This window comes from Topomyia yanbarensis, chromosome 2 (assembly GCF_030247195.1).
Source record: "Topomyia yanbarensis strain Yona2022 chromosome 2, ASM3024719v1, whole genome shotgun sequence".
Lineage (NCBI taxonomy): Eukaryota > Metazoa > Arthropoda > Insecta > Diptera > Culicidae > Topomyia > Topomyia yanbarensis.
In genome coordinates, this window is record NC_080671.1 from 255,899,509 (window position 1) to 255,971,597 (window position 72,089).

A 72,089-nucleotide genomic window follows, 5' to 3' on the forward strand; every position below is an offset into this window, starting at 1 on the left:
AATGCGGAATATTCTAGGGGAAGTGGTTGGAAAATAATACATATCTAAATATATGAAAATAGGGAATCAAATATCTTGATTTTACAGTTATAATTAATCAATGGTTAGGTAAAGTATCTCACTGTTATTACTGTTGGGATAAGTGCAGAAATTCCTGCATTTGTAACAAAAATCTAACATTAATTTTCAAAACAAGTGTCAGTTTTTACACACTAAGATAATTCCTTAAAATTACGTGAATTCTTACCACTATTTTTCACAGTGTATATCTATACACTGTGAAAAATAGTGGTAAGAATTCACGTAATTTTAAGGAATTATCTTAGTGTGAACGAATAAAAATGACACAATTGTAACATTTGTGTGTGTGTTAACCTTTCTATCTCCCACTAGCTGGTAGTGATTTACAGAAAAAAGATGTTTGCATGTATTTAGACATTCATGCAAATAACTTGGTTCACGGATTTAGGAAGGTGTTAGCTCAATTGACTTTCCGATGACCCATTTCGTGTACAGAGCCAGACATGTTCCGAGGTCATCATTCCATCAACTAGCCCCGCCTTACTGTAATGTTTGTATCAATTGGATTGTAACATTACAGTAAAACTTTCGATTCCATTTAAGCAGGAAATCGACGCGTATTTAGTATATTGGTTCAATTTGTATATATATATATATATATATATATATATATATATATATATATATATATATATATATATATATATATATATATATATATATATATATATATATATATATATATATATATATATATATATATATATATATATATATATATATATATATATATATATATATATATATATATATATATATATATATATATATATATATATATATATATATATATATATATATATATATATATATATATATATATATAAATTGAACCAATATACTAAATACGCGTCGATTTCCTGCTTAAATGGAATCGAAAGTTTTACTGTAATGTTACAATCCAATTGATACAAACATTACAGTAAGGCGGGGCTAGTTGATGGAATGATGACCTCGGAACATGTCTGGCTCTGTACACGAAATGGGTCATCGGAAAGTCAATTGAGCTAACACCTTCCTAAATCCGTGAACCAAGTTATTTGCATGAATGTCTAAATACAAGCAAACATCTTTTTTCTGTAAATCACTACCAGCTAGCGGGAGATAGAAAGGTTAACACACACACACACAAATGTTACAATTGTGTCATTTTTATTCGTTCACACTAAGATAATTCCTTAAAATTACGTGAATTCTTACCACTATTTTTCACAGTGTATATCTATGTAAAAACTGACACTTGTTTTGAAAATTAATGTTAGATTTTTGTTACAAATGCTGGAATTTCTGCACTTATCCCAACAGTAATAACAGTGAGATACTTTACCTAACCATTGATTAATTATAACTGTAAAATCAAGATATTTGATTCCCTATTTTCATATATTTAGATATGTATTAATTTCCAACCACTTCCCCTAGAATATTCCGCATTTATTAAAATGGTTGATATGACTATTTATGACTACAAGTGATATGGGTTTATGAAAACGAGTAATTTGGTGTCCATATCGGTAGTATTTAGTTCATTTTAGATTATGGTCACTTCGCTCCAAGCTTCAGAAGCTGATAGGAGTAGGGGAAAGATGGTAACAGTGGAACTATAAAAACGTATTGTTTTCATAGTTCCACTGTTACCCTCTTTCCCCTAAACAATTAGAACAAATGCATATTCCCTGGCTATAAATGACCTAGAACTATTAAACTGACAATTGTGATCACTGTTGTCAATTCAGGTAAAAATCTTGATTATTATTATTTGTTCAGGAATGTTAATTTGATAAATTGTCATAAGACTAGAAGTTCATCATCGAGGAGAGTTGAAACAAGTTGTTTCAACTCTCCTAGGTCGAGAAGGAAGGCTTGATCCACAATTTACAATTTATACATCGCAAAGATAAAAAGAAACGCATACAATTCATAAATGTTAACGCTTAGACTACATAATAGTAATATTTTCATGATCGAACATCACTTAATATCCTATTTATACCAATTTGAAGAAAATAACGAAAACTTACTTTTGCCCTCATTTTTTGTACAGTGTTTACCGTAAATACACAACCACTTATATAACGTAGTTGGCGTGTATTGGAGGATTTGTGGGCACGATATAAATAAAACAAATGCATTATTGTTTTATCCCTAATGGTACTGTTTCACCAATAATGGGAACTGTTTCAACTCTCCTCTGTTTCAAATCACCTCGGTTTCCTCTAGTAAAGCTCCGGAATTGGCGGTTACAAAATGATGTAATCTTGACCTTAAATTACTTGTTTGCGAACATTTATTTTGCCTATTCATATAATTAGTAACACAACAAAAATTAAAGCTCATCAAAATTGATCAGAACCTGCTAGAGTCGAACAAAAAACGCCATTTTTCATAAGTTTTACTCTACTTTCGGAAAGTGTTATCCTCGTTATGATATGATTCATATGATACGTTTTCGTCTCAACTCTACCAAATTACTCGTTTTCATAAACCCATATCACTTGTAGTCATAAATAGTCATATCAACCATTTTAATAAATGCGGAATATTCTAGGGGAAGTGGTTGGAGAATAATACATATCTAAATATATGAAAATAGGGAATCAAATATCTTGATTTTACAGTTATAATTAATCAATGGTTAGGTAAAGTATCTCACTGTTATTACTGTTGGGATAAGTGCAGAAATTCCTGCATTTGTAACAAAAATCTAACATTAATTTTCAAAACAAGTGTCAGTTTTTACATAGATATACACTGTGAAAAATAGTGGTAAGAATTCACGTAATTTTAAGGAATTATCTTAGTGTGAACGAATAAAAATGACACAATTGTAACATTTGTGTGTGTGTGTTAACCTTTCTATCTCCCACTAGCTGGTAGTGATTTACAGAAAAAAGATGTTTGCATGTTGTTGTGGGTGGGATTTCAGACGGGACTATAGGTTTCGATTCCCTTACCTTCAGTTGTTCTGGTCCTTCTGCTCTACAAGGCTAGTCACAGCACAGCATCTCCAGCCGTCATGAGATTCCTGATAATGGACTTGCTTAACGCACTTTATCTATTTTGGCGCACAAGCGCCAGTTGGAATTAAAAACCGTTTTCTTCACTCGAGCAACGTAAACGATCGAGATTGCCGAGATACAACACCAAAATGCAATAACGGAATGGAGAGATAAAATAAAGCACTACTTTCCTTGATCACTATGTCCGGAAGAAGCTTTGGTCTTTTTTAACTGTCACTCGTACGTAACGAACTTGGCAAGAAGTATAAAATCGGTACCAACAAAGAGGCATAACGTATAGGGTTGCCACGTTAAATAGTACAGGACGTATTCAATTTCGTTCACTTATAACATAATACCGGCCACCTTGAGATTATAAATTTCAACATAATTCGAATTCATATTTCTTATTCACTAAAATCATTCACTATAACTTCATATCACTCATCACTACACTCATTTACTTCCTTTCATTATCGACCACTAGTTAGAGGTAGTCTCGAATTCCACTTCTCCTGCCAATGGGAGCGGGCAGATTTTCGATACCGCTCGTTTAAATATCCCGGACGAAGTGCGAAGTGTGACCACACGTGTTACATTATCCTTGCCAGGTTGAATCTCCAAAACCCTAGCAATAGGCCATAGTAATGGTGGTGACGATTCGTCCTGCATAAGCACAGCACTGGGAGTAGGTTCCGGGTTGGCTAAAGTTTGCTGCAGCAACTGTCGCAAATATTCGGTACGCCACCTATGCCAAAAGTGCTGTACTTTCTCTTGAATGCGTTGGTATCGATCGAGTCTGTTCGTAGGGATAGCACGGACGTCAACATCTGGGAGAGCTTGCAAAGAAGTACCAACCAGAAAATGCGCTGGTGTGAGAGCCGAGAGATCGGTAGGATCTTCAGTGAGTGGAGCAAGCGGTCGGGAATTCATACATGCCTCAATTTGAGTGAGGACGGTAATCATGTCCTCATAAGTAAGAGAAGCGGTACCAACTTGACGTAATAAATGTTTCTTTGCAACCTTAACAGCAGCCTCCCAAAGTCCACCGAAGTTGGGGGCCTTTGGGGGAATCAAATGCCATTGGATTTCATTTTTGGCGAGGGTGGAAGCAATTTGATCAGCATCTGGACCGGGTTGGAGCATTTTATAGAGTCGATGGAGCTCATTAGCAGCACCAACAAAATTTTTAGCATTATCCGAGTATATATGTTCAGGTTTTCCTCGCCTTGATATAAACCGGCGTACAGCAGAAATAAAAGCCGCAGTTGATAAATCTCCGACGAGTTCTATATGCACCGCCTTAGTGCTGAAGCACACGAATATAGCTATGTAGGCTTTAATTAGCGTGCACTTTCGTTGCAGGGATTTGATGTAAACTGGTCCACAGTAATCTATTCCCACATGGGAAAACGGTCGGCTTGGAGTGACACGAGCGCTAGGGAGCTGTCCAACAGGTTGTTGTATGGGGCGAGGATTTAAACGAGCACAGCGGAAGCATTTTCGTAGTACACTTCGTACAGCACGTTGACCCTGCAAAGGCCAGAATTTATCTCGAATGACGGCGAGAGTGAGACTTATTCCTCCATGAAGAACAGTTTGATGATAAAAAGCGATAAGACATTTTGTGAACGGGTGAAATCCAGGTAACACCATCGGATGTTTGACCGAGTATCGCTCTTTGGATAACCTTAGCCGACCACCAACACGAATCACACCATCGGCATCCAAAAACGGGTTTAGGAGCTTTAAACTGGATTGTTTGGATACTGAGACTCCATTCTTCAGCAGTTGTAAATCGTAAGCGAACATGTTCGCTTGAACCATTTTTACCAAAGCTTTTCTTGCCGCGTTTAGTTCATTCACAGATAATACGCTGTCATAAATTCTACCGTTTTTACGTTGGGCATTGTAGATAAAACGGAGGCAGTAGGCCACCACCGACACAAGCTTGTTGTACGAAGAAAATCTGGTGAACAGTGGATTGATTATTGGAGCGGTTTGAATGGAAAGAACAATAGGTCTACGTTCTAGCTCTTCATCAACTGCCACATCATTTGCAATTTGAAACGGCCATTCTAGCATATCTCCTGCTAACCACTTGGCACCGTGAAACCATAGCATATTTTCTACAAGTGCCTCTGCTGACAATCCTCTAGATGCTAAATCTGCAGGATTCTCTGCCCCTGCAACGTGCAACCATTTTGAACCGTGTGTGATGGATTGGATTTCAGAGGTCCGATTTGCCACAAATGTTTTCCAAGCATGAGGAGGTGATTTTAACCACTGCAACACCACGGTTGAATCTGACCAGAAATATGAAGATTTTATGGGTATATTCAACGCTGATTGGACCTTTTCGTATAGGCGGGCGCCCAATAATGCTGCACATAACTCAAGCCTCGGAAGAGTAATGCGTTTTAATGGTGCTACTCGGGATTTAGCTGCCAGGAGATTAACATCTACGGATCCATCTTCAGATATTGACCGGACGTAAACACAGGCTCCATAAGCAGCTTCCGATGCGTCAGCAAAGGTATGCAGTTCCGAAGTCATGAGAGAGGTTCCAAAAGCACACCGCCTAATACATAACATGGAAAGTTTTGGTAGCTGACGACAAAATCTCTCCCATTTATGTTCGATTTCAATTGGAACTGGTGCGTCCCAATCCAAAGAAAGTGTCCAGAGCTGTTGCATTAAAATTTTGGCCTCAATAACAACCGGCGCCATTAGTCCAAGTGGATCGTACAGTTGGGCTATTTTGGAAAGGATATTCCGTTTGGTTGCCGTTTGGTTGGAAATGTTCGAGTTAATATCGAAGCGGAAACTATCTTGAGCGGGTTCCCAACAGATTCCTAGGGTTCTGACAGTCTCCTCCGTATCGAAAAACAAGGTAGATTCTGTACCGAGCATCTCGGATGGCATTCCCGCCAATACCGCTGGATAATTGGAACACCATTTGCGTAGCCGAAACCCTCCCTTTTTTAATAATTCCTCTAGTTCAATCCGGAGTTGAATTGCCTGTTCAATCGATTTCTCGCCACTGATTAAATCATCCACGTAAAAATCCTTTCGTATTACTTTACTAGCCAATGGATATTCCTTTCCTTCATCTTCGCACAGCTGATGAAGGGATCGGGTTGCCAGAAAGGATGAGGGTGATAGACCATACGTGACCGTGGTTAGTTCGTACGTTGTGATCGGCTGGCAAGGTGTGAAACGCCAGAGTATACGTTGAAGACATTGGTCTTCGGTGGAAATCAACACCTGGCGGTACATCTTCTCTATGTCTGCCACCAATGCAACGGGATGTTTCCGAAAGCGAAGAATGATGCTCAGAAGGTCATCCTGAATAACTGGACCAACAAGAAGGGCGTCATTAATGGATAGCCCGCTGCTGGTCTTTGCTGATCCATCAAAAACAACCCTTGTTTTTGTAGTGGTACTGTTTTCTTTGAATACTGGGTGGTGAGGGAGATAGCACACAGTTTTCTGGTCATGGACTGCTTCATGGACTGGCTGCATGTGGCCTAAAGTCAGGTACTCTTCCATGAATGAATTGTATTGTAATCTAAGGTTATGATTATTGATTAATTTTCTCTCCAACGATTCAAACCGACGTAGTGCTCGTGATTTGGATTCACCTATCTTCCGTTTAAATTCACCATTCTTTGGAAGTCTTACGACATATCTTCCTTCATCATTTCTGACTGTGCTCTCTTTATAGTACTCTTCGCAGTGACGTTCTTCCACAGAATAGCTATCGTTCCGCAAATCCTCAATTTTCCAAAATTTCTCCATCGCTATATCAAGGGAAGCTAGGGTGGTAGCATGACACATCAAATTCGATCCTGTCGAACCCAGTTCTGCTCTTCCGGATACCAACCAACCAAATTCGCTTTCAACCAGCGTAGGAAGAGATAAACTAAGATGAATACGTCCGTTTTTAATAAATTCGTAATAATGCGCTGCTCCGATTATCAGATCTACGTCTCGACTTATATAAAAGTCTGGGTCTGCCAATTGCACTTGTCGAGGAATATTCCAGTTCGATATTGACACGGTTGTACTAGGAAGCTGTCCGGTGACCTTATTTACTACCAAAAATTCAATCGGTATTGAGAAATGGTTCAGTCGAGAACGAACATGAGTTGTTACGGCGCGCTTTACCCGGGTGGATGATTTATCCACACCACATATTTCGATGTCAACTTTTCGGGTGTTCAGGCAGAGGGTTTGGCGCAACTTATCACTCATCAAATTAGCTTGAGAAGCACAATCCAGCAGCGCTCTTGCTAGATGCTCACGTCCACTAGCATCGACTACAATTAATACTACAGTAGATAGGAATATGTTTGCGCTTCTGGTAGTAGCATTCGTGGAGAAGGGAACAGTTTGGCTTCCTGAATTTCTTTGTACTGTACAATTTGTTGAAAGGACATTTGACGCAAAGGTTGTTTGGGGCGTCGAAAAAAAGGAAGTCTGGTTTGTTTGATTGTCGTCTGGGTTGAAGGACTCAAATCCAGGATGAAGAAGAGTATGATGTCGTCTATTACATACTCGACATGAGTATTTTGATTGACAAGCACGCACGAAATGATCATTCCGGAAACAATTACTACAAATTTTATTTATATTGACGAGATCCAATCTCTCCTCTACAGACATACCTTCAAAAACAGTGCATTTTACCAAAGGGTGATTCTGTTTGCATGCAACACAATTTGGAAATGTTCTCTCAGTAGTGGCATGGGATACCAGTTTGAATGGAGTTGTTTTCTTGTAAGTTAGCATGTTTCTATCCGATTGGGGTTGAGAAGGTTGATGACAGTTAACTGAAAGGGACTCCAAAATGCGGGTTCTTCGTTGCAAGAATTCGCATAGCTTGTCATAATTTGGGTCCTCCAATGTAGCTGCGAAATCCTCCCAAGCTATGAGCGAGTTGTCATCTAAACGAGATATAATCATCTCAACTAATAGAGAACTCCATTCCTTTGTAGGTTCGCCCAGTTGCTCGAGAACTTTTGTGTGACGCTGAAAATCGTCCACGATGGAATGAATGGACGCTGCCGATTCCTTTTTGATGCGAGGGTATTCCAGAAGCGCTTGAATATGCTTCTTTCGCAATAAATATTTGTTAGAGTAACGGTTGAGAAGAATTTCCCACGCAACTGCGTAGTTATTTGTGGTAATGGTCAGAGTTTCAATAAGACGCGCAGCCTCGCCACTCAGTGATGCTCGCAGATAGTGAAATTTCTGCACCGATGTCAGTTCAATCGATGTGTGGATCAATGCGAGGAATGTGTCATGAAAGCTCAGCCAGTCGTTATAGTTTCCATCGAATTCCGGTAGTTTAATTGTTGGTAATTTTATCCCAGCCAAAGGCGATGATAAGCCCTGTTGGTGAGTTGATGCTTGTTGATCTCGGACGATAGCGGTCGTCGGAGGAGGGAGTTTGCTCATGAGACCCGCTTTGACCCGAAAATATTGCTCTTCAAATTTTGCTCGCACAGTGAAGTTGACCTTCGCGAACTCATCGGAATCCTCAAAGGCTTCATACTCTCCCTGAATCGTCTCGAACCGTTCCATATAATGCTCCAACCGTTCCAATCTGAGTGGTACTTCTCCAGCATCCCGCGCAGGTTGGTAGTTTTGCAAAAATTCTTCAATCCGATCTACTGAGGCAGTTATATTCCTCCGTTTAAGCTCCTTCTGCTTCATTTTCTTCTCCGCTTTCTCGGACATGGTGATAGCGTTGATGAATGGGTGGTTGTTGATCCACTGATCGTTCGATACTGGAAATCAAAAGGGATCCGGAAGCACCGAAAAACTGGGATAATATTATTGGAATGGTACTCACCTGGTACCAATTCGCAACAGGCCTTGTAATTATAAAATTCCTTGGATCGAAGTTATGGCGACACGTGCAGTGATAGCAAATCGATTATAACACTCGGTAAGCAACGTCCTTGGGTTGAGGTTATGGTCGTCACGTGTACGAAAGGGAATCGATTCGGAACCGATGTGCCTGAATCCTGGTCACGGCACCAATGTTGTGGGTGGGATTTCAGACGGGACTATAGGTTTCGATTCCCTTACCTTCAGTTGTTCTGGTCCTTCTGCTCTACAAGGCTAGTCACAGCACAGCATCTCCAGCCGTCATGAGATTCCTGATAATGGACTTGCTTAACGCACTTTATCTATTTTGGCGCACAAGCGCCAGTTGGAATTAAAAACCGTTTTCTTCACTCGAGCAACGTAAACGATCGAGATTGCCGAGATACAACAAAATGCAATAACGGAATGGAGAGATAAAATAAAGCACTACTTTCCTTGATCACTATGTCCGGAAGAAGCTTTGGTCTTTTTTAACTGTCACTCGTACGTAACGAACTTGGCAAGAAGTATAAAAGCGGTACCAACAAAGAGGCATAACGTATAGGGTTGCCACGTTAAATAGTACAGGACGTATTCAATTTCGTTCACTTATAACACATGTATTTAGACATTCATGCAAATAACTTGGTTCACGGATTTAGGAAGGTGTTAGCTCAATTGACTTTCCGATGACCCATTTCGTGTACAGAGCCAGACATGTTCCGAGGTCATCATTCCATCAACTAGCCCCGCCTTACTGTAATGTTTGTATCAATTGGATTGTAACATTACAGTAAAACTTTCGATTCCATTTAAGCAGGAAATCGACGCGTATTTAGTATATTGGTTCAATTTGTATATATATATATATATATATATATATATATATATATATATATATATATATATATATATATATATATATATATATATATATATATATATATATATATATATATATATATATATATATATATATATATATATATATATATATATATATATATATATATATATATATATATATAAATATATATATATATATATATATATATATATATATATAAATATATATATATATATATATATATATATATATATATATATATATATATATATATATATATATATATATATATATATATATATATATACAAATTGAACCAATATACTAAATACGCGTCGATTTCCTGCTTAAATGGAATCGAAAGTTTTACTGTAATGTTACAATCCAATTGATACAAACATTACAGTAAGGCGGGGCTAGTTGATGGAATGATGACCTCGGAACATGTCTGGCTCTGTACACGAAATGGGTCATCGGAAAGTGAATTGAGCTAACACCTTCCTAAATCCGTGAACCAAGTTATTTGCATGAATGTCTAAATACAAGCAAACATCTTTTTTCTGTAAATCACTACCAGCTAGTGGGAGATAGAAAGGTTAACACACACACACACAAATGTTACAATTGTGTCATTTTTATTCGTTCACACTAAGATAATTCCTTAAAATTACGTGAATTCTTACCACTATTTTTCACAGTGTATATCTATGTAAAAACTGACACTTGTTTTGAAAATTAATGTTAGATTTTTGTTACAAATGCTGGAATTTCTGCACTTATCCCAACAGTAATAACAGTGAGATACTTTACCTAACCATTGATTAATTATAACTGTAAAATCAAGATATTTGATTCCCTATTTTCATATATTTAGATATGTATTAATTTCCAACCACTTCCCCTAGAATATTCCGCATTTATTAAAATGGTTGATATGACTATTTATGACTACAAGTGATATGGGTTTATGAAAACGAGTAATTTGGTGTCCATATCGGTAGTATTTAGTTCATTTTAGATTATGGTCACTTCGCTCCAAGCTTCAGAAGCTGATAGGAGTAGGGGAAAGATGGTAACAGTGGAACTATAAAAACGTATTGTTTTCATAGTTCCACTGTTACCCTCTTTCCCCTAAACAATTAGAACAAATGCATATTCCCTGGCTATAAATGACCTAGAACTATTAAACTGACAATTGTGATCACTGTTGTCAATTCAGGTAAAAATCTTGATTATTATTATTTGTTCAGGAACGTTAATTTGATAAATTGTCATAAGACTAGAAGTTCATCATCGAGGAGAGTTGAAACAAGTTGTTTCAACTCTCCTAGGTCGAGAAGGAAGGCTTGATCCACAATTTACAATTTATACATCGCAAAGATAAAAAGAAACGCATACAATTCATAAATGTTAACGCTTAGACTACATAATAGTAATATTTTCATGATCGAACATCACTTAATATCCTATTTATACCAATTTGAAGAAAATAACGAAAACTTACTTTTGCCCTCATTTTTTGTACAGTGTTTACCGTAAATACACAACCACTTATATAACGTAGTTGGCGTGTATTGGAGGATTTGTGGGCACGATATAAATAAAACAAATGCATTATTGTTTTATCCCTAATGGTACTGTTTCACCAATAATGGGAACTGTTTCAACTCTCCTCTGTTTCAAATCACCTCGGTTTCCTCTAGTAAAGCTCCGGAATTGGCGGTTACAAAATGATGTAATCTTGACCTTAAATTACATGTTTGCGAACATTTATTTTGCCTATTCATATAATTAGTAACACAACAAAAATTAAAGCTCATCAAAATTGATCAGAACCTGCTAGAGTCGAACAAAAAACGCCATTTTTCATAAGTTTTACTCTACTTTCGGAAAGTGTTATCCTCGTTATGATATGATTCATATGATACAATGTCAATATGGTAGGAAATCTGAGGATTATGATTGATTTCAGAACTCTGGAATTGGAATGTTTTCAAGCAGGTATTTGATATTTATGTGATCAGACAACTGTTATATCAAGACCAATAGATCAGTTACAGGTCAGGATTCCATTCCCAGAACTTTTCAAAAGTCCTCATGATGTTTAAAACGACAGGTTATCAATGTACTGATTTGATAATTATTATTGTAATATTGCATGAAGTCAATCAGCATCAATGAATTATTCTCATCAATCCAATACAGTCGTGATTCGCTGGTTGGGCACTTTTTAACTGGACCGCTTTTTAGTTGGACCTCCGCTAGTTGGACCATTGTCCAACTAAAAAGCATCTAAGTGTCAAAATTTTATGTCGAATTTACTTTGACAATCAATCTGACAATTATTAGAGATGTGAATAGATGCAATTACACTACTAACGTCTTCTTTGGAGAGTTTTTGACATCGGACAGTCGGTCCAACTAACGAATTAAATTCGTTAGTTGGACAGAGGTGTGGCCCAACCAGCGAATCACGACTGTAGACCTTTCTCTTCTTCTTCTTCCAATTCTGTTTATTTTCCGTCGGCCTATTTCCGCTACGAGGCCAAACACCGACGCCAGAGAGGTGACACTCCCACTATCTGGATTGGATATCGACCCATCAACTCATGGACCGGGGACCAACGGCTTTACTTCCCTTCCGAAGGAAGGCGTGACCTCAGATTTTTCTCACCTCTGAAAAATCTCAACGACCTCGACTGGGATTGAACCCAGACCAACTGGGGTGGGTGGCGGTCACGCTTACCACCCAACCATCGGCGCCGTCGTAGACCTTTCTCGTCAGACCTGACCCCCAATTTTCTTATTTTTTATCGATAGTTTTCATATTTTTATAAACATTTCCGTTCAAGTGAGGCTTTTAGGAAATTCCTGGATTTTTCAAGAAATTTTAAATATTGCAAATTGCAAGAATGTTGAATATTTTTTTCACCAATGTAAGAATGGTGAGTCGCAAAATATGCGTTTCGACAGCATTGTTCAGTATATTTTGTATTATTTTTTCGGGAACACTGCAAATGAAGTGGTGAATCGCGATACTACATTCATTCATAACTGAGTAAACTTCGCTCTGTCAAATTTGACTTTTTGTAAACAAAGTCTGCATGAAAATGTTTAACCTTACTTTTCTGACAGTTTCGGAGAGCTTGTTTCCTTGGACTGATTCCACTCAGCACAAGGAACTTGGTCCGAATTGCTTTTAAATTCTAATACCATATAAACAAGCTCGCTGAATCATTTTGTGAGCATTTTACTCTGATGATACCATTTTGCAATTTTCCATTGCCATCCTTTTACGATCAACCTACAAAACAGAATGTTCTATGCTAAGCAGTAGGTTGGCTGCGAGTTCGACGATTTCAAGATTCAGGCTGACGTCAAACACTGGCACCGTTGTTAATTATTGCAGCAATTCAACGAACAAGGCCGAGTTTAATTTTATTACCTGCCTAGTTCAGGCAAATCAGCTTTTTTAATTTTTTCTGAATATAATCTAACCGGCTTTCCCCCACTTAACGGTCACTGGTTGTCAGGATTCAACTAAAAACGTTATTTTTATCATAGAGGTTTTAAAAACCTTAGGGTCATTCGATCCTTTTTCGAGTTAGTAATATCTAAAAAAATCTGTTTGTGTTGTTTGCTGGCTGCTACATAATAAAATTCAGCCGGAAAAGAACCGGAATTCTGGCTGGTTCTAGTTAGTATACCGGCTCCAGTGACACAACCGATTCCACCTAGAACCGGTTGTGTCACTGGTGCCAGAATATTAACTCGAACAACCGAGAACTCCTGCTGAACTTTACTGGGTAGAGTTCTTCAGAGTAAATTGACTAAGCATTCATGTCATCGAAACTTCAGAAATACTTTAACCTGTTGAAGGCATGTTTAGATTACCAGTACGGTGCTAAACTGCCCATAACAGCATAAGAGTCCCATGTTGAAAAACAGCAAGCCGAGAAAAACGCTGTTCAAGATAGTCCCATCCATTGAGCCAAATGGATGGGACAACCATGTTTTAGTATTTTTTTGATATTTTCTGAACAAACCCGGTAATCTTATTTGTGCAGTGTGATTCAGTGGTGATACAGAATACAATCCAACGGATAACTCATTTTCGACAAAAATCCACATGGGACTCTTATGCGTTTATGGGCAGTAAAGCTGGTAAGAAAAACCAACCGACAGCAAGAGGGATCATGAAGTATTATATGAATAACTAAAAGTTTTAACATAGCTGGGTTATAGTGGGTTAAGAACTCTTCAAAACAAAGCAATTTTACTGTGTATTTGTTTTGGTTCCTCTGGGAACGAGAAACAAAAAAATCAAAGGTCTTTAGTGATTTGAAGTAAACGGAATAACTTTACTACTTTTACTGAGTGTTTAAAAGGATATTTATATACAAAAATGAAGGCTTTCTTCCAAAATTGATGAATAAGACCTTATTAACTTTAGCAGAGCGGCTTTATTGCCCAAGTGTCACGAATAATAAATCAAATTTACAAAAATTTTACGTACAGGAAAGCAACCTTTGCTTTCCTTTACTTCTAGTACAGCCGCTGGTAACTTCCCATTGCGGATTTTATGTGCAACGAGCTAACGTTCTGTAGGCGCTTTTTCAGCAGCGAAAATGTTTGACAGTATACATTCAGAGCCAGCTCGACCGGAGTCATCTTTGTTGAGTGTACAAGTGGGAGCGATATTTTTTACACGGCGCCCATGCGTACTACGAACTGTATTAACCACCATAGAGAAATATGTTTCATTCCACTGTAACAAGAGCAACAATAAACACGTTTCATTACACTCGTATTTCATTCACGTTGCGCGTTGTCCCGGTCTTGGACTTGTCCGCTGCGTTGCCGGTTTGATGTTCCGCCGGTGTTGCTTCCCAAAGGTTATGGGCCCAGATACTGTGAAGGAGGTGCAAATGAAAGTGCGGTCTGGAAGTTCGGACAAAGAAGTTTTTTGTTGTACTAAAAGTGAGATTGTGTTTGCTTCGGCTTGCTAACAGTTGGCTGTTTATAAATCGTTTCCGTGCGCGAGTGGTTGAATCGTCGCAAGCAGAAAATTTGTCGCTAGTGATTTTTTGCCTTTCTCATAAAGAAAGGATATGCAATCACTCTGAAAACCGACCTTTTAATCGAGGCCCGAAGGGCCGAGTCTCATATACCATTCGACTCAGTTCGTCGAAATTAACAAATGTCTGTATATGTGTGTGTGCCTTTTTACAATGGAGAAGACGTTTACGTACTAACCCAGTACACGTTCTATTAGTAGGTGTCCAAGCTACCACACGGGGTGTACTGAAGGCGAGTCGGGCTCGAATGGTGACGCTGCCATTAATACCGACTAAACTCCATTGGGCTCCGCCATCATTCCCCCCAGGGACTACCTCTCGGTATTACTTCTGGGGGGATGGCTGTACTTGATGTACTCATTCACTCTCACTCACGCGTTCATACGTCCTGTATGAGGCTTACTTGGGTGCTCTCTATCGCACCTTGATTCACTTTCTAACACTCCACATGAGGCTGACTTTTGTGTTCACCTTTTTCGTTCCTTGCAAGGCTGACTTGTGTGCTCACCTTTTTCATTCCTTGCTAGGCTTACTTTTGTGCTCGCCTCTACCATACCATGTGAAGCTGACTTGGATGCTCACCCTATCACCTGGTTCACTCTCGATCGTACCACTCTATTATACACCTGTCGCTCCCCCTGGCATCCCATGTGGGAAATTTTTCTTAGGCCCCACTTCTGACATACCATGCGAGGCTGACTTGTGTGCTCACCTTTCTCATTCCTTGCTTTTGTGCTAGCCTTTACCATACCATGTGAGGCTGACTTTTGTGCTCACCCTTAACATACCGTGTGAGACTGACTTGGATGCTCACCCTTTCACTCATCTGCCACGCCACAAGACATCGATAGCTAAGTCCCAGCATACTACGCTACGACCCTCCCATCTTGGCATGAGGCACTCCACATATATGCCTATACACTCGCTCTTCTGCCTTGCTTCGGGATGACTGGGTTTACCCCTTACGCGGTTGCCAGTTGCTGCGCCAAACCTGCATCAGCATGGACAGATCATTCACTCACTTTTTTGCGCTCGGCCTTTTTCGCTCCAACTAACCAATCACTAGTTAGTCGTGCTCGTCGTCTGTTGCTCGGTTCGCCAAATTATTTGAAGCCTACAGGCAATCTGGATGGTAGCAGCCGAGACTGCGTTCCACTTCTCCTCCGATTGACACATCCGCTGAAAAAGGGTATCAGGGGTTGTGTCCCAACCACAGACGTCAAGCATTGCTCTTCTTTCGACGTCGAAACGAGGACATACGAACAGTATGTGTTCGGCAGTTTCGTAGACACCTGGGCAGTCCGGGCAGGCTGGGACCTCCGCGTGCCCGAACCTGTGGAGGTACTGTCGGAAACAGCCATGGCCTAACAGGAATTGTGTCAGATGGAAGTGAACTTCCCCATGGGGTCCTCCCACCCAGCTCGATATGTTAGGTATCAGCCGGTGGGTCCACCTACCTTTCGAGGCGTTATCCCACTCACGCTGCCATCTGGCGACCGAGGTCACCCTGGTGCGCTCGCGGGCTCCTCTATTTCCACGTAGCTCGAAGCACTCTTCATCTTCCCGAATGACCAGCCCAACTGGCATCATACTCGCTATCACGCAGGATGCATCGTGTGATACCGTGCGGTAGGCAGATATCACTCTGAGGCACATCACGCGGTAGGTGCTCTCCAGTTTCTGTAGGTAACTGGTTACCCTCAGTGCTCTTGACCATGACGGGCCGGCGTACCTGAGGATAGATACTGCAACGCCTGCCAGTAACCTACGTCTACGGGCGCACACCTTTGAGCTGTTGGACATCATCCTCGATAGAGCCGCAACAGCAGTCGATGCTCTCTTGCATGTATAGTCGATGTGGCTGCCGAAGGTCAACTTGTCGTCTATAATGACTCCAAGAGACTTCAGACTCCGCTGTGAGGTGATCGCGACTTTTCCCACATGGATAACTGCATGTTGTGCCGACTTGCGGTTGTTGACGATAACTACCTCCGTCTTATGATGAGCGAGCTCCAGGCCTCTCGCGCTCATCCATTCCTCCACCGTGTTGATCGCGTGTTCTGCGGTTAGTTCTACCTCAGGGATTGACTCCCCGTAGACCTCCAAGGTTACGATCTTGACCCCAGGAGGGAACTTCAGTCTCAGAACCCCGTCATACATGAGGTTCCATAGCACCGGGCCTAGGATCAAGCCCTGCGGGACTCCGGCGGTAATCGGAACCCTTTTCTGACCGGCATCGGTCTCGTATAGCAGTACGCGGTTCTGAAAGTAGCTTTCCAGGATCCGGCACAGACCCACCGGTAGGCTAAGCCGGTGTAACGAGAGCGCGATGGCATCCCAGCTTGCGCTGTTGAATGCGTTCTTCACGTCAAGTGTCACTAACGCACAGTATCGAATGCCTCGCCTTTTTCGTTGGATCGCTATCTCGGCAGTCTTTATCAATGAGTTGATAGCGTCCACTGTGGACTTACCCTTCCGAAACTGATTGTTTGACAGGCCGTCCGTACCTTCCGCGTACGGGGTTAGCCTGTTGAGGATAATCCTCTCAAGCAATTGGCCAGTCGTGTCCATCAGACAGATTGGTCTGTACGCCGATGGATCGCCTGGCGGCTTCCCGGGCTTCGGCAACAGCACCAATTTCTGCCATTTCCATCTATCGGGGAAATGGCACTCGTCAAGGCATCTCTGCATAGCTAGCCTGAACATGTTCGGGTTCGCTATGATCGCTGCCTTGAGAGCGCTGTTTGGAACTCCATCCTGCCCTGGAGCTTTGTTCATTGCTAGGGATTTAGCCACTGCGAGCAGTTCTTCATTCGTCACCTAAGCCACCATTTCGGCCGTGCCCGCACTGTCTCGTAGTGCAGGTGGCCAGGGGCTTGTGGCTCGAGACGGGAACAGTACTTCGATCATCGTCGCCAACCGGTCCGGAGACCGTTCTGGGGGTGATGAGCCCCCTTTGGTCTTGGCCATCTCGATCCTGTAGGCGTCACCCCACGGATTCGCGTTGGCACTCTCACACAGGTTGTCGAAACACGCTCTCTTGCTGCTTTTAATGGCCTTGTTAAGGGCCAATTTCGCAGCTCGAAACACTTTATGGCGGTTCTCTCTTGCATCCTCAGTGCGGGCTCTTTGCATCCTACGTCTAGCTCTGAGGCAGGCTGATCGTGGAGCTGCAATCTCGGCACTCCACCAGTATACCGGGCATCTGCCGTTTCTTGACAGGGTTTTTCTCGGCATAGTGGCGTCGCACGCGCGTGATAGAACAGCTACCAGCGCATCCCGCTTAGACTGTCGGTGTTGGCCACCAATCCCAGGGCCGCGGTGAAAGTTTCGCTGTCGAAGTGATTGGACTTCCACCCGCGTACCTGACAGGGATCTCCCGCCCTCGGATGCTGCACACTATAGTTGATCCTAAAGCGGATTGCTAAATGATCGCTATGGGTGTAGCCTTCGTCTACCCTCCATTCCATGCCTGGAATCAGACTCGGGCTGGCAAATGTTACGTCAATCCATGCCTCCACCCCGTTTCTACGGAATGTGCTAGCGGAGCCATTGTTAGCTAGCACAGTATCGAGTTTCGCAAGCGCCTCCATTAGCGCTTGGTCCCTGCTATTTGTACAGCGGCTGCCCCACTCTACTGCCCAAGTGTTAAAGTCTCCCGCTATAACTACCGGTTTCCGGCCCACTGGGTCTGATGAGAGCCTGTCGATCATCTGGTTGAAGTGTTCTATGGGCCACCTTGGTTGAGCGTAGCAGCTACAATAGAACACACCATTGATCTTGGCAATCGCAGCACCCTCGGCGGAGGAGTGTATTACCTCTTGAACAGGGAACCGTCCCGTTGTACAGATTGCTACCATCTCAGGCCCGTCCGACACCCAATTGCCGTTGCGGCAGGGATGTTGTACGGGTCTGATAGGTGTGTGTGTATGTGTATATGTGTGTATGTGCGTGTGTGTTTTCAAATCTCACTCACTTTTCTCAGAGATGGATGAACCGAATCGTTCAAACTTGATTTTAAATGAAAGGTATAACGCTCCTATAAGCTGCTATTGAATTTTTTGTCGATCGGAATTACGCTTCCGGAGTTACGGGTTGAAGAGTGCGGTCACCCAGCAAATTCCCATATAAAATGGTAACACCATGATGTCCAAATGGTGTAATACATATCAAAAAGGGTGCAAAATAACTCGGATTTGCGGGTCTAGATCACTAATGATCATTCTAAGCAGCTTTGACCACATTGGCCATCTATGACGGTTCTTGGTGCCACGAGGTACTTTCCAAGTTCGTAAGTTAATCTCACACCTTTTTCTCAGGGAATTCTTGACCGATTTTTATAAACTTGATTTCAAATGAAAGATACAATACTTCCATGAACTGCTATTGAATTTCATTCGTATCTGACATTTGGTTCCGAAGTTATAGGTTGTTTATTGCGACCACATAGAAATTTCCCATATAAACCGGTACAATCGTAATACTTCAAAGGTAAAAAATCCAAGTGCAAGTCTAGATAACATCATGGCCAATCAAAGATTCTTTGAATATAATGTCCACTATCGTCAGTTCCGGAATTTTCGGGTTCTGGAAGTATTCCAGAATTAGTCACATCGATTACTCGGTGATGACTGAACCGATTTTCATAAACCAAATCTCAAATGGTGGGTATAATATTCGGTTAGGTGTTGCATACTCCATCAGCCCCCTCTCAGCTTCTCCTCACACCATCTCTTTCTACATCAACCCCCTCCCTCCCCTTTGACCTACATTCTCTTCATCCACCATATACATTTTTAGAGAATTTCGTCCCATAGCCATATATCATAAGTGAATTTGGAGTCGCTCAGCTCAAATTTGATATCGAAAAGATCAGATCAATTCATTGTAATGGTAATGAATACGAATGAGAACATAAATAAACTATCCGATTTAATTATCGTAAATTCGGTTCTTGCGGATTAGATTTCACTGTACTTTAGTGAACTGTCACTTTTTTTACTACAAATTTTATATTAGATGAGAGAATCTATCGACATTCTTACAATTATTACTATGACTTTGAGCTATCAACTCGTTTGTTTATTTTAATCGACGATTTTATTAATTGTGTGTTTAGGCTCGCCTCAATTCGGTTGATTTCTTAGCTGTATTTTCGATTTAGGTATAACACTTTTTTTTACATTTTAACGACATTAATTTAGCTAGAGATTACTGGGTAGGGAAAGTTATGAAAATTTAGAGCCCTAGTGCTCCAGACGCCTTTCTACTACTTATGCGCAAATTAATAAGTATTGATGCCTTGTTAACTTAGTGTCGACTATCAGAGATAGTACTTCATCATCCTTTAACTTCGCAAATTATGTAGCATAAGCACTCAAGTTAACTAGCAGAATTTTCATAATAACTTGCATCAATTCTAATACAGTGAAGATCCGTTTTTAACAGCCCTTTGGCGAGTTTTAGGCTGTTAAAACGGGAATATTGACAAAATCGGGACATATATTTTTCTTTCTTTTTAACAAACCGAAGCTCTTAAAATATTCTTCTTTAGTCCCTAGATATAGCTTCATAACCCTTTCCTATTATTTAGTATAAATTTCGCTTAATAGGGTCGAACAGCGCAAAATTTAAAATAAAATTAAAATTTGGATTTTTTTTCATTTTAAGGATCTCTAATATAAGAAAAATATGCTCAAGAAAAAATTTACTCGAATTCGACTTGGTTCGTCTGCTAGAGCTCATCAAACTACCAACTATCAATTTTCATATGAGGCTGACAAAATCGTGGGCTAATAAAAGCGGGTCTTCACTATAATCTATCAATCGTACAATGTAATGGTGCACGAACAACAACATGACAACAATGTTCCATAAATACCTTCTCGTCTCATTGCGACTGTACTCTCCGCAAAATAGATCTTTGTCACACACTTCCATAGCGAACTAGTCCATTGTGCACATTGTTTTTTCAAATTGATGTTCTTTGGGTGAATAATTAAAAATCGTATTCATTTTTGTTCTGTTGGCTTTCCTCCATTTCTAGACAGCCAGTTTATGAAAGGAGCAAATGAGTTATTTTAACTCTTCAATCCTTTCCTAATACACTAGTTGTAACATTATTTATTACTTGTATGGACTTGTCAGCTTTCAGATTCGTCCAAATCTGAAAAAATCAGATTCGTTCAGATTTCGAAATATATATGTTAATACAATCAATGTTTGAAGTATTATTCTAACAGCATCATCTTGAATATAACCAAACATGCGTACCATGTTCTTGAAAAAATATTTACACAGCTAAACTAAAAGGATGAGCAGTCAACCGTTTGGCGAAGCTATAACCTGAACAAAGATTTTACAAACAGTACTACTTTCATTAGTTGATACCTCAAATCAATCGACCTATCATTACGTCATTACGAAACAAATACAGATATTAAATTAGTTTGGCTTGGAAATATAAATGCTTTTTGGCTTTCTTATATACATATTAGGAAATCACTTCAAAAATCGACCTGCCATTTGAGTCCCAGAGGGCCAAGTGTCACATACTATTCGATTCAAATCGTCGAGACCGCAAAATGTCTGTGGGTACATGTGTGTATCAAATAAAGCCGCTCAATTTTCTTAGAGATAGCTGAACCGATTTGCACAAACTTAGTTTCAAATGGACGGTTCTAACGCTCCCACAAGGTTCTATTGTATTTTTTGTTGATCCTACTTCCGATTCCGGAATTATGGGCTGAAGACTGCAGCCACATAGCAAATTCCTATATAAACTTGCAACATGAAGATGTCCAAATGATGCAATACCTATTGAAACGGATTTATCATTACTTGGATTAGTGGGCCTAGATCCCTAAAGACCAATCAAAGTAGTTTTGGCCACCACTTAGGGGGTGGAGATAGCGTAGTTGGTAAATCGATTGCCTTGTACCCAGCTCACCTGGGTTCAATTTCCAACCCCGCACATAGGATTAGAGATTTCTCTAAAGAGATTTCTCCAACCCGACAAAGAGGCGAATGTCCCTAAGGTTAAAACCTTTATATTCAAAAAAAAAAAATATTGGCCACCTATGACGGTTCTTGATACTCTCGGGTAACTATCAAAGTTCGTATGATTTTAATTAATTTTAACAAACTTGATTTCAAATGATAAATACAATACACCCTTTGACTGCTATTGCATTTCATTCAGATCTGACTTTTGATGCCGGAGTTACTACGGTTACATAGGAATTTAAACCGAACTAAGGTACCGGGCATATTCCAGAATTAAAGTCACATCGGATTCGGTGATGAGTGAGTTCATTTTCACCAACTAGGACTCTCTCACATCCTCTTTTACAGGTATAATTCCTTTCCCATCTCACTGCATTCAAAAATATGGTAAACCGAAGACAACATTTAATTCATGCTGATTTATCCACTTAAATATTTTATTTTTTTTGTTCCAAGGACGTCATCGTCAACATGTTGCTCATCAGGTTCGTGGCACTCGTGCCCTTGTAAATATGTGCAAAGTGTAATAAGAATGTAAAAGACATTTTCACAAATATATGGAATATAACTTGCTATTGGATAAATGAGAAAGACACAATTACACCATTAGGTGGATTAAAACAGTTTTTTTTGGCTCGTATTAATCGATCGCGCAGACGAAATGGGCGAAAAATATTTGTTCGGCCGATTAAATAATCAAAACTATCTCGTGTGGAAGACGCGCATGGAGAGAGAAGATCTGTGGTCTGTTGTGTCCGATGCAAAACCGGAACCGGTCACACCGGCCTGGAACAAAGCTGACCAGAAGTCGTCAGCGACTGTGGTATTGTACGTGGAAGACAGCCAGCTAAACCTAGTTCGGAATATTGATTCGGCACGTGGTGTATGGAATCAGCTGAAAGATTTCCATGAAAAGGCGACGATGACGTCCCGGGTGTCCCTGCTGCGGCGCATATGCAGCTTGAATCTGGCAGAGGGAGCCGATATCGAAAAACACCTTTTTGATCTGGAAGAGTTGTTCGATCGTCTTGCTTGTGCTGGTCAGCAGTTGGAAAACTCTCTTAAAATCGCGATGATCTATCGCAGTCTACCGGAGTCATATGGTAGTCTGGTGACGGCATTGGAGAGCCGGCCGAATGCGGACCAAACGATTGAGCTCGTAAAACAAAACTTGATGGACAAGCATAACCGTCGAGTGGAGCGCTCGGGCAGTCACGAAGAAAAAGCAATGAAATTGCAAAGCAAGGGACGCTTGGAGAAAATCTGTTGTCACTGCCGGAAGACAGGCCATTTTCGGCGCGATTGCCGTTTGTTGCAGTAGCAACAACAGCAACAGAAATCCCAGCATAATAAGAACTATGAAGATCGGATTCCGATGTGGCGGTTTGTTTCACAGTTGGAAATAGTTCCCGTAAAGGCCGTTGGTTTGTCGATAGCGGTTGTTTCAGTCATATGACTAACGACCGTAGTTTCTTTTGTAAGTTGGACGAGGCAGTTCGAATCAAAGTAATTTTGGCTGATGGTTCGGAGACGAAGTCTGCTGGTATTGGTGCAGGTACTGTAAATTGCATCGATGGTGAGGGAAATTTGGTAGTGATACCTTTTAAAGAAGTCCTGTATATCCCCAATTTGGACAGTGGTCTAGTTTCTGTGCGTAAGCTGACGCAAAAGGGGCTGAAAGTTGAATTTGACGGAAATCGATGCAGTGTTGTTAGTGAGCAAGGAAAAGTGGTCGCTGTGGCGGAGCTTAGCGGTAATTTATATGCCTTGAAGATAGTAGGAGAGGTTATGTTAAGTACCGAGGCTCGGTATTTGCATAACTTCCAGCATGCCTGGCATCGACGTTTTGGGCATCGGGATCCGGTCGTGCTGGATCGCATCCGAGCAGACGATCTTGCTGATGGCCTGAAGTAGGGTTCGCAGTACCGATCCTTTTTGGCGAGAACCGGTACTACGGTACTGAGGCCCTCAGTACCGGTAGTACCGGTAAAGTACCGGTACTCGAATATTTTTTTAAAAAATTCGAAAAAATCTTCAAACTGAAATTGAATGCTCAAACTGATGATCTTATTTTCAGATGATTGGTTTTTGCTGATCAAAAAACATGTTTATCGTTTTTAATTGCTTCGAAATGGCAAGACTCATTTCACAGAAGATATTTTTCGTATAGGGCACCTTCTTTTATTTCGAAATCTAGGCCACCTTAAAATCAATAACTGCTAAGTGGTGCGACTTTCGTCGACTTGAACAGATGGTAAATGTATGAAACCCTATTAACAACAGTAAATCAAAGCGAGAATGGCAGTAAATCCGAGCAGGTTAATCGCATTTCCTCTCTTGCTTTTCTGAAAATTGGTTTCGACCTTTATGTCGTTTGCCTACTATTCTCTAACGCATATCCAGGCTCTTCGCTTTCCTGTAAACTATGGAGTTTTGCTGAATTTTCCGATCACCAATAATTACAAATCGCCCAATTTGAAGCAGTTCACCAAGTCTAAAACTGTTAGCTACTAAATCGCTGTTCGTTCTATTATAGATAAAGGTTTAAGAGCAAACCAAATACAGACATGACTTAGACCATAGTCTTATTACGCGCCACCCAGTGAATAATGGAAACCAATCAGAATGTCGCTAATAAAACTTTAACTTCTAGAATTATTATGATAACACCTCATTCCCACACAAAGGTGTTATCTTAACGATTTATCTAGAAGGCAAATTAATATAATTAAACGTTATCTTGCGGCCCGATATTTTGACACAGATCCCCCTGCAGAGTTAACATATTTGTCATAAAAAATTGTATAGTACCGCAAATACCGGTACTGGCTTTTGTTCAGTACCGGTATTACGGTACCAAAAATGGGTCGGTATTACCGGGATTTTCGGTACCGGTATTACCGGTACCACAACCCTAGCCTGAAGGTGCAGGATTGCGGAATACGGCAAGTTTGCGAACACTGCCTGCAAGGTAAGATGCCCAGAAAACCATTTCCTAAAGTAGCACAAAATCGAGCTGAGCGAATTCTCGATATAGTTCACACGGACGTGTGCGGGCCAATGAAGAATGTCACGCTCGGAGGGTTCCGCTACCTAATGACTCTCATCGACGACTATAGCCGGTACACTGTAGTGTGCTTGTTGAAACAAAAGTATGATACAGCCATGTGCATAAAACAATATGTTGCGCATGTGAAGAATCGGTTTGGTAGAGCACCGTGCGTTATTCATTCGGATGGTGGTGGCGAATATGTAAACTCGGAATTGAAACAGTTTTACCAGGTTGAAGGCATTCAATCGCAGTTAACCGCTGCGTATTCCCCGTCACAAAACGGTGTTGCAGAACGCAAAAATCGTACCCTGCAGGAGATGGCCGCATGTATGCTTCTTGATGCTGGGTTACCTAACAAGTACTGGGGAGAAGCTATTGTGACTGCTAAGTATTTGCAGAACCGTTTGCCATCGCGCTCCGTTGATAGAACCCCACTCGAAAAATGGTTTGGCCGAAAGCCATCCCTGGAACATTTGCGAGTTTTTGGCAGTCCCACCTACGTTCATATCCCTGATGTAAAACGAAATAAGTTTGAAAGTGAGGCTCAACGTTTACTCTTTGTGGGCTATTGTAATGACAGGAACGCATACAGGTTCCTCAATCCTGAAAATGATACCATTACAATAAGTCGTGACGCGAAATTCATCGAGTTGAGAAATGGGTCACTGATGCACGATGATTTGTCTTCCGAAGACGATGGTAATTACGTCGGTGTTGATGTCACGAGCGATGATAGCCAAATTCAGGAGGAGCTAGTCGTCACAGAACAGCCGTTGGCTGATGAGGAGTCCGAGGAGGAGTTTTATGGTTGGGATGACGAACGGGATCAAGCAATTGAGACGACAACCGGCGAACAGCAGCAGTGTACAAAGCGAAGCACGAGAGGTTTGTTACTAAAACGGTTCGATGATTACGTGGTGGACGTTGTGATTGCGACGTCGGTTACAGAAGAGCCAAGGAGCTACGAAGAGGCGGTGAACGGACCGAAGCAGGATTTGTGGAAAGCGGCGATGACTGTGGAATATGATGCACTAATAAAGAATGTAACATGGCCGCTGGTGGAGTTGCCAGCTGGGCGCACACACGTGGGATGCAAATGGGTATATAAGAGAAAGGAGGACAGTTCCGGCAACATAACTCGATTCAAAGCTCGCCTTGCAGCCCAAGGTTTTTCTCAGCCATTGGGCGTCGATTATGATGCTGTGTTCGCTCCGGTTGCCACGCAGGTAATTCTGTTGACGATTGCTGGACAGAAGAAGATGGTCGTTCGGCATATTGAAGTAAAATCTGCTTATCTCTATGGCCAACTACAAGAAGAGCTTACATGCAGCAACCGAAGGGTTTCGTGAAGCCCGGCAAAGAAGAAGTTGGTGTGCAGACTGCAGCGCAGTCTGTACGGTCTCAAGCAAGCTGCCAGGGTCTTTTTTTGGGTTTCGAACAGTCAAACTCGAATCCCTGTTTATACATCAAGAGATTAGCTGATGGAGGACTCGTTTACCTTATCATCTACGTAGACGATATGATTGTTGCTAGCAGCGTCGAAGAGGAAATCATGAAGATCGAGGATGAGTTGAAAAAGAAGATTACGCTGTCGTCGCTAGGTGAAGTTAGCTATTTCCTTGGCATTCGAGTCACCAAAGATTGCAACGGATTTTTCTGTCTTGATCAGGAGACCTACGTCAGAAAGCTTGCGAGTCATTTTGGTCTGGAGCATGCAAAGGGATCCAACGTTCCAATCGCTATAGGATATTAGAAAAGCTGCGAAGGAAGCAAGAACCTAAGAGATAACTAGTATTACCACAGTCTAGCAGGAGCGCTGCTATACGTGGCAGTAAATACGCACCCAGACATAGCGGTGAGCGTATCAATATTGAGCAGACAAGTCAGTTGTCCTACTGAAACAGACTGGGTTGAGGTGAAGCGTGTGGTCAGATATTTACTGCGAACGAGTAGCTACAGCTGTCGGCAAGACGAGATGAGTCCTTGAAACTTCTGGGCTACAGCGATGCTGATTGGAGCGGTGATACGTCAGATCGAAAGTCGAATACCGGGTATCTGTATCAGATAGGACAGGCGACTATTTGTTGGGCAAGCCGTAAACAGACTAGTGTTTCCCTTTCAAGCATGGAGGCTGAATATTTTGCTTTGTCGGAGGCTTGTTTGGTTAAGGCGATTGTTGGAAGAGATGGGAGAGAAGCAACGTGGACCGACTGTAGTGTTTGAAGATAATAAGAGCTGTATTGATTTTGTTGAGCTGGATCGGCAGTCACGAAGGTCTAAGCATATCGACACCCGAAAGCAGCGAAAGGCGTTGTGGTTCTGAAATACTGTCCGTCGGAGGCTATGGTGGCAGATGTTTTGGCTAAGCCGCTAGGAGCGGTAAAGCAGAGCAACTTTTCAGCTGCAATGGGCTTGGCTAATATCGAGGAGTGTTGAGTATACAAGTGGGAGCGATATTTTTTACACTGCGCCCATGCGCACTACGAACTGTATTAACCACCATTGTGCAAATATGTTTCATTCCACTGTAACAAGAGCAACAATAAACACGTTTCATTACACTCGTATTTCATTCACGTTGCGCGTTATGCCGGTCTTGTTCCGCCATCTTGGACTTGTCCGCTGCGTTGCTGGTTTGATGTTCCGCCGGTGCTGGTTCCCACAATCTTGACGTGTCCTACGGAAACCGACAGGCACAAGACCCTTTTCATCTGGAATTTAATGGTTGCCTTGACTTCGTCAATGTTCTACGTCATTGATACGCTGTGCGCCAAAAGACGGGGGAACTTTCCAGCCTTGTTAAGACTCGGACCGAGCAGACAGGGAATCTGCTTAATCAGTGATTTTGATGATAGGAAGACATCGTGCTTCTTAGCTGGCTTCTTTATCAGCATTATGTTCTTGTTAATCTTCCTAAGGGCCTTGGAATCATGTATGGAATTTAGCTTTTGCTTCATGTGAGTGCTACTTATCACCAAAAACATAAACCTACATCTTTGGACGTTTAGCCTATAAAGAGTGAAACAAAACCCTCCATTAGTCATTTGGACAGTAATAATATAACTGGTCTCATCTGCGAAAATCTGTCCAACACCAACTCACCTCCGGTACTGAATGTTCTCAATTGTTTTAAGAACCTGGGCGCAGATCCGTCCCCCCAAAATAAGGCGACTTTCTGATGTCAGTGCTGTCAAGCAATCCCAGTGACAGACATTTCACAAGCGTATTACTTACAGTGTCCAATATTAGGTGTTACGGTGATTCCCACCAGCAGTGTCGCCACAATTAAGTCTGTACCGGGAGTTGAAAAATCTTTCCTATCTGTACTCTGCTATAGAAAAATCTGTACCGGATTCTGTACCGAAACAATAACAAGGTTGTTTAGAAAAAAATCATTTTTCTTATACATATTTTTCATTTGGGGAAATCAAAAGAAATTTTGACTCTTCTCTTTCACAATAAACCTCTTCACTCCTATGTGTTTTGCTCTCATGTGTGCATTCTACTCCATGGCCGCACACCTCAAAGAGTAGAAATAAAGAGGCTCTTTAGTGTGCATCATGGTCCCATGCGCACGGAAGCAGAGAAGACAACCAAAAAACATTTTAAAAACGTTCTTCCGATCAATCTTTATCTGAATCTGAATAGTTTGATTCCCCTTCCACCCTGTTTGCCAGTGAGGGGAGGCACAAAAAAGTAGCTCTTCAAGGTGGCTCAATGTGCGAAATTTTGCATCTCTTGGTGCACAGCTCTTTCTCTTTTTCGTTTTCAAGTTTCTCTTTGGGCGGGTGATCTCCACATCGCAGTGTTCTTGTGCCGCTCTTTTTTTGTGTTTCGCTCTTTGTGCACATTATGGGATGCATCGCAAGGTTAAATTATTTTACTCATCTGTCATCTAAAAAAATCTGTACCAATCTGTACTTTTTTACCAAAAACGCTTCAAAAATCTGTACCTTTCTAGATAAATCTGTACTTGTGGCATCACTGATCGTACCATTGCCAACTTTGCAAGGAGCAAGACACATCGAGGATGGTCAGTTGCTGCAATTGCGGATCTTGGTGGTACTTTGAGTGTGTAGGTGTCAACGATAGCATTGCTGAGACGGATCGAACTTTTACATGTCCCAACTGCCAGCAGCCGTCATTAACGATTCCGGAAAAAAATTCGGCTAGTAGGCTGGCAGTGAGAACTCAATCATTTCTGTATCCAGGGCAAGAAAAGCACAGTTGCAGCTTGAAAAGTTGGAAGCCCAGAAGGCCTTAGCATTGAAACGATTGGAGCTTGCCAACATGAAACTACAGCTGGAGGCGGAAGTTTTGGAAGAAACTTTTCGATTGCGTGAAGCAATAGAACAGGCAGAGGAAAGCGATGCCAGAAGCGCGACGTCAGAGCAGAGCACGCGCAGCAAGGTGACTAATTGGCAGAATAAGCAGTGTGACGTCTTGAGTTCGAAGTTGAAGGGAGTAACGCTGCCCGGTACTGAGGCCGGACTTCAGAAGGAAATCGCGACGACATCTGGAACAGGCGTTAGGCAGGACGGCGACAGGCCACCCGCTAGTAAACCTAAGACCGTTTTGGATAGGGCGTTGGCAGGTATTTCACTAGAAGATACAGCCGTGGAGGTAACGTTAGGAGGAATGATAGGTCGAACATCAGAGACTTCTTTACAAGCAGGTGCAGTTAATATACAAAGTTTGCCCGTTGTTTCCTCCGCTATTCCGAACACGAGTGCTGGCACGAGGGCTTCTTTCTTGTCAACAGACCCTCGAAACAAGTCTGCAGTAACGTATTCAAACCCGCCTGGGCCGAATTTGCCATTTCCCTCTTTCCGCGTCCCCCCCCCCTTTGGGCAGTCTCAATTATATAATCCTAGCAGTCTGTTTTCAGTGAATAGTGTGGTAAATAATAACGATGCGAACGAAAAACAAGAAGCATCTGTAAAGGTGGGATTGAGCAATCCAGTCCTGATGACGAGAGACCAACCGTTGCTGGAACCAGAGGAGCGGGCGATACCAGGAGGTGGAAATCAACCATTGCCACGTCCGGATGCACGACTGTTTTCAGGACGAGGAAGTCAACTATTGCCGAACCCATATGCTCGACCGTTGCCAGTACCCGGAGTTCCATGGTCGAACCCAAGCGATCGACCATTGCCGAATCCAAACGGATCAGTTTCTGAACCACAACCGGGTCCTTACTATGGAGGACCGAGTCCACAACAGTTGGCTGCTAGGCATATTATTGCAAAGGAACTGCCTATATTCGCGGGAAATCCGGAAGATTGGCCGTTGTTCATCAGCTCGTTTATCAACACTACTGAAGTTTGTGGGTATTCAGACGCAGAGAACTTGGCCAGATTGCAGAGGTGTTTGAAGGGCAATGCGTATGAGACAGTACGAAGCCGCCTGCTACTTCCCGCAGCCGTTCCTCAGGTCATAACCACACTCGAAACGCTATACGGTAGGCCGGAGTTGCTTTTACACCATTCAATGCTGCACTCGAAGCCTAAGCAGTGTGAACAACAGAAGGTCGAGTGCAAGCAGCTAATTGAACCCGAGTATTCTGGATCCGACGCTGTAACTAATCATCATTCTTCCGGAAAGGCAGCGCTTTTCCGTATCATTCCCGTAGTACTCCACGAGAACAACCGTACAGTTTCGGCTTACGCATTCCTGGATGACGGATCGGGAAAAACGTTGATGGACGAGGAGCTTGCGAAGGAGCTAGGCGTAAAGGGAAACATCATTCCACTGTGTCTGCAATGGACCGCAAACATAAAGCGTGTGGAAACCAATTCACAGCGAATCGGTCTAGAAATTTCGGGAGACAGTGACACGGAGATATTTGCACTACAAGACGTCCGCACAGTTAGTAAATTGGATCTACCACGACAGTCGCTGCGGTATGCGGAGTTAGTTAATGCGTTTCCGTATTTGAAAGGTCTGCCGATTAGGGACTACGAACACGCTCTACCTCGTATCATTATCGGAAACGACAATACGCACGTAACGACAATGCTCAAAATCCGAGAAGGTCAACAAGGGGAACCAATTGCAGCGAAGTCGCGACTCGGGTGGACTATATACGGGTCACAGGACAACTCTAACAAACATGCGCACACCTTCTATATCTGTGAGTGTCAGGATGATCAGTCATTGCATGATCTAGTGTCGCAGTTCTTTTCGGTGGAATGCTTAGGTATTGAGGCGGTTGCGTGTCCAGTGTCCCCAGAAGTGCAGCGGGCAAATCGGATTCTCCAGGCCACTACAAAACGTGTCGGTGAGAGATTCGAGACAGGGCTGCTCTGGAAATATGACAGTTTTGAGTTTCCAGACAGCTATCCAATGGCAGTCCGGAGGTTAGAGTGCTTGGAGTGACGAATGCAGAAGGATCCAGTGATCGGCGAGAGTGTAAAACGGCAGCTTCTCGAGTATCAAAACAAAGAGTACATCCACCAAGCGAACCAAGGGGAACTCGCAGCCGCTGATCCAAGACGTATGTGGTATCTGCCACTTAGAGTCGTCTTGAATCCGAAGAAAGCGTCAAAAATCCGCATCTTCTGTGACGCTGCGGCTAAGGTCGATGGAGTATCGCTGAACACGATGCTACTGAAAGGACCAGATTTGCTGAATACGTTGCTGACTGTTCTTTTCGGGTTCCGGGAAAAGCGGATGGCACTCTGTGCGGACCTGATGGAAATGTTCCATCAAATCCAGATTCGACCAGATGATCGACATGCGCAACGTCTACTCTGGCGTGAGGATCCAACGCAAATGCCCCGCATATATTTCATGGACGTAGCCACGTTTGGGGCAACGTGCTCACCGTGTTCAGCGCAATTCGTAAAAGATCGAAACGCCGAAGAACACGTACAGGAGTATCCAGATGCGGCCGATGCCATAATTCGAAAACACTATGTCGACGATTATTTGGACAGTGCGGATAGTGTCGACGAAGCGGTGAAGATAGCACTTGAAGTCAGACACGTCCATTCTCTCGGTGGCTTCCATTTACGGAACTGGTTGTCAAACTCAAAGGAGGTTCTGGCACAGGTTGGGGAGAACAACACAGCAAACCAGAACTGTTGTCTTTTTGACAAGAACCAATCTACCGAACGAGTGCTTGGGATGTTTTGGAGACCAGAAGAAGACGTGTTCACATTTTCACCAACACTAGCACTTGAAGCGGAGCATCTAACAAAACGACAAGCACTACAGGTCGTGATGAGTCCGTTTGACCCTGCTGGATTACTAAGTTTCTTCCTTATCCACGGTAAGATCCTGATCCAGGAGTTGTGGAGAGCCAAAATCGATTGGGATCAGCCGATCCCGATGAAGCTGAAGGAAAAACGGACGAGGTGGACCGATTTGTTTCAGTACCTAGATCAAATTCATATTCCTCGCTGTTATTTTCCACATCGTACGCTGAAGAATCTAGTGACACTACAACTACAGATTTTTGTGGATGCCAGTGAGGAAGCGTACGCGTGCGTAGCGTATTTACGGGCAGAGTTCCCGGACGGTGTGGAAATAGCACTTATTGGTGGTAAATCGAAAGTAGCCCCTCTGAAGGCACTATCCATTCCAAGGTTGGAGCTAATGGCGGCGGTAATCGGAGTTCGTCTACGGAAAACAATTCTTAACGGACATTCGCTGAAAATCGACAGGGTCGTCATGTGGACTGATTTCAAGACTGTGCTTGCGTGAATTAACTCGGACCATCGAAGATATCGACAATTCGTCGCATGTCGCGTTGGAGAGATTCTGTCTAAATCGGAAGTGGAGGATTGGCGATGGGTGTCGAGTAAGGAAAATCCTGCTGATTTAGCAACCAAATGGGGGAGAGGTCCTTCAATATCGCCCAGCAGTCAATGGTGCAGAAGTCAACAGTTTCTACGTCAGCCAGAGAGCCAATGGCCCAGCGGGGTTGCGCCAACGGATGTGAAAACCAGAGATAAAAATATTCAAATTCATTGAATGAAAATTGATCATAGTCAGCCGCATTCATTTTCAATATTCAGTGACGCAGCTGAAAACGTCAAACGAACAAACCGCCCATTCATCCATGCAGATTTTCATTCGTCTCCGATTATTACACGAAGCGACCGTGCAGCAACGAATCAAACGCATCAAAGTAGGCCCTGGTATAATGTAAGCGATGATGATTGTTGTTTCATATGCTTTATCTGCATTTGAAAACATTGTCCTAGATAATCAGTGAAATGAATATATTGTATGACATTCAACTGAATGAATAAGGATGGATATTTGATTGAATATTTTTTCTATTCACCGCGAGTGGTGTCAGGTTTATTTTCAGACGTCAAAAAAGAGCTTCGATTATTTTTAACTCTGGTGACAACAGACGAAGAATTACGGACATGTATAGTGCATAGTGAAGTGAACGAGAATTCGGTATTCGATTGGAAGCGGTTTTCCAACTGGAAACGTTTGCAACGTACAGTGGCATATGTTCTTCGTTATCGACAGGTTCTACGGCAGAAGGTGAAAAAGGAAACAGAACCGCATGGTCCATTCACGCAACAAGAGTTAGCACTTACGGAGACAATCATCTTCCGAAGCGTCCAAAGAGAGGAGTATCCCGCGAAGCAGCTATTCTCACTAGTGTTCGTAATAGGCGGAAATTAAGACACCAAGAGCTCAAACTAGAACTTACCAGTAAGATCAGAAAACTGTCGCCATTCATGGACGAGTTTGGAGTAATACGTTCTGAGACGCGGATTTCTGAGGCTACGTTCGCTTCCCATGATACCAGATTCCCAATCATTTTGCCAAAGGACCATGAAGTCACCCGGCTGGTGATTAAGTGCTATCATCTGAGATTTCTTCATGCCAACAACGAAACGGTCGTCAACGAGATTAGGCAGCGCTTCCATGTGTCCACTTTGCGTACGGTGGTTCGCAAAATATCCAGAGGATGCCTCCTGTGTAAACTTAAAAGAGCTGCTCCTATAGTTCCACGAATGGCTCCCTTGCCGGCGGCAAGACTGAAGGCGTTTGAGCGATCGTTCTCCTACGTAGGAATCGACTATTTTGGACCAATCGCCATCCGAGTCAATCGCAGCAACATGAAGAGATGGGTCGCTTTGTTCACGTGCCTCACAATGCGTGCAGTTCATCTCGAGGTAGTCCACACGCTGACGACCGAGTCCTGCAAGCAAGCAATTCGACGGTTCATTGGACGTAGAGGTGCCCCGGTGGAGATGCATAGCGATCGTGGGACGAACTTCGTGGGGACGAACAACGAGTTGCGCAGGGAGATGTAGGGCATTGATGGTCAGCTCGCCGAAACTTTCACAAACACCAATACCCGTTGGGTGTTGAAGTTGGCATGCAGAGGGAAATGGCAGCTCTGTCAAACCATGCTGGATCAATTCTGGCGGAGATGGGTGCGAGAGTATCTACCGACAATCGCTCGTCGAACAAAATGGTTTGAAGAAACGAGGCCGATCGGAGTAGGAGACATAGTGATAGTCGTCGATGAAAAAACGCGCAACGGATGGACTCGGAGCCGAGTAGTCGACGTTAGAGAAGGACGTGACGGTAGAGTGCGTGAGGCGACGGTGCAAACAGCTGGCGGAATCATGCGGCGGCCGGTGGCTAAGTTGGCACTACTGGATGTGGAGAGAGGTAAAGCTGTATCGGATGTTCCAGACCAGCCTTACGGGTCGGGGAGATGTTACGGTGATTCCCACCAACCCCTCGAGTGCCCCTCGGCCACGTGAGAGAGCGGCGCATTAACTGTTTCTCTATCACGAGCTCTTGGACGGAGGAATGGATGAGATAAGTCAAAAGTAAGGTTGACGTTTATGGACATGCGTTTTGGAGTGTTTTGAAGTATATAATAAAATTTAATTCTGGTTGTTGATTAGCTGTAAAAGAGGTGGTGGTTTCGGAAATACTAGTTGGTCATTACGTTAGAAAGAGGGTGACCAATGTAAGTAGGTGAAGATGAAAATTGAATTATTGCTGATGAATTATATTTAGCTTTTAGCATATCAACACAACATAACGGTGTTTGTGTGTGGCTTAAAAGACCCCGAAAATTGCTCCAACATTAGGTATAAACGTACTTGACTACCGGAGAAAAGTTTGTCCCTTTGGTAATCGTAGCTCTTCAGACCAATCTCGAGTTGCACAGTTTGCAGGAAGCGAAGATGGTTCACCCTTCAACACCTCATTATGGAATATGTAATGTGTATTTAGCCAGAAATCTGACTGTGAAAATATACACGATTTTGCTAAAACTCATTTTACCGAAATTGATATGCAGGATAAAAAACTAATTTTATAAACAAAAATCATGCCAATAAACAGAGCACTGAAATTTGAAAAATGTACTCGCGTCATGCTACAGCTATCCGCACTCAGTCGTCACTGCACGAGAAAAGAGAACAAAATGTATTGATGCTCCTGTATTGTTGTTTACCGTCTACTTTTGCAGTTTGAGTACTGATGGTTTCGACAGTGATGAATGAATTATTGTATCGCGGTTGCCAGATCGATTTATGCAATGCATGCAATATGAAGCTGAAAAGTCTGCAACCTACTGCAAGATATTTGAGGAAGGAAAGTAGTGCGATGATTTTTGACATTGAAAATGTCTTACTCCACTATATGGGGCTAGGTGTCATTCTAAAATCTAAACTATCTCCCATGTAACGAAACTATGTAAGGTTTGCACGCTTATTACTCCGATATTACTAGATGGATTTTAATCATTCATACACCAACCGATTCAGAAACACCTAACTTAAATATTGGTAATAATTTTTGGAAATTGGTAAAATTAAAAAGTTCACGAAAAACGGGAAAATTACCATTCGTGAGGCAGATTTCTCAGATACAGCCATCAATAGACGGCAACTTAGTTGCTCAATGAAATAAATAGAAGCAACGCATGTCCGTTTAAATCAGTTGTTGCTCTTATCCCATACGAGCAACATCGTCTCCGGGCGATGCAATAAGCGCTATCGATTTTCGGTAACGTTGGCATTCGCACACACTCGCACCTAAGTGACTAAACTATATACGTTTAGTTTATAAATAGAGGTGACGCGTACCCGTTTGAATCAGTTTTTGTTCTTAAGCACTATTTAGACTCTCAGTGAAAATGAATGTGAACAAGTGTTGAATACCTTCTATTGTTCACGGTGGACGACGCCGTGAACAGTTTCATCAGTGAACAACGATTTCACGCTCAACTGGCAGTTTACAGTTTGTCAGAATGCAATCTGGTATTCGAAGGTGAACGTTCACCGTGAACAGCGATGACATTTATATTCACCACTTCGTATCAATTCCGTCCATCGCCGCGTTTACACTCCCGGTGAACAAGTGACAAATCCACTGTGAACATATTTCACCGTGGAATATTTAAAATGATCGGGGAATAGGAATATTATTCCACTGATTCAATTATATCAAATAATTGTGCATGGATTCGCTAAGTATATTAATGTACTATCGTTTAGATCCAGTTTCATCAATTTCTATGCAGTAATAAGTGAGATATTGGAAAATACAATTTGGTGCGCATCGAGTTCACGTTTATTTTCACTGAGGGTGTAAATAGGCCTTTATGTCGAACGGGTAAGATCATGGCTGCAGCGTCTGGGTACTACACTAAGCGGTAGACGCTATGCATTTTTTGGGTACCAGCACGGTGTCACAGAATGATTTGTAAAGTGGGTGGGTGGGGTGGTTTGGATTTAATTCAATACGGTGTGTGCTGCTTAAGAGTGTTGCGTTTGAAAAAAATATATTTATTTTTATGCATGCGTGTGCGTTGTAACTTGTTAATCCATGTTTACGGCGCTTTGTAGCTGCGTAGGGTAAAGAGCCTATTGGCTTTCATATGTTTCATATTTCGGTTATATGTTTTTTATGAGTAAGGCATCTGACAACGTGCTTCTGTAGTTATTGCACTGTTCAGCAGCGTAGTATTTTATATAGGAGAGTACACTCAGGTTTTTTTTACGCTGATTTTGAAATTTACGCGGTTTTCATTAACGCGTTTTTTTTTTTAAATTTACGCGGTTTTCATTTACACGGCCTGTATCCCCTGCGTGAAAAATCTGAGTGTAATTGCATCGGAAACAATCACATTCCCAGCAGAACTTTTTGTTTTCTAATTTCAAACACTTTTGTTTCGTACTGCACACAACGGAAAATTTTAAAACAGAACTTACCGTCCCAGCACCAGTTTAAGCGGGTGTTCTTTTTCGATTCAAATTCAAGCCATGTCTTAAGCGTTACTGGACTTAAAATTGTTTTCCCCGGTTTATCCAGTCAGAATATCTGTCCTACCCTATGTATTTAAAACACAGTTCTAATTGCGGTTTAAAGTATACAGCAAATAGAACGGTTGGGTATACTAATTTAAATTTTAAAATAAATCTGTTTTAAATTATGAAACAAACAGCTGTACTGAAGATATAATTATGTCAGTCCTATTACCACATAAAACACCTATATAACATAAAACGCTGCAGAATTGGTTTAATAATACAATGTTTACACTACAGAGTTATAACACGTTTTAATAATTAGCAACAAGAAAAATGTCACCAAGAAAGCATAAAAACCCGTTTTAACTGGTAGTGCGAACGTTGTATAACAATGTAATTTATCAAATAATTTCATTTGTTCAACCACTAATCGATCAAGAAATACTTAACCTTAAGATTGTTTACTTAAGTTCATTAGTACATTATTGAAAATTTAAATGGAAAATGAAATTTCATATTTCATGGAGAATCTGTATATTTCTGTTGGCGGGCGTGGGCTTCCTCATCACAGCTCTCAATATGGAACTTTTCTTTTGAATATATTTTCTGGACAGACCAGCCTATTTTTACTAGATGGATCAGCCAAATAATGCCAATCACCTAGTGAGATACTTGATTAATTAATAGATTACCGTTAAAAGACCTTCAATAAATTATGTTTTGATGGGGAGGGTATATAGCAAATTGTAACATATGAAAACAGGCGAGTGAACAAGAACGTGAGTCGATATGTGTGATAGATAAAATTCATTTGCACGCTCTTGAAAAAAGCTACATTTTTAATGTCACCGTGGTCGTGTCCTGTACACAACCCTTTAATTTTTTAAATAATGCAAAATGTTAAATACTTGTTGAAATTTAATGATGAAGGCTTTGTATTACGAAATATCTGAAGCCTGCAAAAAATCTGAAGCATAATTGAAAAATCTGAATATTCAATGATAAACTTGTAGATCTGGCATCTTATTTGGATTCCCCACTTGAAATTCATCCAAAAGGTGTAAAAATATGGGGAAAAGAGGCAAGTGAAATGAGCAGTTCGCAGATTTTTTTTTTTATTTTTTCAATAGTTAGAGGCACCTAAACATCGAGGCAATATGAAATTTCAACTCATGGATAAAAAAGGAAGCATTGCAGCAAATAAAATTTTTGGACAAGAAACGTCTATTATACGCAATTTTGTTTTAATCTTCTCTTAATGTGTCTAAATCATTTATCTACACTGTTTGGTCACTTCACAAGAGATTTAAGAGATAATTTGAGGCTTCTTTTGTACATATTAAGAAAAAGTTAAAAATGCTGTATATAATTCGACCGTCAGCAGCAGTGATGTTATGAAAAGTGAAATTTTCATCAATCTGCAGGACATCAATCGGCTTTTGCCTAATAACTTTTTCCACAAGTATCAGATCATTTCGCAGTCTTCTAAACTTTCTTTCCTTGACAAATTTCCTATAAAAATTAGGCATCTATTTATTTTTAGGAAGTAACGGGCGACTATTGGAAGATTTTTTTTGCAAAAGACGATTTTCCCATACGAAATCCTATGTAAATTTTAAACCGTCGTCGGAAAAATATAGTTTCACCGATCGAGCTAAAAAATTGCAGAGTTGTTCTGGGAGCTAAATGGGACCCAAAAAGTTACTCGGAGCAAAATTTTATTTTTTCCATATAACCATGTCCCATTCTAGTGGTTATGTATCTTAACATTAAAAAAAATCAATTCTCCATACATTTTTTCTCGAAAACACTAAAATTTCATGTGAATGTATTGTATCAGCTTTTTGCTGAACAGTGAAATTTATTGTTACATGAAATTTTATTGTAAATCTACTGTGAGAACTTGGCATCGAACAATGTTGAAACAATACTAACTATGATATTTATTGTTTTTTTAATTGTTTGTAGGGTAAATGCTATTGTAAAATTCTATCCGGGCAGCGATACCAGATTTACAGACATGTCGGAATTTTACAGACTTTTGATAGCCTCCTACAAACGTAGTTAAAAATGTACAGACTTTTAAAAGAGTAATAGTGACAGGGGCGGATCCAGAAAAAAAAATTCGGACCCCCAGGACCCTCCCTCTGAATCCGCCACTGAATAGTGTTTAGCAAAATTGTACTAGAATAACTGTATTCGACTACGAGTGATTTCTTCATTAATAGTATTCTAATTTCAATCTATTTTTAAATTTATATTCTAGTGTAACTAGGATTTACACAACCATCTAGAGACATTTACAGACATAATTATTCTTCTACAGCCATTTCATAAAAACATACGGCATCGCTGCCTGGCACTACATTCGTTGTTGGTTATTATCATACGTGGCGTGGGTTATTGCGAAAACTCCACGCTAAGAAACCTGCTTGGTGAAGGTTTGAACATATTATGTATAGGGCATTCGCCTTAACTCTCTAATGATGACATACCACGCGCAAATGCTCTTCTGCTGGGCATATGCGCGTAAGTCCAAAAACTATTTGTTATCCGATTTGGCCCTTAATTTACTTAATTTGTACATGCCATACCTTAAAGTGGCCTATTTCTAAAAATATTCAGCAAGACGAATGCATTTTGATCCCACTATACATATGTGTAATGAAATATTCAATAATCAGGGCCGGTGGGTAATGTGAGTAGTAAAGATAGTACTATCCACTTGAAAATAATCGAGTTGATAATTACCCATTCGAAACTTTGGAACAAACCTAACATTTGAATTTTGCCACGCATGTGTCTAGGGTGCACGTTTGAAGTTTTCGAGGTATGGCCAAGATTTTATTTGCACAAATGCGTCGCAAGTGATTTATGTGAATGTAATGCAAGCGTATGTAAAGGTAGATGGGGTAAAATACACCCCTAATAAAATATAATCATAACTTAGCTATAGATCATCAATTGGGAGAGTGCCATTTGTGCCAATATATTCTGATTCCTGATTCCTACTCTGAAATCACAATCGCATTGCAAAATATTCAGGAACATGAAAAATATTCAATTTTTCAAAATCATTATAAATTGTTCTTTGAAAAATGGGCAGGGCAAAACGCACTTGTGCAGGGGTATATCGAAATAGCTGGTTTTAAATGCAGAAGGTAGCAAAAATTGCAGCATTCGAATTAACAGCCTAAGTGTATTCTACTTCACCTCGGTTATGTCTCTGACATTACCTACCCATCTTTTTTCTCAGGGAATTCTCGACCGATTTTTACAAACGTGGTTTCAAATGAAAGATACAATACTCCCATGGACTGCCATTCAATTTCAATCATATTTGACATTTGGTTCCAGAGTTATGGGTTGGTTATTGCGGCCACATAGGAATTTCCCATATAAACAGGACAATCGTAATACCTCAAAGGTAAAAAAATCCATTTCTATTCACAATCTAGATCACATCATTTCTATTTGCAAGTATAGATCACTGATGGTCAATCAAACATTCTTTGAATATATTGTCCACTATCGACAGTTCCGGAATTCTGGGGTTCTGGACGTATTCCAGAATTAGTCACATCGATTACTCGGTGATGACTGAACCGATTTTTTTAAACCAAATCTCAAATGGGGGGTATAATATGCGGTTAGATGTTGCATACTCCATCAACCCCCTCACACCATCTCTTCCTACATAAACCCCCCTCCACAGAGCTGCCTTTTATACAGATTCATCTGTATTATACAGATTTTTAAGTACAAATACAGATCTGATACAGAATACAGATTTATTACAGATATCTAAACAGCAATACAGATAATATTATTTATTTTTTTATATAATTGATTTGATCAAAAATAAAAAGTTTGCGTCGGACCTTCTCTTTGCGACTTTGTGTCAGTAAAATCAAAACGTTTTTTACATTTCTTATAAAAGAAATGTATAGAATTCGCTCAAACTTTCAAGATTTTTCCGAGGCCCGGAGGGCCGAGTCTTATGTACCAATCGACTCAGCTCGACGATTTGGGACAATGTCTGTGTATGTGTGTGTGTGTCTGTGTGTGTGTATGTAACGGACAAATTCTCATTCGTGTTTCTCAGCAATGGCTGAACCGATCTTATCCAAACGAATTTTAAATGAAAGAACTAAAAAACAGTATGAGCGCTATTAATTTGTTTTTGATTCTGATGTTTAGTTTCCAAGATATGAATGTTTGAATGCGTAAAAATGGCGTTTTTTGCAGTTTTTTTAAATTATCTGTCGAAATTGACAATATAGATTAACAGTTTATATGTTTTTAGACAGCTTCAACGAATACCTTTCGAACAAGCTATAGATTGTTGAAATCGAACTATTATCAAAAGAGATATTTAACATTAAATGCGGACGAAAGATTTTTATCATTTCCCATTGCCAGAAATATGACCAAAAACATGTAATCTATTATTACCGCCAAAACGGCTTATTATAGGTCAATAGTATCTTCGGAGAATTTAATGGAGGTAATATGCCCTTTCTTTTGGCATTGTGCTTTTGCTGATTAATCCCCCTTTATGATTATAACGAAATGATGTCTTCAGCAAATTTGTAGCTCTTACTTTTGTATTTCATTTTTCTATCTACAACCGCTAGAAATAATCATCGAACACTTCCAAGTTGTGTGGAAGGAACTTGATAACTTATCAGTACAAAAATGTTCATTTGTGCGAACCTTCTGACTGCAAATTTTTCTAACTTATAACCATCGGATCGATCTGAAACATATCGGAAAATGAAAAGCGAAAAAAAACTCCAAGCAACGGCGTAGCCAAGAGAAGATTTTGGGGTTTAACACCATACAACCCTCCCCCCCCCCCACAACACCCAAAAAAATATTAGATTGAAGTTGAAAATTTATTGATGCAGACTGATTTAATTCAATATTACAATAACAATTATCTGATCCGTAGATTGATAACCTGTTGTTGTAAACATCATTAGGACTTTTGATAAATTGTCGGAATGGGGTCCTGATATGTAACTGATCTATTGGTCTTGATTTCACAGTTGTCTAATAGCATCAATATCAAATTCCTGCCTGAAAACATTCCAATAGAATATTCCAGAGTTCTGTAATCAATCATAATCGTCAGATTTCTTTTCAAATTGAGCTCGTTTTTGTAGAAATGTACTGTAATAAGGTTCTTTACTTAATAGGAAGCGAAGTTAAAATTGATTTAATGTCTATGAAACATAGAACTGCTCACCAAAAAAAATGCATAACTTTCAACACTTGCTAAAAATGTTTTTGCCTTTCTCATTCACTTTAAAATTCGTCAATCTAATCCCGACCCGGAGGGACGAGTGTCATATGCCAATCGACTGAGTTCGTCGAGATCGGAAAATGTCTGTGTGTGTATGTATGTGCGTATGAGTAAAAAAATGAGACCTCTGTTTCTCAGAGATGGCTGGACCGATTTGCACAAAGTTAGTCTCAAATGAAAGGTGATCGGCATCGGCTGCTATTGAATTTTTTATTGACTGGACTTCCGGTTCCGGAGTTACGAGTTGAAGAGTGCAATCACACAGCAAATTCCCATATAAACCGAAATGAAAAAATTTCAAAATCAAATTTGTATTTTTGATGCCAAATGACTTTAAAATGCATGAAACATTGAGATGTTTGACAAAAATTGACTTCTTTGGACTTTGGTACATTTTTGTCTTTCTCATATAGAAAGGTTATGCAATCACTCTAAAAATCGTCAATCATACCGGCCCGGAGGGAGTATGCAGTGAGGGGTTGCTACTTTAAAATTAAAACTAATTTAAAATTTTTTAACAAGTTGAAAATTTTCGGCAGGACCTAGACCTCCCGGATCTTTCTCCATGATCCGCCGCTGGTTTCAAGCGATGTTTCAGTATCACATAGTATCTCAAGATCGTGGCTGTCGATCCATTGTATGTGCAAATCGTACTGAACATGTAATATTCGTTTCCACCATTGTATTGAACATAACCAGCCATGGAATCGTAGTCTGGACAAATGAGACAAGCACAATTGCACCACTAGGTGGATTAAAACAGGTTTTTATTTTGGGAATGCGTCGAGTTGAGACGAAAACGTAATATGATTAATAACGAGGATAACACTTTCCGAATGTAGAGAGAAATTTATGAAAAATGACGATTTCCATTCGATTCTAGCATGTTCTGATCGATTTTGATGAGCATTTGATTTTTGTTGTATGAGTAATTGTATGTATAGGTCAAATGTTTAAAAACAGTAATTTAAGGTCAAGATAACATCATTTTGAAACCGCCAATTTCGGAGGATTAGTATCTTCGATGAGTTTTACAAACGTTAAACAGCGCATCATTTGATAAAATAATTTTGACGGTATATCGTCCAAGAAGTATTTATGGTGAATTTTCTCAGGATAATATTCATGACTACAATAAAGTCACAACAAATTCGCTAAAGACACGAACTCTGTTACTATTTTCTGAAAAATTAATTCTGCATAATTTTAAAACTTCAAAAATTACGGTTTCGGAATTATGCCGTTTGGACAGTATGATCGATTTTCACCAAACCCCCACCAAACCGAATTTCTGGCTACGCCGCTGATTTCAAGTAGGTAGAAACAAAGTCGTTCTACACTCGTTCACAAGAAACTTTTTCGAATGCTGAATATCTATTATAATACATTGAAAGCCCGATTTTATCAGCCAAATATGAACATATCTTTGATGGGCTCTAGCAGACGAACAAGACTGAATTCGAGTAAATCCTTTCTTGAGCATGTTTTCCTTATCAAGAAGATGGAAATTTGCAAAAATAAAAAGTTCATCATAATCAGAAATAGTTATCAGACTACATCAAGGGACGGGAAGAATATTTTAACAGCTTCAGTTTATTATAAAGAAAAAAAAATGCCCGATTTAGTCAATGTCCCCATTTTGTCAGCCTAAAATACGCCATGAGACTGATAAAAATGGGTCTTTATTGTATGTATTATTCACTGTGTTTCACATTAATAAGTATATTTCATTTTTGGAGATTTTTTATTGCATCGAACTACAACAATTTTTAGATAGTTTTCAAGGGGTTATTTTATAGACTCTTTCCAAAATTTGGCGATCCTATTCCAATTCGTATACCAATTAATTGGTATACTTAAGGGTTTATATGTTGCAGATAGAGAAAATATTGAAATTTTCAGCTTTTTTCCTACACAATATTACGAAAGCTTATTAAACAATTTTTCCTAATCAGTTTGTGAAAATTATAAACTATTTGAAATTTTTTAATAGTTTTATTTTTTATTTAACCGTGATTTTTTAATAAATAGTGATCATCACTTCACAACGTAGTCTATTTTTCATGGCTTGCGGTGGGCACGATTTCTCGAATTGCTGAACTGAAAATTATGGAAAAGAAATTATTTTTTAGTATTCTTTGCAGATTTAACTAGCCGCGCAGATAGCTCTGAATTAGACCCACTGGTTCCCTAAGACGATTACGCTAGATTTTCTGAGCACTGTGCACCCAGTGCATTAACGCAAGTGACGGAAGGTTATCGAAAAGTTTCGTGAAAATGAAAATTCCAGTAATGATGATGATTTTCCCAAACGGTTCGTTTTCGTGAGGTTTTTATTTGTTCTTTGGTATTAGGATTAGCGATAATAATTCAAATCAAGGATACTACTGGGAAGTCACCTTTAGAAAAAGTCGATGTCGAAGTAAAATTTGAAACTATGCACGCATGCACTTCAGAGATAGCGTGATATCAGGAGCTGCGATTTCATTTCAAAGCTTTTTTGTGAAAAGGGCGATACTTACAAATGTAAACATAAGGCTTTTTTCATACATGCGAATGAGGGCTTTGAAACGCAACAAATTAACCTAAAAATTCTGATTTGAGCGATTCTTTGAGTCCTGCCACTATCCCATGTAGTATGTGTTATCAAAAACATCGCGAAGCATCAACTTCTAAATGTTCTCAAACGATATAATATCCGAAGAGAGTGATAAGAGTTATAAGAAATGTCTCATCACACTGTTAGGTGGATTAAAAACGTTTTTACAGTGAAACTTGTTGTCGATCCGCCCGGTCAAACTATTCGGAATTTGATTCGGAATCCTGAATGGAGTCAGTATGGATTCCAAATCAAATGCAACAACCGATTCTGAGTCGGAATCGGTTGTTGCATTTGATTTGGAATCCATAATGACTCCATTCAGAAATCCGAACCGGTTCCGAAATTAGTTTAACTGGGCGAATGTTCAGTGCGCGACAGTAATCTGCCACAAGAACCTGCCAGCCAAAAGCTTCGACGTCTTGATGTTTGCGGCGCCGGTGATTCATCAGAACTTCACAATACAGATGCTGCCACCAGCTCGAAAATCGTTTCAGTGCAGCAAGGTTAGTTCTGTTCATATTGCTATTTGAAATCAATTTAAGTTATTGCATTGGTCTATAATAGCTACGTTTTATGTACACTTCGCCTATCTTCAAATATTCAAATCTTGTTATATTCTATTATTTTTCAGGTATTTGCCTCAATTGGGATGTCGACGGAGATTTGATATCAGAAGCAAGTAGTTGCTCTGATTGTGACGATGTTCGTAAGTCAGCTTTTATATTAAGTTTTTTTTAAATATTTCGAATGATGATACCACTAATTTAAACATATCAGCCATTTTATTTGTTAATAAATTTTTGTGATTAAAAATATTTGAAATCCCTAGATATTGACTGCAAAGTATAAATACGAAATGCTTGCAGGTTTTTTTGAGTTTGCCAATCGCTTCACTACATTAAATATCTCTATTTGTGTAGAAATATTGTAATCAAATGTATCAAGTTGACCTTTATTGTGGTTGTGGGTATCATCCACACTTCAGTTGCCCTTTTATTTTCCGACCTATTCGTAAAATTGGACTTACAAAAATGGAATCTAATATTCATCGAAAACATTCTAGCATATTTGAATTAAAAAGTGTGATAAGAATATTTTTTTCATTAGCGGGTCTTACACCTTCAATACATTGACGGATTGATAGAATTCCCATTGATACGTCAATCCCATTTGAGTGCACATCGTCAATCCAGCAATTTTTCCGTTCCACGATAATTACTTTTATATACTCTTTAGAATTGACAAAAATTTTAAACATGTAAGGACCGCTATTAAAAAGACAAACTTATTATATAACATAAAACAATTCCATATTAAATTTACAAAATGGCGAATAAGATTTGTAAACAAACTTTTATTTTGTTGGTTTCTCTTAATTTACTATAATTTCAACGCAGAAAACAATTGAAATTACTTCTACAAAGGGTAAAAATTTACATTAACGCATATTTTTCATGAAATTCCACTCTGCAGCAGACTAATGAGCGAAACAAGTTTGTTTACAAAAAACAGTTTCGCCCGTTTGACGAATTAATATTGAATTCTACATTCAATAGTTTTGTTAAAATTCTGATAAAACAAGTAACTAGTAGATTATAATATATATTGAGAAAATTATTAAGAAACATAAAAATGATTGCGTCGAACTATTTATTTACCTAGGTCCATCGAAACGAGCGAAAAGATCAACACAAAAGTGTTGCGTGTCTTGGGAGACTAGATTAAAATGGCTAGTTTCTAGTCCGAGAGGTTCAAACTTTGCGTATTGCAAGATTTGCGATAAAGATATCAAATGCAATGGCGGACTACGTGATCTAGTAAAACATGGTAGCACACATGCTTATATTACACTGGAAAAGCAGATAGCAGTGAGCAGGAATATGGAAGAATATTTGGATCCATCCAAAAATATTAAAGATGCGGAAATTCAAATCTCGTCGCTGTTGTGCTATCTTATGACAAACGCCATTTTGGAGTAAACTGAGTTAGATATGCCACATTACTTGTTTGAAAAATCTCTACAAAGTGGCGTTTTCAGAATTTTGAAATTCTACTTGGTTACTTAGATATAGCGAGAAACGTGATGAGAAATTGTGAGTTTTTTGCTTCAAATCACTGTATCTAGGGATTTTCTCAAGTTATATTGAAGTTTTAGATGTTTTTATGTGTGAAAATGTCTGAGGAACACAATGGCATAAATGTTTTCAAAAGAAAATCACACGAGTTGTGAGAAAAACACAGTTTTAGTTTTAAACTGGAAATAAAGGATATTTGGCAACACTGTATCCAAAAATAACTATTTTTTCAAGATTCCCCGACTCATTTCCTTCCAAATGCATTTCACCGATTGTTTATAGACCATGTGAACGCAAAGATATGCATAAAAGTTAAAAATTGATGATTTTTTTCTATGGAAAATTTTCCATGCACGATTATGACACGTCATACAAATTTTGTCATCAATACATGATACGTGTGAGTGCGACTTTTGTTTACATTCATAGTAAAATCTCGCAACGTAGGCAACCGATCTTCGTAATATTTGAGAGATTAATGTAGAATAGATAGAAGCATCAATTGTCTTCTTTGGATTGTTTCTACCATTTATAAGTTTCAAGATATTCAATCTCAAACTTTAAAAATCGTTTTTCTCGAAATGTGCTAAATGGCGCTTGTCATAAGATAGCACAACAGCGACGATCTGTGCCTGGGCAGCCGAACATAACAAATCTGCTACGGATGTAGAAGATTTTGTGAAACTTGCTAAAACAGTTTTCAGAGACAGAAAAATCGCTAGCAACATATCACTCAACCGAACTAAGGCTGCGATTATGAAACATGTTCTTGGCGATACACACGATGAAGTGTTAAGGGCAAACATAATGAATTATCCGTTCAGTCTGCTAATAGACGAGTCTACAGACATTTCGGCGAAGAAAGCACTTGTTTTAGTGGTGAGAATCCAGACGTGGAAGAAAGATGGATTTACGATTCGGGATAAGTTTTATCATGTATTCGAACTTGCGGAAGCAGATGCTCTAACAATCTATTGTCTCATTGTGGAGAAATTCGAGAAGGATGGAATTCCGTACAAGAGGAATCTCATAGGATTTGGGGCAGATGGTGCGAACGTGATGATGGGTGGGTATAAATCTGTAGCTGTACTCCTGAAAACTGATTGTCCACATCTGTTCATTCTTAAGTGCGTATGCCACTCATTCGCACTCTGTGCTTTCTACTCCAGAAGATGTGGAATGGGTGTGCAAAGAAATTTATTCATTTATATCCAATAGTCCACGTAGAACAGCTAAGTTTAAAGAAATTCAAAGCGTGATGGAGCTCAAGCCTTTAAAGATGCTTCATCCTTCTACTACTCGTTGGCTTGCTCTAGAACAAGTGGTTAAACGTTTATTGGATAGATTCGATGCTTTGAAAGTATACTTCAGTTTTGGAGATGCTGGCATAGATACACGACAAACGTTGAAGATAAATCAGATATACGGTGTCTTGGCAAATCCGTCAACGCACGTCTACCTTGAATTCATGGCGTTTGTATTACCGAAGATCAATAATCTAAACAAGCTTTTTCAGTCGGAAACTCCACAAATCAACAAGCTGAATGAAGAATCCAACCGTCTTTTGAGAATGGTTTTAGATTGTTTTGTGAAACCTGAAAATCTTACAATGGAATCCATAGAAATTGATTCGAATGCTTGCGTTGCTCTTGACCAGCTGTACTTGGGAATGAAAGTTCAAATTTTGATCGACAAATACATAGATAAAAAAAAGCTTACTGATGTTGGTCTTCAAAAGATTCGGTTGGATGCGATGAACTTTTTGACATTAAAAATGTCTTACTCCACTATATAGGTGTCATTCTAAAATCTAAACTATCTCCCATGTAACGAAACTATGTAAGATTTGCACGCTTATTACTCCGATATTACTAGATGGATTTTAATCATTCATACACCAACCGATTCAGAAACACCTAACTTAAATATTGGTAATAATTTAATATCTCCCCAATAAAAGTAAACTTTTGGAAATTGGTAAAATTAAAAAGTTTACAAAAACGGGAAAATTACCATTCGTGAGGCAGACTTCTCAGACACAGCCATCAATAGAGGGCAGCTTAGTTGCTCAATGAAACACGAAAAGTCATAAATAGAAGCAACGCATGTCCGTTTAAATCAGTTGTTGCTCTTATCCCATACGAGCAACATCGTCTCCGGACGATGCAATAAGCGCTATCGATTTTCGGCAACGTTGGCATTCGCACACACTCGCACCTAAGTGACTAAACCATATACGGTTAGTTTATAAATAGAGGTGACGCGTACCCATTTGAATCAGTTTTTGTTCTTATGTCGAACGGGTAAGATCATGGCTGCAGCGTCTGGGCACTACACAAAGCGGTAGACGCTATGCATTTTTTGGGTACCAGCACGGTGTCACAGAATGATTTGCAAAGTGGGTGGGTGGGGTGGTTTGGATTTAATTCAATACGGTGTGTGCTGCTTAAGAGTGTTGCGTTTGAAAAAAATATATTTATTTTTATGCATGCGTGTGCGTTGTAACTTGTTAATCCATGTTTACGGCGCTTTGTAGCTGCGTAGGGTAAAGAGCCTATTGGCTTTCATATGTTTCATATTTCGGTTATATGTTTTTTATGAGTAAGGCATCTGACAACGTGCTTCTGTAGTTATTGCACTGTTCAGCAGCGTTGTATTTTATATAGGAGAGTACACTCAGGTTTTTTACGCTGATTTTGAAATTTACGCGGTTTTCATTAACGCGTTTTTTTTAAATTTACGCGGTTTTCATTTACACGGCCTGTATCCCCTGCGTGAAAAATCTGAGTGTAATTGCATCGGAAACAATCACATTCCCAGCAGAACTTTTTGTTTTCTAATTTCAAACACTTTTGTTTCGTACTGCACACAACGGAAAATTTTAAAACAGAACTTACCGTCCCAGCACCAGTTTAAGCGGGTGTTCTTTTTCGATTCAAATTCAAGCCATGTCTTAAGCGTTACTGGACTTAAAATTATTTTCCCCGGTTTATCCAGTCAGAATATCTGTCCTACCCTATGTATTTAATTCACAGTTCTAATTGCGGTTTAAAGTATACAGCAAATAGAACGATTGGTTATACTAATTTAAATTTTAAAATAAATCTGTTTTAAATTATGAAACAAACCGCTGTACTGAAGATATAATTATGTCAGTCCTATTACCACATAAAACACCTATATAACATAAAACGCTGCAGAATTGGTTTAATAATACAATGTTTACACTACAGAGTTATAACACGTTTTAATAATTAGCAACAAGAAAAATGTCACCAAGAAAGCATAAAAACCCATTTTAACTAATAGTGCGAACGTTGTATAACAATGTAATTTATCAAATAATTTCATTTGTTCAACCACTAATCGATCAAGAAATACTTAACCTTAAGATTGTTTACTTAAGTTCATTAGTACATTATTGAAAATTTAAATGGAAAATGAAATTTTATATTTCATGGAGAATCTGTATATTTCCGTTGGCGGGCGTGGGCTTCCTCATCACAGCTCTCAATATGGAACTTTTCTTTTGAATATATTTTCTGGACAGACCAGCCTATTTTTACTAGATGGATCAGCCAAATAATGCCAATCACCTAGTGAGATACTTGATTAATTAATAGATTACCGTTAAAAGACCTTCAATAAATTATGCTTTGATGGGGAGGGTATATAGCAAATTGTAACATATGAAAACAGGCGAGTGAACAAGAACGTGAGTCGATATGTGTGATAGATAAAATTCATTTGCACGCTCTTGAAAAAAGCTACATTTTTAATGTCACCGTGGTCGTGTCCAGTACACAACCCTTTAATTTTTTTATTTCTATCGCAAATCAAATTACTAAACGGTTTGATTTTAACAATAATGTTTTGATCAATTTGGCTATAATCGACCCAAAATCCAAATATAATCAACAAGACACATCCCACAATATATCCACTGTTAAAACAGTTTCCTGAACTGTACAACGGCAAGCAAATGCAAATTTTAGATGATGAATTCATGGAAGTTCGGAGTACAGTTACGGACTGGAACACAGAAAAAGGATGCATGGATGGACCGGAGTTCTGGACCAAAGTTTTGTCGACTCGTCGCATGAATGATGAATTTGCGTTTCCTCAACTGAAACGAGTTAATCTAGCCTTACTCTCCTTACCACATTCTTCAGCAGCGGTCGTGAGGATTTTTTCGACATACAATCTAAATAAAACAAAGTTTAAAACAATACAAGTTTTCGGAAGCATAACTAAAATGTTTTATATGATAACGTTTTCGTTGATAAAATTAAAAAAAAAAAATATTTCGCCGTGTGTTATGAAATGTTGATTAGGCCATTACCGAGTCGCCCTCTTGTTTTGACGACTCTCAATTTCGCGCTGCAGTGTCGCCAGAAAACAAAAATCGAATGTGGTTTTCGCCGCGCTCGCCGGAGGGGAAAATTTGTTATTTCCCTGGGGTGTAACAAGCATTTGGTTTTGTTTAGGGCGATTTTATTTACGGGTCTTGTAAACAATGATGCTGTCAATTTCGCTCGTGTACACTACCTTAGAAATGCAGAGGCGTAACCCGCCGGGCGGTTTGTTTACAGTTGAAAGGCGGATCCGCCGTTTTGTTTTTTATTGTTTTTCATGAGTTTTTATATTTATTATGAAGTATTTTTACCCCTCTTTAAGATAGTAATCAAATCTTCGATTGTGTACATTTGTTATTTAGGCCCATTTGTCGGTTCACGATCGAATTACTCTGACTATAATCTACGGGTGGATTGCGACTGTCAGACGATATTCATTTTGTGCGTACCAAAGATCTCGCTTTGGTTCAGCATAAAAGGAGGGTTTCATATCTCCCCTAATAGTCATTAACGGTAATTGTAAAATGTATATTTTTGCTGTTCTTGCGTGATAATTGGAATCGGTCCTGGTGATGTTAGCTAGTAACCTGGTTACGAAATACTTGCTAGTCGGCGTCCCTCTGCTATAATTGATGAAATGCGTATAAATCAGAGAGTTTAGGGAGAGAGAGAGAGAGACGAATAGTGAAAACCAGCCAAAACGACAACACTCTTTATTATGATTTCAACAGAAGAGAAGAGAAGACAATCGCGAACTAATTTGATACAGTTCTCACCTCAATATTAAACCAGTCATAGAAATGCGTTCATATTATTTACAAAAGAGTGAAATAACACGGCTGCTGGATTTATTCTGGATATTTTTCATACACATCAACATTTCATGCAAGTTAAATAAAAGTCTAAGGACGATATTTACGTAGAGAGATATCAATAAAATAAAGTTTTATTTTTAAATGCAGCTAGATCCGTGGATTCTTGGTTTAGTGGCAATCTTTGAAATAAAATAATTTTCAGCAAGCACGGAATAACGAAAGGAATTGAGATCTGGCATCGCTGCCTATACAGCAAGTCATCGTTTCTGTTCGCTCCCGAAATTATTAATTATGTCATGGTTTCTCAAATCATATTACTGTGCGACAAAGTGAAATGTGTTTGGCTAGTGACGTGCAGTTAAGGGAATATGAAGTTTTGAACATTCTGTCCCATTTTCGATGTAATTCGGAGATTTGTCAAGGGCGAAAAAATTGGCTGAGACGCCATACTGTGTTTACGTTCAAGCCTCCTTGCAATGTGTATTTTAAAATGGAGCACGAGTATACCGTGTGTGAGAATTTTAAGTTATGTGATATATTTATGTAGTGTTGTGAAATTATCTTTGTTTTACGGCAGCTGTGGCATCGGTGAGACCAAAATTCTCACATGGAAAACACAAAAGGGAGTATTTTTTTCATTATTTTATTACCATATTATGTATGCTTCTCTTAGTTTTTGTGTGTTTATCATGTCAATTGTACAGTATTTGAAGTGATATGAATAGAGTAGGAGTAAACAGAATTCGAGTGTGTATCTTCGTCGCGAGCGGTTGACTCTCGTAGAGCTCCCTTCGAGTCAGTTAATTTTCATCATTTTCGGAACAGTTTACTGCCTCCCGGGTATCAAAAGTGTGAATAACGGTGCAATTCAACGATTATACAAAGTGAAGTTGCTTATAAAAGCATTTTTCGGCGTATTTTCGACAGTTTGTGAAAATCGAATTCCGGCAAATGAAAAAATATCTTTTCCTCGCATTACGGGCCGTCGATTCCCGATGCAAGGACAATAAAAGTGCACAGAAAATGTCTAGAAACACAGTGTACATTGTAAAAATAGAATAGGTTTTTCAGAGAAAAAAATTCAATCCGAAAAGTGAAAAAATATGGCAATAAGAAAAATTGACATATTCAAATACTTGGCGTTTCACCAGCGTCTAGCGACTACCAGGAGTCGCTCCAAAATTCTTAGCCCGAAAAATAGGTGGCAAACCAGCCGGTCGGTGCTCAGCCAATTTCGTCCGCGTTCCTTGTCACCTATTTTTATTAAGTGATTCATCGGCGGTGCTATCTTTGAAAATGAGCCGTCTTGGATATTCAACTGTTTTTTTTACTTTCTTATTTTATTGCAAATGAGTAGAGGTTTTAAATCTTTTATATTTGGGATTGCAGATATTTTGTCGCATGTAAATTTTGGGTGTCCGTTGATGTGATGGCGCTGTAAGGGAACACGTATCTGCCGGTCGGCAAACTAATTTCTATGTTTGTTTAGGGTTAGTTTTACCAACGGGGGAACTGATCCACAGAGCATTCAATGTGCTTAGGGAAATGACCTTATTTGAGTGGAATGATGACTTCAATCATGTATAAGGTTTGAGAATTGACAATTCGCGAGAGGGATCAGGTACCAGTTGGCAATTACATTCAGTTATGTTTGCACGAAGAATAAGTGTTTTGCTGTCATTTTCATTGGTTAGCTTTCAATTCTACCTCATGCCTCCACGCGAGTCTAAGTCTATTGATGACATTTGGTCCTTAGACCGGCGACGACTGGGAGCTATCAGTCTTCTGCCGATAGTAGCAGAATGAGAGCGTGCGAACAGATCTAGCCGAGAAAGCAATACCGTAAATGTTTTTCGGAAATCAGCTCCAATAAGACTTTAATTTGACTAGTATCGATGATCGCGGATCAATACGTACTGAAAATTCGCCGCGTCTGTTTTAATTAATCTAATTTCAAATTCCGTTATTGGTAACAAGCCCGTCCATCAGGTTAACGATCCTCTGTATTTCCCTTCAATGTTCGATATAATCGTTCGTATACGTGTATTTCACAAACAATCCGATATTACAAATAGGAGGCACTTTCGTTGATTTATAACATCTATCATAACTCTTTGTCTGAATAACGTGTTATCACTCGGTAGTTTGCAACACAAAAAATATATCGTAGATAAGGAATAGCGAAGTTAGTCTAAATAATGTCGCAATAAATAGTGATCCGGCCCATTAAGCAGATAAGATTAGTTTTTCTGGGCAATACTCCCACGATCGGCTGTGTGGAGTTGAAAATGCTTTTGTTTAGAAAACATAGGATACTCTCGGTAGCCAGATTTTAAAAGAACAAAAAACTAAACAAGATCTTATTTTTCGAGCGATCGTGTTCTCGAAAACTAACTGAACTACAAACTAATAAACTATGCTTTACAGGTCGCATCGCTTGCTTGGAGCGAATCCTAGACCCTATTTCCAACCAAACCACCAACTCCGCGACACCTATGGAAGAGCCTGATGAACCTTCTGTATAAGATTCTTCATTTTATTCAAACGATCGTCGGGTAAAATCAGCACCGACACGATAGAAACCACAAATAAATTCGTCGCGTGATTGAATATTATTAAAAAATATAAGCAGTGCTCCTTTCAAGCCGGCTATCCGGAGTTCAAGTTGCTTATTTTGCTAATCGTATAAATACAACAAATGATAAATTTCCCAAATTCTCGGCAGCCGGCTGCCCAGAGCAATTATTACATGATAACGCTATTGGCACACTTACTAACAACTCTCCCCTTCCCGTGATACATGTGGAGATGCAGAGGATTCCTCGGTCTCTAGTAGCAACATGTATCGGACTAACATTCCTTCCTTTCCCAGAAGATCTGCATTCGGACGTGGCCGGCGTCGGTATTGATCAACATACAGGGATTAGAATAGATTGTACAATGTGGCTCATCATGTTATTCCCAAGCATGTTGTTCCAATCAACATTTTGCAACCTGATTTGGTTCTGGTCAATAACGGAGTAGCAACTACGGGTGATCTCTTATGCTTATGCTTATGCTTATACAATATAAATAAAACAAAGGTCAGGAACAGTCTAAACACATCCTCTATGAAAGGAATTCCGGCAGCAAAAGAGTATGTCTCACAAAACTTCAAAAGGCATCATTGAAGTCACCGTTGCAGCTAGAAACCGATTAACAAAAGATATTTATAAATGTAGTGAAGGTAGAGTAGCAGAAAGTATGCATAGACTTATAATGATTTATTAAAATTCGTTTCTTATATTGCAGAAACTGTAATGTGATTTCTCTACAGAACACTAGCTGATTATTTTTGAACTATCTCCAAAGCCGATACAGATACCGCTACAATGAAATATTGTTCAACGAACCAGACCGCTTTACACCTATTATATTTAACAACAATTGGTCTCGCTATTCGCCAGTCTTCTTGAACGCCCGCCACACGCGCATCATTGTACTCAGCCAGCGAGTGCAGGGTCTGCTCTGAAGTCGACTTCTTCCGGGTTCTCTCCACAGCAAACTTTAGCTGGTCTATCTTCCGACATTCGCGTAAAAGGTCCAACCCACTGTGATCAGCAGTGTTTTATGAGTCTTCAGATGTCAGCATGTTTGTATACTCAATACAGCTCGTGGTTCATGCGTCTGCATCCTTCTCCATTAGCTACTGTCCCGCCGATTGTTGAACGCAACTGTGCTCTAGTATAACATCATAATATTAGATTTATATTAGAGATCTTTCATTTTTAATTAGTTTTTAAAGGTGCAAATTTAGAGTAAAATCGCGACGTTGTATTAAAACTATGCTCTAAACTTTCGAACTTCAATAAGTTATTAGAACACCGTTTTTTGTTCAATACAGACAAATACAGATTTTTTTTCTCAAATACAGATTTTTTTTTCTGGCAAAAAAATTATCTGGCAGCTCTGTCAGAGCTGCCATTTATACCGATTTATCTGTATTAAACAGATTTTTAAGGACAGAAACAGACTTGATACAGAATACAGATTTAATACAGATTTTCGATACACAATACAGATTAACACAGATTTTAAGAATTTTCAATTGGCGGACCCTTTCTGAAATCATTTTCATTAACTTTGGCCGTTTCTTCAATAAATAATCACAGAGAACAGACGTCCATCTTCAGCATTCAACTTGTGTAAAATCTCTAACGGTTTCGAAGGTAGTTGGGATATCCAAACCAGGTGCGCTACTGTCGTCATGTTTTTTGTGGCTGAGTTCGACAGAATTGACAGCGGTTATTCCTCTACCCAGTCAAACTAGTCCGGAACCGGTTCGGACTTCCAGCATGAATTCCAGCTCAAATGCATCAACCGATAGAGTCGGAATCGGTTGTTTTCTTTGAGCAAGCTTCCATACTGAATCCATTCAGGATTTCGAACCGGTTCCAGAATGGATTTGACGGATAGTTGGGATAGGTTGGTATGGCGGCGCTAGTGTTTATCGTATATTAATTCAAATGTTTACAAACGTTTTTTAAATATTTTTGTTCGATCATGGATGTCTGTTCTCTGTGAAATAATTGTCAAATGAACCATAACACTTTTAAAAAATTAAAAACTTGAGTTGGGAAATGTTCAGATTACTTTAAAGTACACAATTTAAATTCCGGTTTAATGCTTGAATTTATAGTAGACAATACTTGAAGCTTATAAATGGGAATCAATAGACCTTTCTCGTCAAAAAATTTTATATGATAGCATGCTTCCTTTTTTATCCCCAATTCGTTACTGCCGATTGCCGCGATGAGTTGGTACCTCTAACTATTGAAAAAATCAAAAATAGTGCAAGCTGCTCATTTAACCCCATATTCTGAATACCTATCTTGCCTTGTTTCCCCGTATTTTGGATGAATTTCCTGTGGGGAATACTAAAAGGATGCCAGATCTGCACATATATTAGTAAATCTGCAGATTTTGCATTTTCACTGCAGATGTTTTGCAGATTACAAATATTTAGCAGAACAAAGCCTATGCCAGCCAATTTATACACAAGCCTTCAACATTTTTGATCATTTAAAATATATACATACTACATTTCTATGTAAAATTTATTGAAGATTTTTGTAGCAATCTGCAGACTTTTATATTTTCACTGCAGGCTATTGTTTGAATAGACCTGGCATCACTGATGCTGAAATGATTCATTCATATACCCGCTCGGACGTGCCTGGCAGGATTCCCCCCAGATAGCAGGCAGCGAAATAAAAACTCTGGCAGAATTTCTGGGGGTCTGGCTGGCAGAGCGCTGCCCAGCCGGCCGGCTCAAATGCAACAACCGTTTCTGGCAGAATTTTTCGCCTTACGGTTATTAACGGTTTTTTCTGCCGGATTTCTGCCAGGCTCGGACCGGCAGGACCGGTTTTGTACCGCTTCAGGTTTTGCTTGTATTTTTTCTTAATTTTTTTTTAATTTTATGTAAATTTATAATAAAAACATGTCTGGAGACATGAAATCCATATTACTTACCTGATTTGAAACCAAAATCTTTGTTGCTTCCTATTTTTTCATCTGTCAAAACCATCCTTCTTGGAAAAATATCAATATGGCGAAAATGAAACAACGATAAACAAAACAGAACCGGTGAGGCGAATCTGCCTGCCATAACTGGAAGGAGCATAGCTGAATTCTGGCAGCGCCATTTTGATAATTTTGACAGCTGCCGGAATCCTGACGGATTTTTGCTGGCTGCCCGTTTTTCTTCCAAGCGGGTACCTGTCAAAAACATAGAGCATTGCATGAAAATGTATAACCTCACTTTTCTGACAGTTCAGTGTGCTTGTTTACCTAGGACTTGTTTACATGGACTTTTAAAATTTACATTACTTGAATACTTTCGATGCTCTTTGAAAGACTATCAACTCAAGAGGGATGAGGATTGGAACAATGGGAACCTGGTGCCACATTATGCAACCAATTCGAATCGACCTTTTCACACAAGCTTGAATACAATAAACCTTTCGTTTCGAGATGCGTAATGTCACCCCTGGTTCATACATTGACCAATCGGCGCTGGATGCAAAACCCGGTGGCATATGCTGAATCGTAAGATTAAGCATTGGGCTATAAAACGATTGCTTTCTGGATGATGGATAAGGATTTGTACACATTTGTTTGTTTGCTCGTGGGTTAAGTCCTAACAAGATGATCCGATTTATTACTCATTTTTAGGTGGTGAAGTTTACCTGAACTTTATAGGTAACGAATTCGGTCGATGATAAGTTGTTGAAATGATCGTTCAATGCCCATACCGAAAAACGTTTCCATTGGTCAGAATGCCTACCAGCGTATGATAGCTGCAAACATGAGGACAACAAGGTTATCGCTTTCGAATGGAACAATTATTTATTATTCGTGTTCAAGTTCCATTACAGCAAAAGTTTCGTCGATTGACGATTATCGCATTGTCGTTGATTTGGCCGGCAAATGCAAAACAGTGCTCGGCACTGACGATAAGGAGCAAGAAGGATTTGATAGGAGTGATAAGAATGCAGACATTATACATTCTGGAAGAATATCAGGGAGGAGAAATTATATGTAAATTTATATTACAGTAGGATTCCGTTTTTGGCAACAATTTCATTTTTTTCAGTTGCCAAAACCGGAACCGTGCCAAAAATGGAACATTATTTTTAAAGTTTAGATTTTCAATTAACAATTTCAAAAATGTTTCAAGGCTGTTTAGTCATATGTGAAACGGAACTAACTAACCAATCGTCGATCTTCCAGATGGAATTGATAGATTGAAAATCAAACTGCAATGTATTAAGATAGTTAGGTTTGAAGAAAACCTGTATAAATCACTTGCAACTATCCAAACAAAAGGGATTGAAACAAAAGAGATTATAACTGCTAGAGGTCGCATGCCGCTGTTAACACTGATAATTTATCATCTCGCTCTTACATATGCTAGGCCCATTAGTTTGACACATATTGCCCGGGTACACACATGTCCAAGTAATGGGATACAATATGCTAGAGCGAGACCCCATGTTTCAGTCCGTGAATACTCGTAGACAGTAGCGCTTTGTTCCCTCTAGTAGTTATAATCTCTTTTCTTGAAACATCAGTGCTACGGTGAAAATGTGCTCCAATAAAAGTTCCAAAAATCTCTAGAGCAATGCATTTGCGAGAAATTAACACATCAGAAGATAATATAAGCAACCCTGTTTTTATAAAATCTTTAAAAAAAATCATAACAAATTAACCATTATAAATAGCTTTGTTTATTCAGGAAACTTGCTTCTATTCATTTGTGTTATTATATTGTAGGGCATTGCGCAGGTAAACTTCATGCATCTAAACAGTCGATACTTTGAACACCTCAACCACAAGGACCACCCTAATTCCATTCATTTGAAAAAAAAAACACCAAAAACTAGCAAATTTGCCAAAGACATCATAAAGCTACACAGAAAAAAATATTTTGTAATTTTAAGTTTATTTTCATGCACATATTTGGAGCATGAATATAAATGTAAAATTAAGTTCCACCACAAACACACACGACTTGTCGTGCTTTCTTCAACGAATTTTATTATAATTTTACACGTGGATTGAAAATTACAGTTTCTTTAAACGGAAAACCAATGCGCTTCTTATGTATTTTTACTCGAAAACTGCTGTAAAATGAATGACATGTAATATTACACGAATGAAAGTGTAAAATTGTATGCTGTTTGGTGCTTCAATTGATTTTAACGTAATTTTCAATCAAATTTTCGATTCAATCGTTGTATGTTTACATTCGTATTGATTTACATGTCGTTTAAATTTCATTATTTTTTGGTGTGTAAACCAAACTATTTGGGGGCCATCAGTTTTGTATTCCTAAATACGGCTTTTGGACGCATCATGGTCAGCTTTCAATATGTACTGAAAATTTAGTGCCAAGTTTTGTATTGACGTCGAAATAATCCAAAAAGAAAGAGGCTCGCAATGTTACTAAGGTTCTATAGAAAATTTCCTCCAGAACTAGTCTTATTATGCAGTGTATTCCTCCGTACTTGACTCTTAAAATGCACAGATTCTGGGTCTTACTATACAAATTGATTCCGTCAGACACTAGTTACACTGTTACCAGTTATATTACACATAAATAATATATCTCTATACTTATTGTGATCATTAAACACATTAACATAGTATGAAATATAGGTAACACTTAAATGCATAACACTGTTTTAAAACAACATTGCGAAAAACAACTCAAAATTATCACAGTAATGTATTGAAACTATGAGATAATTTTAACAAAATTTGAAAAAAATTATTTGCGCCTTTGAGGGTTAATATGACTCCCATGTTTGGAAATAAAGTCAAATGTGATGTCAATTGACACAAAAAAATATCTATTGCACAGTTCTCGACAAACATATGATTACGGCCTAAAAGCCAACTGTCAAAATCCACTTTGAATGGAAATTCCAGACAAACCGTTATTAGTCGAACACAGTTCACAACAGTTTATGAAAGAGAAAACTTTTCAGTTGCCAAAACCGGAACAATACAGATTAACGTAGATTTTAAGAATTTTCAATTGGCGGACCCTTTCTGAAATCAATTTCATTAACTTTGGCCGTTTCTTCAATAAATAATCACAGAGAACAGACGTCCATCTTCAGCATTCAACTTGTGTAAAATCTCTAACGGTTTCGAAGGTAGTTGGGATATCCAAACCAGGTGCGCTACTGTCGTCATGTTTTTTGTGGCTGAGTTCGACAGAATTGACAGCGGTTATTCCTCTACCCAGTCAAACTAGTCCGGAACCGTCTCTATACTTATTGTGATCATTAAACACATTAACATAGTATGAAATATAGGTAACACTTAAATGCATAACACTGTTTTAAAACAACATTGCGAAAAACAACTCAAAATTATCACAGTAATGTATTGAAACTATGAGATAATTTTAACAAAATTTGAAAAAAATTATTTGCGCCTTTGAGGGTTAATATGACTCCCATGTTTGGAAATAAAGTCAAATGTGATGTCAATTGACACAAAAAAATATCTATTGCACAGTTCTCGACAAACATATGATTACAGCCTAAAAGCCAACTGTCAAAATCCACTTTGAATGGAAATTCCAGACAAACCGTTATTAGTCGAACACAGTTCACAACAGTTTATGAAAGAGAAAACTTTTCTCTTTCGTTTACTACCAACATCTGTGATTGGCGTGTAACGGTTTGTCCGGAATTTTCATTCAAAGTGGATTTTGACAGTTGGCTTTTAGGCCGTAATCATATGTTTGTCGAGAGTTTTAAGACTTATTATGTACAACAAGAATGTTGCCAAAAACGGAACCCATTTGTTGCCAAAATCGGAGGGTGCCAAAATGGGAGCATGCCAATAACGGAACGTGCCAAAAACGGAATCTTACTGTATATCCCGAGTTGCCATCATTTTTGCACCGCAATAAAGCTTTCTGCAACTGCTGTCGTGTTCAAATTGGCAGGAAATAACTAGGCAGCGAATGATAAATTGCATAGTCAATTTATTTACTTTTTCGGAAGGATAAGTAATTAGTATGTTGTGAATATATATGTGTCGCCGGTGCCGTGTGTTATGGTGGTACCGGACGGAACCGTTGGTCAGCAGACCGTCCTTGTCGTACTGGTCATAGATGCGACTGAGGACTACAATTTCGGTCGACTAAATTGTGCTATGAAAATTGTACTTCCTGGAATTTCACCTAACGAGATCAATTCATTGTGAGGAATTTCGCTGCGTTCCAATATTGCTTGCCTCTGTAGGTAATGATGTGTGTGGATTCACTTCGGCAGCCAGGTCTTATGTTTTGGGTAATTTTGCTATCTTATTCTGCTGAATAAATCATCTGGCTAAAGCCTCTACGTTATACTACGGTCACTTTAAAAACGCATTGCTATTTAATCTTGTAGCTCTTGGCAAGTCAGTCGGGCACTGTTCTCGACTAATCCTGGCACTATACCGCTGACGTCGCACTTATTACGGTGATCAAACTTAGCGAGAGCGGCAGTGGTTTCGTCAGAATTGTTCACTCGACAAGCAGGAAGTGCAAGGACTCTGCTACTTATGCCTGAGCCCCTCGTTGAAACCTTCGTCCTGTCGGAGTGTTAGCTTCGTCCGATACCGGAGCGTATTGCTGAACCTAAGCAGTCTGCTACTGGCGCTGCTTCCTTCGAATCGGAATCGCTGAATATTCCCGTTAGCCGAATGTCCAACGTGGCCGAAGGCAAACCGATTGCAGCAACACCACCAACCGTAGCTGAAATTTTGGCCTTTAATCCAAGTCCCTGCCATTGACATAGCGACAGACGAGTGCGGCGCAGGTTGGACCATCGGTTGACTAGGTGCCGGACAGGGCGAAACAGCTGTAACAGGAGCGGACCTAGTATGGGGTGTAAAGGCCATCAATTGCCATAGATCACCAAAATGCTCTGCGACTAACATTGTGAACAAAACAAACCAAACGAAATTGATCGCAACAACGATGAAATAATCTAAATTATAACATTTGAAAATGAGAAAAAGGCAAAAGAAGTTTTGGTCGAATTCATTATAATTCTATTTAAAAATTGAATACTGTTTTATTTAGTTTGATTGCGCATATTGTTTACATCAGACACACCCCTTAATTAATTGAGTACGTATTTCACTGCCTTTATAATCCTTTTGGAATCAGTTACAATAATCTTTATAATCATTTTATAATAAGTGTATTGCTAGTTAGGACTTTTATATCAGCCGGGCACTTTTATAATTTGTTATAAAATCATTATCAAAATTCTTCATAATCCATTGTTGCGTTATGTTTATGCACATGGCCAGATAGATAGTTTTTAACTGGGACGGAACGTGTGGATACGAAAAAACCTAATGTCAATTGTAGCCAGGGGGAGCTGTCAAATGCAGCCAAAGGGAACCGTCAAATGCAGTCAGGGGGACTGTCAAATGTAGCCAGTCCATTTAAAATATGTGAGGAAGAAAGAGTGGCTATGCAAGACAAGAGATAAAATGAACAGAAAAAAGAAAAAGAAAACATCTATCCACAGGTTCTGTCCCAGGATTTTAATAGAGAACATCAAAATTCGATTTGTTTGCATTTGGCAGTAGGCCTTTTTCAAATGTTTGGCTAGAAATTCCTTACTTCTTCAATGAATCATGTACAAGAAAAGTAAAAATGTTAAATTTAACGGAACAATGTATGATGCCGACATCAATTAAAAAATACAACTGAGCGACCTTGTTGGGAAAGTGTTAAAATTTGGCAGCGAACCATACCAAGTTTCTCATACTATGATCGAATTAACAAAAATTTCAAGATCATGTAAACAATCTCTTTGAACTGTCAAAAAAGTGAGGTTAAACATTACCATGCAACGTTCTCCACCGAGAGGTTCACTTTAGTTTGTTTACATAACCAATGAACTTTGTACCGCGACTCACCACTTCATTTGCCGCGTTGCCAGGAAGCCAGGCAAAAATATACAAATCAGTGCTGCCCAAACACATATTTTGAGTCCCACAATTCTTGCAAAGGTGAAAAAAATACTCAACATTCTTGCATTTTTCAAATTTAAAAATATCATTAAAAAATGACGATAGCTCTAAAAAGTCATTTCAGCGGAAATATTCTTAAAAATGTGTAGTCTTTTAAATAAAAATAAGAAAAAAGCGGGTTAGGTCGGACGAGAAAGGTCTATTCCAAACAATTTTCAGAAAAAGAAGCTTTCGCAATGAAGTTTATTCCTTCTATGGGCAGAGGAAGAGCGCTAGAAAAATTAACTGCGGTTTACAATAATAGCCGAAAACACCAAGATAAAACGTGCATCCCTGTCAAGAATAGGCTCGGTTATAAACCCTTTAGCGACCGTCGTGTAAAAAAGACAACGTTTGTGGATGCATACGACAATATAAAGCCAGCTGAATGGAGGAAGGATTCCGATAGACAACCGATGTTGGACAGACGTGTGTGCCATTTTTGCGGACAGCGAGGACATGTGGCAAGGAAGTGCTACAAACGACGAGGCCAAAAGCAACAATCGGTCAACCTGATGGATATTCCTGGCAGCAGTAGGGACAACATTTCGGATCTTCTCAATCGTCTAAATACCAGAGATTCGGACAACGAAGGCGGTTCGGATTCAGATTCAAATTGGAAACGTTCCCGTTCTCGCCCATCGCACTCAAATAAGGGTATCTAAAGATCCGGACTTGGTGATTCGGCCAAACGCGCTGATTACGGTCAGGTTGCGTGAACAAAGCGAGGGACGCGAAAAAGCTACCGTCATTGAACAAACTAAGAACGGCAGCAACGAAGAAGTACAACAGGAGATAGAAAACAATCAGCAAAGTGAAATTTCGCGGCTTAGTTGGCCAGTGGCTGTACGATCGTCATATGACGACGAAGCTCTGTTCCGTAGGTTTCCAGAGGAGACCTCCGCGGCAGAGAAGATTACTAGAAAACGAAAAGCTAACATGGATGCTTTCGAAGCACCCCCCAGATGGTCTAAGAGACGCAGAAAACAAAGAAAATATGATGATCATATTTTAGGTAAATTTTGAATTGTTTACTGTCGAAAACTTAAATATTTAGATATAGAATACAATGAATTGTAAAGTGAATTAAAATAATAATTATTGTAATTTTCGAAAATATGTGATTTTCTTCCTGAATGGGAAGGATTGTCATGTACCCAAATAACGGGTATAACTTTAGTACAGCGCTAAAATTATACCCTAATTAGAGTTACGCTATTTTAGCGTACATTTGCAGAAAGGTAAATAAAAACATCTGCATTCGAGACGTCAGTCTCCTTTTTGCAGAGTGTGATCAAAGCTACTAGAAGTGTTTTCCTAATTTTAAAGAAGACTTCCCTTTTTCCCAGTTTACGGTTGAAGTGTTTGACGGAGATTAAATTTTGGGTTCCTGTTCCTGCTAATGAAGTTTGCCTTTCACCTTCGGAAACTGCGCCTTTTCTGCTGGACCTCCCGGACGGTCGGGAACATAACACATGCAAATACATTTCGACCATAGATTTATCCAAAGCATTTCTTCAAGTTCCCCTTCACCCTAGGGGCAGATCACTTGTGATGCATTTTTAAAAATCAGCGAAATTAAATGCATTTATTTCCATCAAAATAGAAATTCATAATGTATTTTATTTTGCGTGCAATGTTTTTGCGTTGCCTGCAATGTGGTTTGCGTTGCGTGTAAGACGTCAAAACCCTACAAAAAACTAGCCCCACATTTAACAAAACGTCGAACAAAGTGGATCAGCGTAGGACGTTTGTTAAACAAACTTTTCTGCGAGGGAGATCCAAGCTGATGCAAAAATGGAAATTAAATGCATTTTTTCTAATTTGATGCAAATTTGTTATACATTCTTAGAGTGATCTACCCCTAGCCTTCACCCCAAATCGAAAAAGTACACTGCATTTTCGGTTTTAGGTATGGGTTTGTTCCAGTTCACCCGAATGCCTTTCGGCTTGATCAATAGTTCTGCGACCTTGTCTAGACTAATGGACCGGGTTCTGGGTGCAGGTGAACTGGAACCAAATGTTTTTGTTTATTTAGATGACATAAATGTCGTGAGTGATACTTTCGAGGAACATATAAACCTTCTTCGGGAAGTAGCTCTAAGATTACGGAAGGCAAACTTGTCAATCAACTTGCAAAAATCTAAGTTTTGTGTCCAGGAAGTCCCTTATTTAGGATACATTCTAACCCGTACGGGTTTGCGCCCGAATCCAGATCGTGTAGAATCGATTGTTAACTTCGAACGTCCACATACCCTTCGAGCCTTACGCAGGTTTTTGGGTATGTGTAATTATTACCGGCGTGTCATTTCCAACTATAGTCAGGTGGTCCTGCCCCTAACAGAGTTACTGAACGATAAACCGAAGAATGTGAAATGGAACGATCAAGAGGAGAAGGCCTTCGCAAACATCAAAGAATTGTTGATTAGTGCGCCTATACTGACAAATCCTAACTTCAATAAACCTTTTGACATTCACTGTGACGCTAGTGATACCGCCGTTGCAGGCGTTCTCACACAAAACTACGACGGAGTAGACAAACCCATTGCCTACTATTCGCAGAAGTTAAGCGGAGCACAACAGCGTTACTTCGCCACGGAAAAGGAAGCTTTGGCTGTCCTGAACTCAATACAAAAATTTCGGGGATATATTCAAGGCAATTCACAATATATACCGATGCTTCCGCCCTCTTGTACATACTTCGTAGTGCTGTCGAACATCTTCGACGCTATGTCGGTGGAGCATAGAACTGCAACGGCACAACATGGTAATACAACATCGTCGAGGGGTAGACAATGTGATACCGGATGCCTTCGGCCCTATTCTGCGCGGCGTGTGACGTGAGACGACTAATCTCACCTCACTCTACGTGACATTTTTCACCCAATTCTGAAGAGTCACTTCGGGTGACGTGAGACGCCCATTTAACCGCAATGGGGAATCTCACCTCACCTGAGTCGACTCTCAGAATAGGGTGAGAAAAGTCACGTAAAGTGAGGTGAGATTAGTCGTCTCACGTCACACGCCGCGCAGAATAGGGCCGCTTGTCTCGTGCAGTTGAGGTCCTATCGCTACAAACGAATAGTAACGAGTGGTATGACACTATGCTCAAACGGGTTGAAGATAATCCAGAGAAATACAAAGATTTTCAAATCCATCAAGGAATCCTTAAGAAACTTATATCCACTACCGGGGAAACCTTAGATTATCGGTTTGAATGGAAGACATGTGTTCCTTCTACCATTCACGAAAAACTTCTTATCGAAGAGCATGACGATGCGCTTCATTTGGGAGCAGAAAAAACTCTGGCCCGAATCAGAAAAAATAGTTTTGGCGCAGAATGGCCGAGGATGTCCGTTCCTATGTTCGACGGTGTTCCATTTGTAAACAAAATAAGCCGTCCAACCGTTCGCAACATCCTGAAATGGGTCTACAACGGATAACAAATAAACCGTTTCAAATAGTGGCTTTGGACTTTATACAGTCTCTTCCCCGAAGCAAACAGGGAAACTCTCACTTGCTCGTAATAATGGATTTATTTTCCAAATTCTGTCTCTTGGTTCCCCTGCGCAAAATTTTTGCTCCACAAGTCATTCAAATTTTGGAAGAAAATTGGTTCAGAAGGTATTCCACCCCAGAATACATCATCACCGACAATGCCACTTCTTTCCTTTCAAATAATTTCAAAAAATTCCTGGAAAAATACCGAGTGCAACATTGGACTAACTCCCGTCATCACTCCCAGGCAAATCCCGTAGAGCGACTTAACCGTACCATAAATTCATGTGAGTGAAAAGTGATAAAAAATTGATAAAAGGTAAGAATAAAATTAAACAAAAGATAGAAGGATAAAATATTAAGTGACGGTATGTGTACTAATCCACTGCTCGACAGGTCCGTCGAGCGGGCCTTTTATTGTTTCCCGCTAGAAAATCCCGGTACGTGGCATCTACGTAACATCCACGCGGTTCGGAAGGCTAGGTTCGAGTGATAAATTATAAGCCACGTTGGTTCCACCACAATCACAATCGCCTGGAAGGTACTAATCCGCATCCCCTTACGTCACTCGGGGTAGTGCGAGGAGAAAAACGGACAGAAAATTATATTTCCTGCTTCTGGGAGAGCGTCTATTGTGTTTTCGTTCCACACCATCAATACCCAGCAAGAAATCGGTGATTGAAGGAACCAGAATCACAGGTACCGCTCACCAGCCTTTTAACAGTTAAAACCACCCGAACCAACCCAGCGTCCATTGTACGTTCCACCGCCATTGTCATCGTTAAAACCACCAGCAAACACCCAACAAATCACAGGAGGTTTTCAATCAGAAACCGCCGTGTATCCAGATCGTCGCCCAGTGGGTTATCCCGCTGATCAATATTGTCATCGCCTGAAAGCATCGGATCCGTAAACGTAACGCTGCATCGATTGACCTCCGGCCGGAGGCACAGTTCCAGTATACATTAAAACCGCAAGTACACATTGAACCGTCACAAATGTAGGCTAATATGTAGGGCAATAAATTGTTATAGATAATGAAAATTGTTAGAGTGATTAATTAGACATTAGACGTTACATTTGCTTCGTCAGCCGATTAGTATTCGCATTCCGGATCCAAAAGGGATCACCAGCCCTCGCCTCCGATAGTCCACCTTGGAAGATCATACATCCGTAGTAATTTGACGAGTTTATAAAAAAGACCACTTGAATATCCTTTCACCTTGCGATAGTGATTAAACCCCCTGTTAACGTTCCCGTACTCTGAACAAGCGTTTTGGTTAGAACGACTGCGGTCAGAATAAACGACCCTGTGAGCATAATTTCCCCACCCACTGAGCATAGAAAGAGAGTAGCCGAGGGGGTAACAAGCTGCACCACGGTATGACAGATATTTGTTCTAATCCAACTGACTAGGTCAACATCAATCGAGTTCTTCCGGTGTTGTTGCCACTCCTTCGGCGACCCTTAAGGCCCCCGTCGGGCTTCTTTTTCTTCTTATCTGCAGAATTGAGGATATCAATATAATACGCATATACGATACTCATAAGAATGTGTGCGTGCACGCGAATGAAATGAATGATTTCTTCAACCCGCTTTTTCTCTCGCTTTTCCCATAAAACTGCCCAAGTATAGTATACCAATGGATTCGTAAGAATCCGAGGAAACTAAGGGTAGCAAGTAAAACTTGATTGGAAAAACTTCATAACAGCGTTTTTCAACTTTCCCGTCGTACGCATTATATCGTCGCTTGTTCTGCGCAGTAGAAAAGCACAGGGTTTGTGCTAAATTAGTACTACCCGAAAGCTTGGTGTAGGGGCTATTTATAAATCATGTCACACTTGTATTGAGGGATGGACAATGAAAAATTTCAACATTTTGGGAAATTTGGTGGAAAAAAGTAACCTGAAACATACTAAATGTATTTCTACCGAAGAAAAAAATATTGGACATCTTATTCGTGACTTATTTACCAAGGAAATAACCAATGACCCTGAGAAGTGGGAGGGGGCAAATGAAATGAAAATTTTGCGTTACATCATTGATAGTTGCCCTGTTTGTATTTTAGAACTCACAGATAAAGCTTCGTTTGTGGAGAAATCTACTAAAAAGCTTCGATTGCCGATTTCTTTCCAATTGATACTATAAATTTATAAAAAATAAATTAAATTACTCATACTAGCTACAAGAAGCGCCAAAATATTGCACCCTTATAATAAATCATGATAAAAGAATGATTTCGTTTCGAAAACTACGTACTATATTTCTTTTGAGCTTTATGACTTTATGCTATGAATATATGCTAGCAATCAGTTTGCTCAAATCAATCTAATGATTATTCACCTCTGGCACATGGGCGGATTTTTCCTAAAATCCTATAGCGCGTTGCCTGTATTTCATGGGCATTTTTTGCCCAAATTTTTGCACGGTTTTCAAAATACCACGTTTTTTAACATAACGATTCCTTTCAAGTAATAGTTGATAGACCAAAAAGTATTGAATTCACGAATATGAGGTTTGGTTTTTTGAATTATGCGAAATATGGTTATATTCAAATTCGTAAAAAAAATTCTAGTGCCAAATTTCGGTACGTAACTTGAACAGTTATTTCAACGGATATCTAAGTGAAATCCCAACGTTTAGAGCTGAAGAACTACTTCTACTAACACAAAGCGTCTATCTAGGTCGAGACTCGGCAGAACAGACTAGCTATTGGAACCAGTGATTTTCCTATTTCTTACCTCCTGATCAGGGTATATATTATTACCATCTTATTATCATATTATATAGACAAAATGTTAACGAAACTGATTTATACCGCAAGTAATGCACTGGTACTATGAGCCAGTATGTCCAGTTGGACACCGACCAGTAAGTATGGACACCGACCAAGAAAGATCTTTGAAATTAGTAAGATTAGTTATACAGTAGAATAGTATTTTGATTTAAATATTTTCATACTACATAGAACAAGTTGTGTGTCATGAACAGTCCATTACAACTTTATCGTTGAGTTTCAATAATTCACTATCAAAAACAATACCTTGGTACTAACATTATTTTACAGTGCGATTGCAGGGTTAGTATTGCGACCCTGCTTATCACTAAGAGTTCCTTCTGGCTGGGGCTCGAGCATACGCCGAGTGACTTCTAAGTCTTTAGCCATTGAACCGCCAGACTAAGGCATTTACAATTACGTACATGTTGTTTTGGGGTTTTTAAAACACAAACAAGCATTCAATTAAATTGAACTTTCGAAAGATATGTCGAAATTACTTGTTGTTAGTTTTTTGTCCAAAAACATTTGAAAAGTTAGATGGGTAACTTAGTTGGGAAAAGTTAGTTGGGATCTAGTGTCATATACCATTCAAGTAGTACAAACTTTCTCCTGGATGTCGTGTCGCTGGAGTCCTGCTCTCACGTCGTGGAAGGCAGCAGAAATAGGAGCCCCAAGTTAATCTCTAGCTGAAAACCAAAGGCTGGAAAGACTAAAATAAGTCAGTAAACGGAGCATAATTGACCTTTCCATCGCTGTGTCAACCGAAGCTCTAACATAATGGATGATTGTATGATTTTGTTGGTTATTTTCGGCAAATTTGAGACTAAGAGAAACGAAAGCAATGAAATTGAAAGACGGATAGGTATTCTAAAGTTAATTAGAACGGAAAACTAGGACTAAGCAGGCTCATATGGACATGATCGAAAGGAAATGTGCAGAATCCTTTGCCTTTTGCTAAGTAGGAGTTTGACGTTATAATCATATTAAAACGCCGGCGTCGGCGGTAAAGCATGATGATGAGTTATGTTCTATCAATGACCATGCGGTAGACTTGGGTACAATGCGCAACTCCTACTTAGCAGAAGGCAAAGGTTTCTTCACATTTCCTTTCGATCATGTCCATGTCCATGCTTTCGTTTCTCTTAGCCTTAAATTTGCCGAAAATAGCCAACAAAATCGATACAGTAGAACCTTGCGGCAATTAAAACAACAATTAGCCATGCCCCTAATTAACACAAATAGGAGAGCATTATCCAACGTTTTTAATAGCTTCTAGTTGTTGTGGACTGTATTTTCATGAAGGATGCTATTATGTTGAAAACTTAGCAAACCCCGTTTTCATTGCATTTAAAAAAAATTGCATGACCACTCCTTGTGAAATACCTATTGCATTCATTTTTGCGTATAGTGCACAGGTCTTATATTTGAGATAACAACTTACGATATTTTTGCTGTCAATCTGGTTGTTGACAGCATAGACAAGAAATACGTCTATTGTTCGGTAAATTTGTTACATATTACATCGCGTTTTGATGATTTGAAAAAGGTTGTGTCATATTGTGGTAGAAATTGTTTTGTATTCATAACGGACAGTGTTACAAATTCTCATAATAACATTTGGGACAGCTCTAACAGTATTACTCATCAATTGACTAACGAGTTAATGCCAAACGAGCGCAAATATACATTATATCATAAAACCTCAGCACTTGGAAACACATTATTTTTTTGCGATAAAGTAATACTCACTTGATTAGTTAGACCTTTCATCAGATGTCGAAGTGTGTCGTAGTCCCGGGTCTACAGGAACCTTGGTGAGGAAGACTTGGTGAGCCATAAAACGTATTTTCCAACATTTGATTTTTAACTTGGATAAAGGCGTCGAATTACATA

General features: G+C 39.6%; 1 protein-coding gene and 1 pseudogene across 1 annotated transcript; both read right to left on the minus strand.

Annotated features, from left to right (window-relative positions):
- Window positions 1-3,563: 3,563 nt before the first annotated feature.
- LOC131680258 (uncharacterized) lies at window positions 3,564-8,825 on the minus strand. The gene is made up of 2 exons (XM_058960976.1): window positions 8,066-8,825; window positions 3,564-6,541 (listed from the first exon to the last, which is right to left on the minus strand). Exons 1-2 carry the CDS (start codon window positions 8,823-8,825, stop codon window positions 3,564-3,566), a joined length of 3,738 nt encoding a protein of 1,245 aa, XP_058816959.1.
- A 5,524-nt stretch (window positions 8,826-14,349) lies between these two features.
- LOC131680259 (large ribosomal subunit protein uL1-like) lies at window positions 14,350-35,212 on the minus strand (annotated as a pseudogene).
- Between the last annotated feature and the right edge of the window lie 36,877 nt (window positions 35,213-72,089).

Excerpts from the sequence above, each read along its gene's own strand:
- LOC131680258 (XM_058960976.1), bottom strand. The coding sequence starts at position 8,825 with ATGTCCGAGAAAGCGGAGAAGAAAATGAAGCAGAAGGAGCTTAAACGG. Across the intron at positions 6,542-8,065 it reads CGAACCTACAAAGGAATGGA|TATTCAAAGAAAACAGTACC; the intron begins GTTCTCTATTAG and ends CTCACCACCCAG.